This window comes from Netta rufina, assembly GCF_964035555.1.
Source record: "Netta rufina genome assembly, chromosome: 1".
NCBI classification, from domain to species: domain Eukaryota; kingdom Metazoa; phylum Chordata; class Aves; order Anseriformes; family Anatidae; genus Netta; species Netta rufina.
The window spans coordinates 29338369-29399316 of NC_140123.1; the positions used below are offsets into that span (position 1 = coordinate 29338369).

Sequence of the window (60948 nt, forward strand, 5' to 3'; positions counted from 1 at the left end):
ATTTTACCATTTCCTATTTGATTAAGGATTTTTTTTTAACCATTCCAGTAATTTATAGAGTTCTGTGTGAGCTGTGGGTGTGAGTACTCTTTGATCTCTATTTGTATGCACACACTTTGCTAATATCCCTGCTGGTTCCTGATAAAGGAAGAAAGCAAGTTGCTACCTGTAGAGTGGTTCCTATGACACTTTGCAGTCGTCTGGATTAAACCAGTCTCTTCTGTTTACTGGGGTGGCTTCAGGAAGAAAATGTGCTTTGATGAAGCTGTGTCCAGTTTGAACTCAGAAATTCCTTTTATATATACAAATATTCTTTCTGTATATAATATATGTAAAAAGAGAGATCACGGACTCCTGATACATCACCTGATTCAAGCATTTTTATTATAAGTGGTGTGACTGCAGAATGGCAGAAGACTGTTTTCCCCATGTTGAATGAAGAATATTCAGGCAGACACATTTGCTGTTTTATTTACAGGGTCTCCAGCTAATGATAAAAGGTACTTTAGGAGGAAAAATTAAAATAATATAAAAAGCCCACAGGGAAAAGTGAAACTTCTCTGAGTGACCACCTGGGAAGAGCAGACCCAGATGAGCATCCTCCTGGTTTTCTCTAAACTAAAAAGCTCCGGAATGAAAGGTAAGAAAGGAGGGAAATAAGGTGTGAATCTCACGCCAGTGGTGGCTGATTCCTGTGAAAACCCATCATAACAACAATATCTGGGTTTGCAGGTGCAAAGCCATGAAAAGAGCATGAAAAATGACAAGAGCATGAGAACAACAAGGGAAAAACACTACTTTACAGGCTCTGGAAAGTGCTGTCTTGACTGCTTCAGAGAGAGGTTGCAGAGCTGTGAGTAAAATGCAAGCTGCAGGGATACAAATAGCAGGCCCACAGCATTACCAAGTCTGAGGCATTGAGGTGCAATGCCCATCCCAGAGATGGGGCAGAAAAGTATCAGGTCCAGAGCATGGGGACCCACTGCAGCAATGTCACCTCTCCCCTGAGCCACCCAGGCTGCTGCTGTCTGCTGAAACAAATCTCAGCATCAAGACGCTGAGTCACAGACAGATGTTTTCAGCGCAGGGTTGCCAATGTGGAATGAGCTCCCAAAGGAAATCAGAATGATGCAAACCATAATTAACCTTCAGGTGTGCTGCAAAATCCTACTTCTTATTTCAGCAGTCCCACTTGAAAGGCCAGAAAATCCCAGTTCTACTGAGGGCACTCAGGGTACTGAGTGGTTTTTGGATGACACATGATATAGAAAACCTTGTGACAGGGAAAGATTTTGACTAGCAAAGCAATATAATCATAATTCTGTTAGCCAGGGTAGGTAGACCAACAGAAAAGTTGGTCCACAATTTACAAAGCAACACAACCCTTGTATTAAAAATGTTATTAAAAATAATAGACCTTTAGTGCTAGCAGCACCTTTTGCTAGGTCTTTGCATGATGCATCTGAAATTAAAAGCTATCAGCTCTTCTTGAAACAGCTGGATCGTGGGAAAACTGATTTCAGTTCCTAACCAGAGGCATCTGTCCTTCAGGGAGAACCAACTGACATTAGGCAGTAAAGAGGTTTGAAACAACTGCAGTGGCATATAAAAATAAATTGCACTGCATCAGTTACATGTGAAAGGGCACCCCAAAACCTGTTTTGTGGGAAGATGTACCAAGCAGCATCCTGATCTCATCCCAGGATGTGAGTTGGGATGCCTTGGTTCAGACAGGCTCCGTTCTGCTCGTACAGTCTCTGCTACTATGGGGCCATGCTCCGGAGAGGAGAAAAGACTCTAGGCTATAGAAAAGTTGGAATAATATCATTAATCTTTCATATTTTATGTAAGCTAGCATGTTCCATCCAACAATAATAAAGCATAAACTAAGTATTTTTTAAAAATAGTATTAAAAAAAAAAATAATCTGCAGAAAACATCCTAAGCCATGAAGCCAAGACTGTGATAAACAACAGCAGTTGTCAAAAGTTAGCAGAAAGGGATGCAAAACTCAGGAGCGAGACACTGGCGCCATCTAGAAGAGGAACGGAAGATGCACCGAGCAAGAGTTAACTGGGAGCACACAGTGCAGCCCAGCCTGGTTTGCGGAGTGCAAGAGACTCTTCTGCTACTCATGCGCCGGATTTTTATGAATTGCAAGGCCACATTTCAATGAGAAGGATTCTCTACATTTCCAAGCCTCGGTGATACTAAAATAAAGTACTTACAGGTGTTTTTATCCTGTTTTTATTCATATTTTTTCGTATCACCATTTCGTTACTGAGACATCTTTCTCTCCATGGATACTGCTTTCACAATCTTATTTTAATGGCTTTGTATATAAACCAGTGAAACAGGCACTTATCAAGACCCAGTTTTCCACCCCTTTCAGCTAACTTTTTTTTTTTTTTTTGTCCCTGAATGAGGCACTGCCAAGAAGTGGGGACTTGGGGCTGAGGTGGGCAGCTGTTGCTCAGCCTTTGTCTCTGTGAGGGCTCCAGGAGGCATTGCGGGTGGCTGGCTCTGTCCCACTGCAGCGTGACAGAAGTGCCCAAAGCTACTACAGGGGGTGTGACGGTGGCTTCCTGCTGGGAAGGCTTTGGAAGCGAAAAAACAATGCATTTGGTTTTGTTTATTTTATTTCTTTTATTTCTCTGCCGCATGCAATAGGCCATTTGAGTAGGATGAGAAACCATTTCCAGATGGGAAAGCAAAGGTGAAAGAGCTGCACTGGTCTTGCTGGTGTTTTGAAAAGTAACTTGTGCTGGCTGCTCACAGAGCAATGCAGGAGAAAGACTGGACCTGGTGAGCAACAGCTCAGACTAACCTGACCACCAGGAACCAGAGGATCAGCTCTAAGGGGTACACTGTTAGTCAAGAACACCTATCTGAGGCTGCAATGTCTTGAAAATATCTACCTGAGCTGTGTTTCTACAAACACATCCCCAATTTTGCCATCATCTCTTCTCCTTTATGTGTCATTTTATTAGACAGGAGAACTGACTGCCCTCCACAGCTCCACCATAAATGAACTACCCTGTCCTCCCAATAAAAAGGGCTACTCAAGGGCATGAGATGTCTACAGATGCCCTCTCTCAGGAAAAGATCTTCACTAAGGTTTCAAGTACCTCTGATATCCACTTGGTTTCAAACGACTCTTGTTTTGACTATTTTTCTTTTGTGTGCTTGAATCAACTAATTTCATACCTTTGGTAGGAATTCTCCAGCGTGTTTCAACAGGACTAGACAGGCCAAGATTTCTGAGCTCAAAACCTGCCTGTATGTCTATATTGCTCTGACAGGATTTATTCCACCAAAATTAACTCCAAAATGGGAAGAGAAAATACAAGATTTATAATCTATGGTTCCGGTATTGAGTAGCCAGACAAGGTGATCCTAATCAGGGAGATCTTTCACAGGACTATTTAATAGAGGGCTTATTTGTGATCTGTGTGCCTGATTCATGGGGAGAAGCCAGCAAATCTCATGGCAGAAGTATGATGCTCAAATAAGGCCACACTGTATAGGATCACAAAGTTAAGTGGCAAAACCACCAGGGTCAGTTTTATCAGTAATATGGGAAAAACTGAGTAAAAGTATGAAAAAAAAATATCTTCCTCCTGTTGTGGTCAAGTTATTGACTTGATAAGGCTGTCATTTTGAGCTGCATGTTGGTGACCACGAGTTGGTCACTGTTGTGGTGCAAAACGTGCAGCTCGAGAGGCCAAAGTGGCTGAGAACTTATTTCACAGAATCACAGAATCACAGAATTTTAGGGGTTGGAAGGGATCTCAAGAGATCATCGTGTCTAACCCCCCTGCCAAAGCAGGTTCCCTAGAGCAGGCTGCCCAGGTAGGCGTTCAGATGGACTTTGAATATTTCCAAAGGAGACTCCACAACCTCCCTGGGCAGCCTGTTCCAATGCTCCGTCACCCTCACCGTGAAGTTCTTTCTCATGTTGGTGCGGAACTTCCTGGGCTCCATCTTGTGGCCATTGCCCCTTCTCCTGTCCCCACAAACCACTGAAAATAGGTTGGCCAAATCCCTCTGTCTCCCAGATTTGAGACCCAGGTCTCTCAGCCTTTCCTCATAGGAAAGGTGCTCCAGGCCCTGTCTCATCTTTGTGGCCCTCTGCTGGACTCTTTCAACAAATTTCAGTTGTTGTAAGGGATATGCTAAGGATTTATCTTCGAAACAGAGGAAGTCATCTATCAGACAAAAGGCAAGTAAGCTTTGTGATGTGCTGACTTCACAAAGGGTTTTGAGAGAAATCACAGCTTTGGATGATGCTAGGAGGCTGCTATAAAGCATTTGAGACTCAGCGTGGCTGCTCTGTTGAGATATGTGTAAGATCACTGGGACCTTACAAGGTCTTGGTCTAGTAATGCTGTAATGACATAGATATGAATTAACTGATTTTTGACCAGTGGGACACAAAAACAGAATCTACTGCAAATTAGATGATTTGGGCTCTAAAAGGCAATGTTTTTGGAGAGCTCATCACCTCTTCTGCTGTTTCTCTTTTGTCCAGAAAAGCAGGTTGTGAGCAGAAAAAACATAGGAAGTTAATCCAAAGTTGTTCTTTGTGATTTTAATTTTTTTACATTTTATCAATTATAAACATTACCTCTTGATTTCTACTTAATTAAGCTTATGACTTCAGTGTTACATTCTTAGGGTGAATGATCCAAACCATTCCTAGCTAAAATAAAGTGACCACTGTTTACTGGGGCTATATATAAACTCAGTCTAATCAGACCAAAGTCTGTGCCTATGACTCTAAATGCAGTGAGATTAAATTAAAATCCAAAAGTGGCCACCAGACATTCTGGCCTCTAAATTTTCAAAACATTCAGACTCGAGTGGAGATTTCAGTATGGAAAACCTGAAGCGTAGGAAAGTTGGCAGTCATGCTTGATTCTACCTCTGAACTTTGGAGGCTGGCATGTTTTTTTCCCTAAGGTGAGCATAAGTAATAGCACTCACAGCATGACACAAAAGCCCATAGGACCAATGTTTTAATGAAGTCAGGATTTTCTTTGGATGAGAAACCTACAAGCAAAGCCAAAAGGCTGCAAGAAAAACTGCTGCAAGTGGAAGGTAATTTATCTGAACCAGAGTCCCACCACAGTGGTCGCAGTGCTACCCTGCAGATGTAGCTTCAAAGAGGAGCCAAGATGGTTCCTCACTGCCAGGATGTCTTCCTAATGGAGATTCTCGTTAAGAGCTATTCTCAAGAGCCCCTTGCACTGGGATGAGGTAGCCAAGTGAAGGGAAGGTCCCTGATGTGGCTCAGGGGAATGAAAATTCAGACTGATGTGACTGAGGGAAGTGAAGAGGGCCTAGAGGAAAGGAGACCTGGGACAGGAGCACCTGGACTAATGGAAATTGCAGGCTGGACTGATGAATGAGGCTAGGGAAGGAGAAGATATCTGTGCAGATAAGATGACTGAATGCTGCTGTGGAGAAGGACACTCTGCCCTTTCCAGCTGAGAGCATCCTGCAAGGTCCCAGCCTGGTCACCTACACCGGGCCCTGCACAAGACTTACAAGGTGCATTTCCTTGGGCCTGTCCTGAGCTCTGCGTGCTGGTACATCTACACAGAGCTACAACCAAAGGCAACAACAACTCCCTTTTAATCCACATATAATGCATTTGAAATTTAGATTTGAAATCTAAACCAGCAGATTTTAGCAGAAGTAGCAGACTCAGGGCCTTAGCTCTCAGGAGACAAATTGGAGTTGTGCTTTCCGACTCCGAAGCTGTGTGTATCATGACAAACCTGACATGGAAATTAATCATCGCTTTGAGAAGAGGAGCAGAACAAGGCTTATGGGCCAGCTTTATTTCACCTACTTTTAAATACTCGAAGTGCATTATATAGGCAATTATTCACCACTGGCTCCCTCCTGCAGAAAGGAGAGAAACACTTCCAAGAAGTAATTCAGAGTTTACACTGAACTGAAAGCCCCTGAGGAAGTGCTAATATCTCCCCACTGACTCCAGAGGAAGCCTTGGACGACAGTCCCCTCGTTGCAGTGACACTAAACCAGGCCAAAGGCTGAAGGTTAAAGAAACAGGACAAAGCTGCTGAGGAGCAGCTCTTGAGCAATCATCTCTTTTCCTCATTGCAGAGATTAAGGTAGAAATTATTTAGAGCAAAACTAGGAGGGGAAAAAGAAAATTGCCTGCTATCACAACATGCCTGTGCAAAAGGGAAAAAGAAAATTGCCTGTGTAATTTTTTCTGGCACTTCCTAACTTTAGAGAACTTGGGTCCAAAGCCTTCATGCTCTTTTATCATAGCTTGCTGTGCAAGATGTGCAGATAGCATGCATTTATTCAGGATAACTTTGTTGCTAGATCTAACTACTTCAGTTTTTCTTGGCCAAAATGATAACTGAGGAATGGTAATAGTACTTTTTTTTTTTTTTTGGTTACCTTTCTAGTTTCCATTTTCAGTTTTGGTTAGATACAGAATTTCTTTCACCTTCAGAAATGCCCAATGAAACTGTGAGTTAGGTTTTAGATGATGCAAATGCTTATTTAATACATGGTATGCTTATCTATATATATATATTTGTGTATACATCAGTACATTATAATACTCAGAGTATATTTAGAAGGAGCATCAAGTAATCAAAACATACCTGGAGGAAACAGGAATTTTTAGTGGATATAAAAATACCTCTACCATGTTTAGATTCTGGTTTTCCTTTCGGTTGTATGAAAGGAAAGGACATGGGTTGAACAAGCACTATACCTCCAGTTCTGCACCTGTGTTAAAGGCAATCCAGATACTTCCTGTGTGTGGCTTAAAATAGGTTACAGACAGCTCCCCTAATTCATAGGCTTTTTTAGCATACTATTTCTGTAGAAGATGCAGAGTACATCTCTAAAAGGTGGTGTCAGAGCAGCTTCAGAGGGAGCTTTCCCAGGACCCATAGAAAAGTCGTGCCTGCAGCAGCACCCCTCAGCAAAATGCCTTCAGCCAGAGCTGCTGATGAAGTACCACTCCTCATCTTTCCCTTTCCCTGCAGTTCTGAGTGGAAAAAACACATAACAGCATATCCAGAACATGCATAATTATATACGGAAATGTTATTTATAGAGTATAATTTTGTAAGTATCACCCTGTCTTTGGCATGAATTGCACACAGCATCATTCTCCCTATAGCCCTCTCTACTGAGGGAATTAGCTGCTGTAATGATTTACACACTTGAGTAAGAATATTTGAGTTAAATCTTTGAGTTACTAATGTTATTTTAGGACAACAGCCATGTCATACTAAGCTATTTTGGTAAAATTTCACTGGAATAAAAGATACTTTAGGAAAGACAATTTTGCTCCCATTTCCTACATCTCAGTCATACAGAAGTGAACAGAGTTGTACATTACTGCTGTCGACACTTGGCAGTACCCAGAGATGGATATAGCAAACAGTGCCATTTCACAAAGCAAATACAAACATGCGTGATCTCATGCTACCTCTCTTATGCTCTCACTTGTGCTCTTTTGGGAACACAATGGGAATTGTCACATGACATTCTCCACCATCAATACTGTGCCTCTTGAAGCTTTAGTAAAATTAAGGTTTTCTTCTTCCTTCACATATTTTCCAAATCTACCTCCATTCATGATCTGTCAAAATTTGTCTCCACTATCTAATTATTGAGTAGTTTGTGGTCAGAAGTCAAACCTTTAATCCATTTCGCTCCAATTTAGTAATTTCATCCTCCGCAGTATCTCTAAGTGTGGGCACTGCTCTCTTGTTTTCAGTCATTTCAGAATTAATAGCATCCGTGATCTGATTCCATTTTATATAGCATTGGTTAAGGTCACAGAAAATGTTTTATGTGCTTTTTAATCCTAAGTGGTAACACCTATCTAAACACTAATTAGCTGTGAATTCCAAGACAACTGGAAGACAGTATGATTGTAATCTTTAAACTTTACAATTTGGTAGTAAGGTTGCACTATTACTGAAATAACATTCCTGCTTTTTAGCAGCATAGCTTTATCATACACACATCATCACCTACAATCTTATTTTCCTTTATGTTGGGTCACTGTCTTGCAGGAATAAGTCACTACCTCTCAGATTATCTGGAAGAGTTTAACAGTAAGAAATAATTTCCATGTTCTTACATCCTACCTTGCTAAATTTGAATCAGTACTGATTTCAGAGCTTCTGAGAATCATCATCAATTCAAACACTTTTCTTCACAAAGCAAATGCATCTGCTCTGACTTTTAGGACCAATTAAAAATTTTAAAAGGAAAGTTCTCAGCGGCAGCCAAAATAAATCTTCCCCCTTCCCACTCCAACCTGCAACTAGTCAGCATTTGTTCCTAATTATATTTTCACACATTACAGTGTCTCTTCCTTTGGAGAAACATATGGAAACAGCAGCTAGTAAAACTTTCCAACAACCTGTATTTTCCCTGCATTATGGCAGGTATAGTGTAATGGATGCATCTCTGGCAGGCAATGGGTCCAGCAGTGCAATTGCTCACAGTAATAGTATGCACTGCAAGGTCCATATATCTGCTTCTCTTTGACTTGTAGGTGGGCATTTGGAGCTGATGTATATTCATAAAGGAAGGTGACAGAGGCAGAAAGTAGACTGCCACAGGGCAGATTCCCAATACACCCTGTCTGCTTTGCTGCCTTCATTCAACCATAGCCAATCCCAATTACACTGTTAAACTGGGTTAATGACTACTTTTTGTCCTTGGGAGGAAATAAAGCATAAGAAGTCCTGGGTGTTTTCAGCATATATCCATTATATTTTAAGTGACTGGGCCTAGTATATTAGGTATACATCCCATTACAAACAGTCTCTATAACTCTTTTTCACTGCCATGGGCACTTGTGCTTATAAAGCGTCACAAAAAAAAAGAGGGGTTGAAGGGCTGTGTGACTTTAGATTGCCTCGTGAAATGCCATGTACCTGATGTACTATGCTGTGAGCAAATAAATGAATAAACACAGTGTGATCCTCTTGTCTACCAAACTCGATGTCCCTAGGACAGAACAGGTACACAACAAAACTGAAAACAACAGCTTCATAATTCACTCTCAACTTTCATGAGCACTTCCATGTTCACTCTCAACACATTTTAAGTTAGTGGTCTGCAGACTGCTTTAATTTGCAGTAACAATCCCACGTCAGCTGTATGTTGTAGGGGTGGGACACGGTTTTGCCAACTCCCCGCACAAACAGAAGGTGTTGAATTAGGAAGTTTTCTCCAAAAACTTTTCAGTATTGTAAACAGATTTATTTAACCACACCAACCCACACTAACTCTTTCTTCTAATTTTGCCTTAGGCTCTCTCTTCTATTTCAGAAGACATAAGCTTTGAGGTCTGAGGCCTATCCAGCAAGAGGGATGCAATGCGCTGTCTTCTTCGGTTCACTGCAGATTTGGGTCTCTGTCAGTCCAAGCACAACTATCTGCCTTACAATTTGTGGCTCGAAACACAAAAGACTGTGATGGTTGAAGTAATTATAATATATGGAAAAAGGGAAAAAAATAAAAATCATTTCTATTCAGAAAAAAAAAAGTGTTTAGAAATCCTGTACATGCTCATAACAAAGAACAGTAAGGAAAAAATGTAGTTAGCCTTCAAAGTTTAGCAGCATTTATTGAAACATTATGTTGATGCTACTCAGCAAATAACTCAGTCTACCCCAATACCAGATTGCGAATTTGTAAGAAATAAGTGCCATGGTTGCATGTGTTATAGCAAAAACACAGCCAAGATGGGGTAAAAACAGTTCTGTTGCAGAGCATTAATAATTTTTCTCCAGGGAAAGAGGCCAAAACATTGGTAGTGGTGTTCACCACTGGTATGATGAGATTACAGGCAGTGCAAAGACAGACAAGAATCTGATACGAACCCAATCAGACTAGCAGGAAAGCACAGCTATATTTTTTTCAGAAGACCAAATTCTTTTCATGCACAACCCAAGACTGAATTACTGATGCTTTCACAGAGGGTCCAGCTGCAGCCAGCCCCCTTCCAGAAAAACTACCTACTTTTGAGAGGGGAATTGCTTACCCAACAAGGAGACTGAGCTCTGCACCTGATTTTCCTGACAATTTGTCGGCTTTGCTCAAAAGACTGAAGTAACAAAGGGTTTGGATCACTGCCTGTAGGGAGGCACTGTGATAGTCACTTGAGAAAATGAAGGGTTTTACGGAAAGGAGCCGGGAACAAAGCTCAGTGCTGAAGATGGAAAGTGAGATAGTGCAAGACAGAGCCTATCAGGCCAATGGGAAAACCCATTTCTGCTCTGACTTCAAATGTATCAACACATCATCCATCCTAGCCTTTTGGGTTAGATCCCAAGGCCCCCGGTGTGAGGGTTCGAGGAGGTGTGGGGTAGCTCACCCCGTGCTTTGTCACTGAGCAGCTCCTCCAACCAGGCTCACACAGATCATCCCCCAAAGCAAGGGGTTGTGATAAGGCTCTCAGGAGTCACCAGGAGATTTTCAGCACCCAATATTTGAATCTCCAAAGAGATTTTTTACACTGGGTGCGTACGTGTCTGTGCCTGATATTTCTCCACACAGCAACAGGTTTCTGCACAGGGCAGACTGAGCCCGGAACTTTTTCCTATCTCATACAAATATATGTATATATATTGGTTTAAACTAATGGATTTGTGCAAAAGAAGTTTTCATTCCAAATAATTGATGTTTTCTGATGGCATGAAAAGCTCTTGTCTGTCTCTAATTTTCATAGAAAACTATATTTAGTGTTTTTTTACTTTTAGCTTGTGTTTTAGTTTCTCTCTCACACATATACTTTTGTACAACATCAAGCCCAAAGAAGCCACAATCCTGTTTGAGACTTCCACATGTAAATAAATGTAACATTAATTGTGGTGCATACAGAGTGTGTGTTATTATCTGCCACAGATATAGTAGCCCTGCTTCTGAGTTCAAGGAGTTCATATTAAAAATCCGGGACTGTAGATCACTTTTCCTGGAATTTTCCATACTTTTCTTAAAATGACCATGAAAATCTTTTCCTGAGACAGTGAACCCAGGTCAAATAGATTCTGTTTTCATTCTGGTTGCATATTTGGACAAGTTTAGAAAACTCTTATCAGTTCATTCAAAGAGGGTAAAGCAAAGAAAAATGAACCATGAAGAAAGAAAAAAAAATTACTTCATGAATGTTAAACTAATAGGTCAATCAGACAATCAGACTTTTTTTTTTTTTGGGGGGGGGGTCCCTTAAACCTTTGAGCTGCATGCATGTGCTCATCCTACGGTAAGCCAAATGTCCCCCAAGTTCTCCTGAGTTTCCCCAAAGACACAAAAATATCACATGCTGGGGAGCTAGTGGCTGCCAAAGTGGATGCACCATGACCTGGGTCTGCTTGTTTGACCGTCAGTAGACCCATTTGTTCAGAAGTCTCCTCCACCTAGCTGTCAGTCTCAACATATCTGGTAGAAGCACCATTATTTGGGGAACCTTCATCCCTCCATTTAATTGGGTTGAAATGGGACAATGAGTTTAAAAGTTGATTGCTGAGAGGAAGAGAAGAAGAGAGAGGGGCGAAGAACATGATTGTATGGACATCTTTTCTTCTTTAAAAAAGCTGGTGTAAGAACCCAGCAAAATCTCAGCAGTGAGGAATTCCCATGAAATAGGAACAGAGAGAAATAGCACTGGAATTATTTTTAGTGTGGCCAGAAAAGAGAGAGCTAGACAGTAACAAGAATAGACAGCAATAATTAGTCTTTCAGGTTTGGAGATTCAGAAGGCAATTTGCATTTTAAGTAACCCAATACATATTGAAACTAATAATATCCATCGTCTCTTCTTTTTGATTTTTTTATGTCACTGTTCTAAAGAGAGATCAAGACTTTTTTTTGACTTACTCATGTTGATTAATATCTTAATTGCAATTTACATGTCTGGAAAGACTATTGATTTAAATTTAAACCTAAGTGCTCAAAGATTGTGCTCAGCTTCTCCTGATGGAGCCAGAGAACAGACATTTCTAACTCTTTGTACAAATCAGAGTAAAAAAGAATTGTGTGAATGTAAGCAATTTACTCTGATGAATATCAAATGAAAAACACAAGTGGTTTTTTTTCCTGATGTCTACTTAATTCATGACAATATTACAGTATATCTGCACACATCTCTGAATAGACAACATCATTATAATTATTAAAAAATCATCCACGGGCTCAGTACATCACGCTGTTGCTTTTTAGGCTGCCACATGCCCGTGAAGACTGAGCAGTAGCCAGTGGCGAATTTGCTTCATGAGCCAGTCACGATCCTAATTCCCCTCCATAGTCAGCAGAGAAGAGGGGACATTGCCAGGATTTAATTCATCTCATCCTAAAGCAGACAGCTAAAATAAAATAAATTACCCCTCAAAATGATGATTATCTTCTCCTGACCATAAGGCATGCATGAGGGATCGTACAGGTCTACCCTATCTACCTGAAGTAAAGATGCTCCCACCCGTTATGTCTGCTTGTGTGGGGACTGGATCCAGCCTCACTGAGGAACACAGAAATTTCTCACAGCTCACATCACTACAAACTCTAGTTTACACTTTAGAGGCCATGGCTTTTCACAGCATGAAGGAAGGAATATTTTAGGTTTATTAAAGAAGGAAGAAACCTGTACTTCTGTGAAGCCTTTTGCTTCTGGGGGATGGAACCAGATTCCTCCTGATATCACATTATGAAAAGACTTGACTCTAGGCTGGCATTCTTCATCTAGGTTTAATTCTATCCATATTTATTTGCTTATGTGATCTTTGGCTGTCTCTGCAATGTTTTCGTTCTGTAGAGCAGACAGCAAAAAATGCATGATTTTTGTTTTGTTTTGTTTTGTTTTTCCAGTTAACGTATGGGTTTGATTAGCCATTTGGATTCAAAGTGGCAGGAGGGAGAATGAAAAGAGGTTAAAATTTTCTTTACAGAGGCTTGGGCAGAGAACAGAAAAGAACAGGGTTAGATAGAATTGCAACCATAGCTCCTCAGAAAGAAAGAAATTCCACTAAGAGGGAATAAAACCAAAAGTATTGCTAAGATAGAGCTTCTGAAGAATGGTTCTTTATACATGAAGCCCCTGAAGGCGACAAAAATGCCCAAAAGAAATATCTTTGGTAAATTGGAGCTGGAACTCCTCTTTAAATTTTGAATAGCTCCATCCCAGCATTTGCAACATGAAGCTTGCACCCAGAATTCCAGATGGCTTCCAGATGAATAAATATCATTTTGTCCACACCCCGAAAACCTTCGCCCCATTTTGCTTGTCTTTCTGTTCACTGAACCGTGCTAATCTGACCCCGTAGCCCCGCTGCATGCTCTGTCACTTGTCAAGCAATGCTTTTAGAAGTCGCAAGCCTTGCCTCAGTCCCCTGGCAGCAAGTCAACCGGTCAGCAGGCAAAGCTGGATAATTACTGCTTAGCCTTAAAGAGCTTAACGTGTGTTTGCACAGGCTTGTGTCCTGGCAACACCAACGCACTGAACCAGAGAGCAAACTTTCTTCTCCCTGAGTGTTTTCTGTAAGGGAAAGGACACAAGGGACTTTAGCACAGACACAAAATGATGGTTACCAAGAAGGATTACCAGGGATTGGGATATCAGGACTATCCTCTTGGGTTGGCTTGCTGACTTTATAGAGAGAAGACTGCTGGGCTCGATGCCTCATCCTTTTCCGTGTTTATAGAAAACTGCACTAGTCTGAAGGTTTTTGGACAATTTCCTTATCAGAGGTGCTTAGAAAAAGGTCTGGCAAGAAGGCTTTAACATAGACAAGAGAAAAGGCAAGCTAGGAGGTATTAGATTGTCACAGGACAAGAGCTGTTTGACTAGTGGACAACAAACCCCAACAGAATGCCAGCTTACAGTCATTGTATTGTAGCAGTGAACCTTTACTACACAAACATCTATTTTTTAAGTGAAATATAACCAATTTAAACATAACTGTACTAAGCAAAATGCAGACAACTCAAAATGAGAATACCAAATGCGATGTCAACAAGTTAAACTAGAGCAGGGGAAAAGCACAGTTATCAGATTGACAAGGGATGATGCCTTTAATGATTAATCTCACCCACTGATGAGCCACTCGGGGGGAAGTTGTGAACCTCTCATACTCTCTGACACAACAGATGTCTCCTTCGCTAGGCAGCACCCCTGGGCCACCAACAAGAGCTACCCAGAGCTCGATCTGGGGAGCTGCTCTTACGGGGTGGCTGCTTTCAGCTGCCTGATCTACCGGCTGATGCAAAAGCACCAGTGCGTGTCTAGAAGGTTGGTGGTCCATGAATAGTTTGCTATTATCTAGTGAATAGTCTATCCATGTCCCTGAGGAGAACGTTGTCTAGACCATTCGTGAGCAACTGAGTAGGCCAGCACAACTGTGTCATCTGTGAGTAGTCCATCGATATGTTTAAGGACTCCTATGCGATAAATCACAGATTTAGTTGTGTAATTTGGCCATGAAAGCATGTTACATGAGCATCCTGTTGTCCTGTTGACCCTTGCCATAGCTGAGGAAAGGAATGTCTTACCACACAGGTTGCATGTTCCAAGTAAAGCTAAAGTTTTCTTTGTTTATCCAGTGCAGTTTGCTTGTTGGGTTTCTCTTACTTTTTCATGGCTGAAGCATCCTGGCTGGCTCCATATGGAAGAAATAAAATTCCCCAGACACTGATCTGGGTTGAAAGGAAAGAGCTTCAGACAGCTACGCTCAGTTTCTCTACAGCTAGCTGCAACCTTTCCATGGTGTTGGCGTTCACTGTGTAAGTTACGCTGGAGTGATGACAGCAACTGCCACCCTACATGTCATGCTTATGCCTGAAGGTGATCCTGTGTCCACAGAACAAAGATTTAAAGGATGTCTTCAGTCACTGAATCATCTTGCAAATGCAGGCAATTAGGCTATACAATCCTGTTCATGGTCTGAAAGCCAAAGCATCAAAAAGAAGCTGCAGTGTTCAACCTGAGGACACTCATTCTTCACTGTTGCTCCTATGCCCATTTAACTCCAGTTTATTTATGCAATTGCATTTACACTGTAATCTGGTAAGTATTGAGGTAGTTTAAAACTATATAAAACACGTTGGATGCAGAGTGACAGAAGTAGCAGGGTATTTTTGGAGTCCAGTATGAGCATTATCAAAAGAGTTGGGGGGAGCTGCATCCTACCACACCAGTCAACTCTGTAAGAGAGAACTTACACCCAAGTTGGGGCTGGATTTGCTGCCTGTTTGTGATAACCTGTTAGAGTCTTCGGAGGCAGTCTAACTTGTATGTTCAGGGAAAACCATAACTACTGCTTTCCTGGGATGATTCTCAAGGTTTTTATCAGCTGTATGAAACAGTCCTACTGTGCCTAAACTATCTCAGCAAGATCATATGGCCAAGAGACACATGAATTCATGTTCTTTCTTTGAAGAATGCTGACCCTGCTGTCAGCCAGGGAAGAAGGGAAGCACAAGCAACCTTATATTGGCATGGGAGAAATGTGGATGTTCAGAGGGAGATCCCAGAAATGCTTTAAGCTTCAGGTTTGCAGCAAAACCTTAGAGATCTTTAGGGTGTGTTTTTTTAAGACTTTGAGAGTCCTTGGTTTGGTTTGTACCCCTGAACCTTGACACTTAGGCACCATTTATGTCCTTTGTCTAACCTTCTAAATCCAATCTAATTTCTTCAACTATATTCTACTTCGGTCCCCTAAAATGTCAGTGGTGCCACAACTGCGACTGATGATACTCAGCACCTCATAGATTGGATTCATTACTCAGAGATACTTTTTACTTAGCATTTGTATGGGTCTGTAATGTGCACAATACGTGTTGCATAATATACCACTGCAAGCTTATAATACAATAGGAATACCACCCTCAGCTTGCAATGCTACTGTGTTTCGCCATTAAGAGCATGTTCTTTTTTATTATTATTTTTTTTTTCTGTTTCAGTTGGGGGCCTTTTTTGGAAAGGGGAGTGAGAGGCAGTTGTTGGGTTTTATGGATAAATAGCACAACATAAACACCCCACAAACCACTATTCCAAACCATAAAAAAGCATTTTTGAAAATGTGCTAACCGTGGTTGCAGTCTCTCTTTACTGGTGTACTCCATTAAGCCTGTCTAGAAAATAGGTGGCATCTTAGCAATTTTTTTGTTCACCATCTAATACTGATATCATCTTGTTTTAGTCTTTTGGCTAGCTGAACTATCACAGGAAGAAATACAAAACCATAGTGCATCCATTAATGATGCCTGGGCTAAACGGTTGTGCTGTCACAGAAGTCTTCCTTCGTGTGAACCGAATACCTTCAGTGGTGGTATACACAATTAACAAATGGGAAGGGTTTGGGCATGGAGCAGTGACACAAGTTTGCCCTTTGAAAATGGAGTCAGTGGAGTGCATATCTAGAGGTGAAATTTTGGACCTCATATATGTAAGAGTTCTCAAGAAATTCTGTGCTAATTTGACTGGATTAATTACCCGAAACTATTTTGTACTGCTTTGTTAGCCTCATTTACAAATTAATATATAGAATCATATTGAACCATGCTCACAGAGAATATTTGGCTGCCCCATCTCTGGAAATGTTTAAGGCCAGGCTGGATGGGACTTTGGGCAACCTGGTCTGGTGGGAGGTGTCCCTGCCCATGGCAGGGGGGTGGAACAAGGTGATGTTTAAGGTCCCTTCCAACCCAAACCATTCTATGATTCTGTGATAACCAACACCCACATAGTTAAGTAGTGCACCAGATATTAACTCTTTTCTGAAGACAGAAAGCAGAGGGAAGACTGAACAGTCTGTGTTACAGGTATTGAACTCTTCCTCAGGAGGACTTCGCTACATTCTTGGCTATATCTGAAATCTGTCGTTATTCTGTCCAATGCATTTTGCAATATACTGTCTGTACCAGCTTTAAAAAAGAAGGAAGAGGAAATATTTTGCAGTGAAGATGTCCATCATTTTATTATCTAAATGCCTTAGATGAAAAAGAACTACTAATACACTGATGGAAAATAAGCTACCTACTCGGACATGTGTGGTCCCAGGGTCTTTGAACAGTCAGGACCAGGTGGGTCTCTTTTTGCACTTGTCTCAAAATCACTGAAGGGAGAACACCATGAACACCCAGGAAAGCTGTGATGTACAAAGAATTTTTGGCATGAATTTGAAGTTAATTATATTCCCTGGATATTCATTTAGGAGATCAAACTTCAGATGTATACCACAACTTGAGATTTATACTTAACATGCCCCAAACTTGAGGTTTGTACTGCACTGCACACTTACACTGATATTCAAGCCAAGAAAAGTACAAGAAAGGAGTAATATTTGAAATAGTAACTGTACCTTGGTGTTTAATTACAGGTCTGTGTTAGGCACTCTATTGAAGAATGTGATTTACATTCCAAAAGTGCTTCCCGGACTTCTGTGTCTATTGTCCCTTTGGACAAGAATGGAAAGTTCATGCTTTTAAGAAGAGGATTTTGTACTGAAGTAGAGTTGTCAGAGCGCTTCACAAAGAACAGGGCTCCTGCTTTGGGGGCTTACTGACTAGACAACAGGCAAGAAGCAATTTCACTCTATTTGTAAGACATTCAAGGACAATAATCAACACTTGAAAGAGGAAGGGGACTGGGGAAAAGAGAAGGAAAGAAGTGCATGTCATGTGCAAAATATTTAGTAGTAAAAGAGAAAAAAGCATCCCTGAAAAAAAAATAATTTAAAAGTGGAATTATAAAAAGATGGAACTCACTTTACATGTAAACAAATAATTTCAGGTGAACTATTCTGTTCCATGGCTAAAATTTAAAGCACAATTTGTTTCCTGCTTCCAAAAAAAAAAAAAAAAAAAAAAAATATATATATATATATATATAAATTAGAGGATTTTGACATTAGAATTAGGGCAAAATTAGGATTTGTGCAAGGCTTCTTTATTCTTCCAAATTCCTCCCAGTAACAAATGCTCCTCTGAATGGCACAGATTCCATCTTGCTTTTTAGAACCATCTTCATTTCTTCCATGAAGAGAAGCTGACAGGGTGATTGATGAACTGTCACACAGTGTGACTTGTAGCTATAGAAACATATGAAAAAGCTGTGAAATGCAGTATGAGCCATTCCCCGGTGCACAAAAGAGAACATCAAAAATCTTATGGTGGTCCAGAGACCCTTGTCACTGGAAAAGATTGAAGGTTTCAGGAAAACTTCACCTGATGCTGACAACTCGACTTGTCTGAGGAACTCCAGTTTTGTAATTCCAGCTCTTTACCCTGAACAACTTCCTTATTTTCCTTTCCCTTCCCCAATTTCCCTTTCCCTTCCCCATGTACTGTGAAAAAGTAATGGTTGTACATCACTCTGGGGAAAATATAACACATCTTTAAAAGTAAATAATAGATTTTATCTCTATGTCACATTTCCTACAAAGAGTGCTGAATACTGTGTAGACACATTGACTCAACAGCCACATCTGATATTGGACTGTGTGAATTAATCCAGTATTTTACTAGATTTACTAGATTTTTATTTGCCTGTTCATTTGTTTTCAATGTGCAGGTTAGTAAGACCATGAAGAACTTGAAAAATAGCAACTTTTAGGTTGATAATAAAGACAGATACTTTAGGGATACTAAGTAGGCCCAGGCTTGTTGATTCACCTTCATTTTGAATTCTCACTTTATTTTTTGACACTGTTGATTAATAATAATGCCCATGTATATCTCTTATGTATGACACTCTATAGATCATCTTTAGAGCTGATATATCTCTGATTTGTGTAGCATTTGAAGTGTCTTAATACCTGTGTATGGTGTACATACCCTATAATGTGTCTGCAGTGCAATGCTGTAACATTTCTGGTGGCAATACAATAATTTGCATTTACACAGCACACATGTTATGCTTCCTTCTTTAAGCTATTTGTTTCTGTGTATTTTAGCACAGTGTATATGAAACGCATTCAATGACTCGGTTTGGGCATGCCCGGCTGCCCAACCAGTCTTGCATCACATTTCCTAGACCCGTACAAAATCTTCAGTCCCTCTGACCTTAATTGAGAATAGTCCTCACATCAACAAACAGCAACAGTGCTTCCGTTCAAAACAAAACACCAAAAAGCCCCCATCCCAGAAAGCATTGAGCATTTCCTCACAGGAAGAAAAAAGTGCCTATCTGTGTTATCTCGAAAGCTAGAAGCATAATTAAAACATCCTCTGCATAAGGACAGAGAATGAAAAACGGGCCATTGGGGGTCAGGCCAAAGTTTTACCAAACCCAGTGTTTTCTCCCCAGCACTGACAAAATCTGTTCCCTGGCAGAGAGTATAAGAAAAGAATGGGGTAAATAAACATAAAACTTCCCTTAAATATTGTCGTAGCCTTCGAACGTTTGTATCTCAGAGACTTCCTGAGTCTCTGTTGAGCAATCTCACTTGATTGCTCTCCCATGACTTCTTCATGCAAACTTTTAGCACTTGCAGAATCTTGTAACAGGAAGTTTTGTGGGTTGAATTGCAGTTCGTGAGGAAAACATCTTTTTGTTTGAATTGTTAGATCTAATGCTGTGAATTTAAAAATAAATAAATTTTTACACACAGCCTCAGACACATGATTACATCAATGCCATCTTCTTCCAGATGCTTATGAATTCAGCACTGAGTTGTGTGTCTTGGATCAACATTTTGCAAGAACACCTTCATTCAATCTCTTATAGAGTAACATGAAAAAGGAAGGAAAGAAGGAAAGCAGGAAAACAGTGAAGGAGGAAGGAAGGAAGGGAGGAAGGGAGGAAGGGAGGAAGGGAGGAAGGGAGGAAGGAAGGAAGGAAGGAAGGAAGGAAGGAAGGAAGGAAGGAAGGAAGGAAGGAAGGAAGGAAGGAAGGAAGGAAGGAAGGAAGGAAGGGAGGGAGGGAGGGAGGGAGGGAGGGAGGGAAAGAGAGAGAGAGAAGGAGAGAGAGAGAAGGAGAGAGAGAGAGAGAGAAAGAGAAAGAGAGAAAGAGAAAAAAAGAGAGAACAAGAGAAAGAGAGAAAGAGAAAGAAAGAAAGAGAGAGAGAGAAAGAAAGAAAAAGAAAGAAAAAAAGAAAGAAAGAAAGAAAGAAAGAAAGAAAGAAAGAAAGAAAGAAAGAAAGAAAGAAAGAAAGAAAGAGAGAAAAAAAGAGAGAAAGAGAGAAAGAGAAAAAAAAGAGAAAGAGAGAAAGAGAGAAAGAGAGACAGAAAGAGAGAAAGAGAGAAAGAGAGAAAGAAATAAGGAAACACCTTTCTCTCTGCTTCATATTTTGTTTCCTTGGATAACTTACGGAGGTTACCTCCAGGATGTGTATGCAAAACGTATCTACCCCCAACAGATCAATAATCATGTATTTTTAAAATCAATTTTATGCATGTGCCTTTGTCTAAAAACTCCTTCTCCATGTTCTTTCCTCAGGCCTCTTTGACAGAACTAAAACTAGGGCAAAGCCTTAGTTAAACCCCATGAACTCATCATACACGGACACACAAGCTGAACACTTGACCTTAGAACATCCCGACTCTTTGTTAGCTGACTTCCTGGCAGATTTGACCTGTGCCAGCTAGCACAGTTCAGGGATAGTGCATACCACGCACTGCTGCCAGTGGGCTCTGTGGTGAGCACTGCTCCAGTTCTGCTCCCTAAAGTCTACCTCAGCACTATCTCAGCAGGCTTTGGACCTTTGAATACTACATGCTTTCAGTAACTTGCCTTAATTTTATTTTTCTTGAAAAGCTGCATAGAAGAAATCCCGTGTTGTGTTTTCATCATGTGTTGATGAAACTTTGAAACAAAAGCTAATAAACAGCCACATTCAAACACAGTGAACTGAAAAGAAAAAAAGAAAAAAGAAAAAAGAAAAAAACACCCAGACATAAGTAAGTGTTATATCTGAAGGCCACGGGATGTTTAACAACACAGAGCAGCTCCACAGCCAAGAGCTACGCAACATCAATTTGTCAGTCTGATCTGAAAGGAAATACAGCCTTAAATAATGTGGACACGAGCTAGGCTATGCCAGGAGGCTTCAGGGCCAAAGTGTGTGTCCTGGCCACCTACCAGTTAGTGCAGGCACAGCCAAATGTGCTTCTGATCTTTGTGTGAAGGAGAATCAGAATCAGCTGTATTGAAGTGATACTGCCTGTCTCTTATCACTAAAGTAACCAGGTAACTCCAAAGATGGCAAGGGTGGTTCTGGTGATGGAAAACAATATTTTTATAGAGTACATTTTAAAATGTCATCTCATTTTAATATTAGTTTGCAAGGATGATGCTTTGAAGCTGCTTAGAAAGTGCCAAAATTCTTCTGATACCCTTCCAGGACAGTTCAAGCCCAAGTTAGCACTGAACTATGAGACTCTCCATGAAGTCCCACCTTCTAATCAAAATCTGCTTTAGGAGCTTACTGCAACCACAGCAAATAATGCTTTATTTGAAATACTGAGAAACCTCCACCCTGCTGGGAATTCCCAGTTCCCAGAAGGTCCCACGTGTGTTGCTATTTTATTTATTGTTACAGGCAAAGTTTAAATGATGGGAAATGGACAATATAAATTCTCGCATCGCGTTATAACCACGTCTGCTTTATAGAAACCTTTGTTTGACAGGATGAGCACACTTAGCCAGATCATATATGTGTGTTAATTATAGTAAGGAAGACAACAAAATGAGAATAGTTACAGCAAATCCTACCAAGAGGAAATGGTTATCCAGCTGAGATACAATGTTTATCAGGAAACTTTGCTACACTATCCAAAACATTTCCTGTCTGCCACATTTTTTTTGTGGGAAAAAGAGAGTTTGTGGTGCTAGAAATAGAATTTTTGCAAGGAATTAAATAACAGTGCTATAGAAAATCATAGCAGTCACACTTCTGTTTTGCGTCCTGTTTTCTTCTTTGTATAAACTATGATGTAACATACAAAGAAACCCACCTTCAGAATTAACATGGGCATTCATTAAACATGAACAAGTTGATAGACGTGAACTTCAAACATTAAAAAATCATTTAAAGCAATTTTACCTATGTAATATCTGAGCATGATAATCGTGCAGGAAGCAAAGCCCTGTCCCTTCTCTCATTGACGCTGATGGTAATGTGTTATTTATGTTGGTATATTTGGAAAAGATGAAGTAGCCTGAAAAACAGCATTGATAAGGATGTCAACAGAGCTATATTCAAAGTAAAGAGGAACCAGGGATTACGTACTGAAATGTTTATTCAAAATGAAAATAATGAAGAATTATATTTCCATAATCATGATTTTTTTTTTTTCAAAAACAAGGAAAACCTGATTTGTTTAAAACATAATAATCAACTGACTTTTCGACATGAGCAAAGATTTGCCAGGACAAACCTAGTAAGACATTACTGAACATGGAACTTCATGGAACTTCTTTCTAGACTTGTTGCTCTATCAACTGTTGGAAGATTAACTGATAGTTTGTCATTCCATTTTTAAAAGATCCCTACCCAAAAAAAGAATGGCAATGGATTTTTAAAGGGAATTCAGCTACCAAAAGTGCTGAAGTATTTTGAATAATTGGGTTACTGTGAAGTAATCTTTTTATTATCTATATGAAAGAGATTTCGCTTTAATTAAAACCAGCTGTTTGTTCATACTTTAAATACAGGTTGTTTTCCAGTAAATGGAACTAATGACGGAGTCCTAGAAATGGAACAAAACTCAAAAGGTCATCTGTTTGACTATCAGTTTGATATGTTTGATTATCATCAGCTGAACTAGGATCAACAGAAGTTATTTTATTCTGATGTACAACCTCTAATGATAGAAACTGTACAACTTCACCAGGCAATCTATACCCAACTTCCTTATTAGTACTCAGAGTATTTTTCCCTACTGCCAAAGCAAAATCATCTCCTTTATTTCAAATTTTCTCCTGATCACGCAGAACAAACAAATAAATCCCCTTCCTCTTTACAATAAAATTTCATTCTTAAAACTGTTACTTCATTTTCCCTCAGTCCTTCCTTCTTCAGTTTAAAAAGCCCTATTCATTCAGTTCTTCCCCAAGCCTGTTTTAAATGTTCATTGAGTTTAACTTGCATTGAACTAGTTAGTTGTTTCACAAATTTCTTGAAAAACAGCTTTCTGCAGCTGTTCCACAACTTTCCTGAGCTCCCATAACAGGGAGCTGATAATAATTTCACTTTGAATCTTTCTCCATACCAAGAATATGGCAAGGTTTCTTTTCTGACAAAAACAAACAACAAAAGCAAATACACAAAAAAAGGCTAGCACTACTATTTTTTATTATTAACATTTTTGCTATTTTTATTTCAGTTTATGGCAGTAGAGTTTTACATAAACTACAGGGCAAGTAGCAGTGAACAAAGCAGGGCAGAACTCAGATAATGCAATTAGAGTTTTAAGGATTGCTAGGGTCTTGGTCAATTTGAGAAGAAAAACATTATAAAGCAAAACTGTCAAGATAAAGCTACTTAACCACAGTAAACCATTTTGTTACAGCAAATCAACTTGCTGTATTGATCTACTGTGACTATAAGTAGTCTTTGGTCATTGGTGTCAACTTCTCCAATTAAAGGTATTATTGAGGCATAGGACAAATTTAGGCATAGGATAAATCTATTAATCCAGAAACAGAAACTAAATTGGCTTCTTCAAGATGTGAAATCCAAATCCGATCAATATCTCTGCTTCAAATAAACTGTTTGAGTTGCTCAAGTGGCCACACGTCTATATCCTGTCGGAGGAGTTCTGGAATGGCTTAAAGTATTTGCAAGACCATAAAAAATCACGACAGGAGACTGATTGATTTTCTACTGTTACTGTAAAGTTATCTCCAGAAAACAGAATGAAAAAATCTGTTTTGCATCTACCTGCTGTCAGAAGCAAGAAAATTGACAGTGAGAACCAGCTTAACTACCAGACAGACAGTTAAGGGGAAATTGGCATTACATTTGAAATGGATTTGATGACCTAACTTGTTGGTAATTAAGTGAAATTCCTAATACCTTTAGATAATATGAACATAAGAATATAGGGTTAATATCTTTTTTTATATGTTTATTTGAAAATGAGTGAAATTTGGAGGAAAATTAACACAGCATTTTGCTACTGACTCCACCGATGCCAAGATTTCTTTCTACAATGATAAAAACGGAGTCGTTTAGAAGATGTCTGTCAGAGATAGCTGAATCCAGTGGCTCAGCAGATGTGAGGGTACTGCAAGTTCAGGCAGTAGCAAGGCTGAGTACGTGCTTCCAAGGCACACCAAAACACACACAACACACACACAGGGCTGACCACACAGATCAACAGAGAGCAGCGCCTTACCAGCTCCAGCACTCACACAAACACGAATGGTACAAACTGCTCCATCCTCTTCCTCTCCTCTCTCAGATCAAGGTTGAAGACTGTGCAGACGTATACACACAGGTGTCCATGGACACTCAGCCCATCCGTAGATGGTTCCAGATCTCCTGCTCTCCTTGGTTGCTGGCACCTGGGCATACACGTCCCCAAGGTTCATGGTCTGCTGGTATTTAGATCTGTTCTTGCTGGTGGTTGGCTCAGACCAATGGGCCCTCTGTGAGGCAACTTGGGGATCTCCCATCCCTACATGGAGCCCCCGGACCTATGGTCCCTACGACAGCTAGCTCCCAGATCTCTTATCTCTTATCCTACCACAACGATGCCTTCTCCTTGCTTATGGGAGACCATGATGCCAACTTCTTGTGACTCTTGAGGGACGCTAAGTTTGGCTGTTGCTACCACCATCCCTAAACTCTTCAGGTAAGATGATCTCAATGACAGACAGGATGATGCAATGTCTTTATCAAGATAGCAGCTACTCCTTTGCAGAAGTCCAGACAAAACAGGACGCTTTTGGGACACTTACCTCTTTTTTAACTTGCTGTGTCTTCAGGTCTAACAAGTTTATATGAAAGCAGTCATAAAAATCTTAAACATCCTCTAATCTTGCATCTGCTGACAGAACTTACTGACCTATGGTTGCCTTGTACTCACTTTATTTTGCTTCCACAAAGGCTGACACAGGCCTCTTGAAATAACTGAGGACACCAGTAGCTTCCCCAATGTACACGACTGAAAAGTCATCCCCAAAACCACAATGCAGGTAATGGGAACCCTGTCATTGAGGCGGGAAGCGGGTTTTGTTTTGACCTGAAAAGACTCCTAGCTTTCTCACTTCCTGCTGACAGGCTGTCGAAGAAGAAATACAACAAAAGTTTTACTGAACTATTTTATTTGGCGACTGTTTAGCAAAACAAGTCTCTACTACTGCCACTCCTGCCCAGTAATGGAGTAATGAACTTGCATCCTGAAAATCAACTGGTGTACCGAACTGGTGCTTAAATATTGAAAAAATAAACAACTTCAGGCAGAAAACATAGTACTGAAGAAAAGTAACTGAAATCCTGTGGGTTTGGAGTATGTTGGTGCTGGGACCAGTAAGCCTGTTCACTGACTTATAGGTGTTTATAATCTCTGCTACATTCTCATTTGATGTCTAATTATACTTTTACACTGTACAAAATAATACCGTCAAATTAAAAGTAGAATAAATGCCAGTTAATCAGAAAAGAAAACCAGGTCATCTTCCAAGAAGTATTATTCCAAAGACCAAATGGAAATGCAGAAATTCAGCTGGAAAACACATTAAGAAAGACAGATATGCAAAGCTTAAATTGCAGCGGACAATACTTTGCTATTTGGTAAATACAAAATACAGTCCTGGTACATATAAAAAGAGTGTCTGTAAGATGAAACAGGGATGTGCCTCCTTCCATTCAGCACCGTTGAGTTCTAAATCTAGCACTACACTTCGCAAAGAAGAAAAACAAATTGGAAATGGCCCAAATGAAAGGAAGAAATTGAGACAAGTGTAGAACAACTGGCTTGTAAAGAAAGGCAAAAGTCACTTGATCAGGTTTTGATCTGAAGTAATCAATAAATGCAGACCACTTTCAGCGTCAGACATTTGTCCTCCATTTCTGATTTAAATTACTGTGGCTCTAATTTCTCCCCGTTGCTTTTTGTTATGTCTTCTTCCATTAAATTAAAACACCACTCAATACTTAATGTTTTCTCATTATAAGGAACCTATAAACTGTAATCTAAATAATAAACTGTTTTTCATAAACTAATCACCTTTTAAGGCATCTCCCGTTTTCAAACCATTGATCATCTCCATGCAACCTATCCCATTTTCAACTTCGTTATCAAAATTTATAGTAGCTTTATGTGCAGTTTCCCACTAGATGGTTTCTAATAATTACTGGAGGCAAATTTCCTTTTAACTTCTGTTTGCTCCACTTTTCATACATTCAGAAATGACGTTAGGATTTCTTACTTTCACACTTTCGGTTATTGTTCACCGACCTCAATCTGTTAGCAAAATGTTTCAAATGCAGACTCTTTGTTTGCAGATTTGCTTCCAGATTTAAGGGCTTCACTGTATTAAACCCAATTTTGTTTGAATGGGTCAAGCACACCATCTGTTCCAGTAAGTGTGACAATTGCTTCTCCTAAAAATGTTTGTCTTTCTGCCAATCTGAAAATGAATAGCTTGTTACCATTGTCTGCTAGACTGACGTTATCAGGTATATTTTTACATTTACACACGCATCTGAGATCCGGCAACCTTTTTCCCCTGAAATGGGTACAAGAAAACAGGAAACTGAGAAATGAACTTGGCAACAGACAATAAATTGTAATGTGTTTTACTGTGATCATTGCATTTTGCATAAAAAGATTATGAATTGTGATTGTGGTAGTCCTGATACCCTCAAAAAAACAAAAAAAAAAAAAAAAAAGATGCCCTGAGATGCTCCCCAGGTGATAAAGGAGTTTCATTTTTGTCAGAGCACTAGCTCCTAAGCCACAGGGGTTTCTTCTTCTGAATAAGGTTCCCACAAGTGGAACCTAACAATATTATTGAATAAAACAGCAAAGGTCTCTGAACACATACCACAGCAAGGAATCAGGCTATATCAGACTGAAGGGAGGAGATATGACCAATAAAAACAGGGATGCTACCTTCAGAAAACACTTAGGCTATCCTGCTGAGGGGGAGCTAAACTTTAAAGACATATTGGAAGAGAGATGTAGCGCTTAGGGATATGGTTTAGTGGGGACTGTTAGCGTTAGGTCAGAGGTCGGACTCGATGATCTTGAGGTCTCTTTCAACCTAGAAATTCTGTGATTCTGTGATTTCTCTTGGAAAAATCATTTTAAAAATTTATTGCGCGTACAAATAGAATACCACAATGCTCGGTGTTCCCATCGTAATCATGGTTTTGAACACGTCTCTCACTGTGTGGCGTTGTCACACCTATTTAAGCCCAGCCAACAGCCACGCCGAGCACCCAGCTCTTCCCCAAAAGCCTCAGGGAAGAGCCGGGCTGTATCTCCTCAGCCTCTCCTCGCCTCAGCTCGGCGGCAGCCGCACTCCCAGCCCCGAGGGGCCGCTCCGGCTGCGGGAGGAGGATCCCGGGGAGGCGCTACCTCCCTTCCCTCCCCCTCCTGCCGGCTGAGGAGGCGCCTGAGAGCGGCTGCACCCTCCTCGGCCCCTCTGCAGGGAGGAGGAGGAGGAGGAGGAAGAGGAGGAGGAGCCGCCGCCGCCTGCGGGGAAGGTAAGCTATACGCAGCGAGCAGCCCTTCCCTCTCCTCCCCATCCCGTCCCGTCCCCCGGGCAGAGCCGCCCCGCTGAGGCGAGCGGCGGTTGGGACCGGTACGCGGCGCCCCAACGGCCGCCCAACCCCGCCCCGCCTCAGCCGCCGCCGGGCATGGCGGGCGGGCGAGGGTGGGACGGGAAGGGCGGGCGCTGCGCCTACCGCCCCGCGCCGGCATCTTGGGGCTGCCCGCTGAGGGCTTTCCCCTGCGAAATTTCTCCGTGTTTCCTTCCACAGATGGAATTTTTCCCGTTGTTGAATTGTATTGTGGTTGCGAACTGAATAAAGGATGTTTACGGGGGGTGTTGTGTGTCCTTGTGAGCCGGGGGGGTGAGCTGGTGGCAGGGTTTGGGGTGAAGGAATGGTGGAGGGTGTGAAAGGAGGCACAGGTAAAGGAAAAAAAAATGAGAAATAATGATCCTGCTGCATGTGGGGTAAGGGAGAAATAAACGTGACAGAAAGATATTTGGTGGTAATGATGCGATGGGAAATAAAGCAACAGGAAAGGGATAAAAAAGAATCAAGCTTATTGCTTTGATGGGAAAACATTATAGGAGCTTTTGCTGGTGTGTGCTATAGACCAGAAGAGCTGGATTTTGATGAGGATAGTGTTTACTGAGAGACAATATTAGGAATTTTATCGTAGGTGGGCTTCTTTGTTAACATAATTTGTTAACATCATCTTCTTACACAGAACTGCTCTAAACTTGCTGAACAGGCACTGAATTGCCCATTTCTCTGTGTAGAGATTTCTGGGAAGTGCTTTCAATCCAGGATCCCATTTGTAGTTTGATTATTGACATACAGTACGTAGCTAAACAAAGGTTGAAATTCATGATCTCAGGAGGGCCAACCTTGAAAAATCAAGAGGGTTAGTTCGCGATGGCAGTTGCACTGAGTCCTGAGGGCCCTGAAAGTAAAGAAGGAATTAAATTGTTTTATGCCAAAGATAAAGTTTATTTGGAATTAATATCCAAAAAAAAAGGAAAAAAAAAAAAGGTCTGCCAAACTTACCTCAAAAAGAACGTTGTGCAATAAAGAATAGAAAGAGGTTGGATAAACAAAGAAAGCTGCAGGAGAAAGTGTAGTGATGAAGTGAAAATTGTGCAATATAAGTTTGAGTTAGTTATAGGCAAGTGTTTTTAAAGCTTCTTTAATCATCTAAGTAAAAACAAAAACAGAAGTAAAACTTCTAGGTGATAAAGTTGAGGTAAAATAACCTTGGCCTTATGTTGCATGTGGTGTCTTGCAGTTTGGAGTCTATTGCTGCAAGTAGATTTAATATTAGATGCTTAAGCTTACACTTTAAGGAATAACATTCTGTTTCTGACTTAGCAGATGGATGTTTCTCAGCTCTTAAAAACTATGTCTAATCCCATGCTCTTGCCATTTTTGTTGGTCACTTACCGTTTCAGAAGACTTAAAGAAATACCCAAATTTACAGTTAGTCATTTACTCACCAAGAAATACCACCCATTTTTTTTTCATATGCACGTTCTATTTACTATTGTATGTCTCCAAACTGCAAATTATATCTTTTTATGCAGACAGCTATAATTATCAAAGTTTAAACAATCTGAATTCTTAGATCCAGGTATAGAATATCCATTATTCATATCTATATTTAGATAATACGTTAATATTTACATGCTGGATGCATATACCTAGGCAAATTCTGACTTTGTATCAGGGAAGGCTTTGGGTATGCACCATCCTTCAGCCCTGCCTGTCCTTTTGTGATGGGTTCATGGGAAACACTCTTGCAAGTACCCAGTGTTACAGGGAGGTCTAAGTACAGCCACCAGTTCATGCTGTGGTCGTGTTAGACATAGTCTTGAAAAAAAATCCACTCTTGGTGACCCAACGTGCAGAAAGACTGTGCTAAATCTAAGTGATGAGTGTAGAAGAGAGCCAGATGTGGTTTAATAATGCTTATGGGCTTGTTTGTTTATTTTGTTGTTGTTTTAATTAAGGCATGGAATGTTTTAGAAGGTAGCTTTTATAAATTACAGCGTTTAGCTTAAATGGGGCTAGAAGGCGTAGAAGGCCCTTTCTTGGACACGTAGGGAACTGGTTATAGGTTAGAACTATAGCAGCTTTCCTCTTCAACAGATTGAGCAGGATACGTATTTACTGCGTTATTTTGCATTAATTTGCTATGCTGCGTGGTTGATATTTTTATTAAAGTTATTTTAAAACCAAATCTTCAGAATACTTTCATTTCCCTAAAGCTGGTTTCCTTGAACTCTCAAGAAGGAATGTCAAAATGAAAAATCGATATAGGTTTCAATTCTACCAAAACGGTTATATGGTAAATTAAATGCAGTGTTTTAAATGGATAAGACTTAATAACTGCATCCCTTGTTGATATTTTATTAGGTTTGTCTCTGTATGGATTACAGGAACTGAAGAGTGTTCAGAGTTTGTCTAGAAATTTGGCAAAGAGAAAGAGCTTTTCATGTTAGTTTTCTGAAAATCTGGAATAATTCACATTTTAAAAAGCGAATATTTTTCTTTGACATCTCGGGTTAGATTTAGCTTATATTAGATTTAGATACAGGAATAACATCCTGTTCCCAAGAAACTCTCTAACAAATTGTTTGATTATTTTAATATACTTAAAAGATATGGAGATAATGCTCATTATATGTATTTTTTTTTCTTTTAATGCAGAAGTAAACCACTAATTACGTGAAAATGGCTCCAGCATCCTCCTATAATGGTTTTCAGCACTGAAGGTAGTTTGTGCATTCATTTTCCATTATCTGAAACATTTGATTGCCTTCAAAAGGTATTTTTGCTCTTGTATAAAAGAGTGAAAGTACTTTAATTCAAAAATATTTTGTGATCAACACCTTTTAATCATTTTTTTTTTAGCTGCTGACCTTGAGATTTCAACATAGATTTGCCGAAGACTATTTTCTATTCTTTGTACTTCTGCTTTTTGTTGGTTTGTTATATATTTTCTGTTCCTTAATAGGTTTTAGTTGTTTCATTCAAATCTTTATATTTTTTTCCAGTCAAGTAGATGGATACCCAAAGCTTTCAAATTCTTTTTTTTTTTCAGGGTGACTGGAGGGTTTGTGGCATGGAGAAAAGAATTTGAGATTTGTTTCTTCTGCTTTAAGCGTTTTCCCTCTGGTAGATGATGATGCATTTTTCCAGTCAGTTCCACTCTTGCTGCTCCCTGGTAAACAATACACCATTCTACAGCAATGACGATGAGGGACAACAGTTCTGAGGGGGGGGAAAAACAGAATAGGGATGGGAGAAATAAAGACACTTAATATGGGCAGTGTGTCTTACCATCTGTTTTTTATAGGACTTACAAAAGTCCTATTGAATTTCATAAAAATTAATCAAATTTTCTTCCTAGCCAAAAGCTCCAAGGTTTGGGGCTTTTTTTTTCTTTTTTTTTTTTTTTTTTCTTTTTTTTTTTTATGGGGGTGACGGGAAGGTGGCCCAGGAATCTTCATATGATTTTCAGAGCAATTTTGTCACTTAGGGCAGAAATTTCGCACCAGATCCTGACACTTATTTTTAAACCATTGAAGAGTTGAAAGGTCATGTCATCTATTTTCTTTCCTGCCTTCTCACTTATTTCAAAACATTTTTCCCTGATGTATTTGTTCTTTACCACCACGGTAGTAAAGCCGAATTGAAGGGCAGTGCTGAGGATGGGTTATAAAATGGTATTCACAGTAACTTCTTTTGGTGTGTTCATGTTCCCTTGTTTTATGTTGTTTGTATCTTATCCTACACTGCTTTCATTTATCTCAATTAACTTATTTTGGGGGATGATGAAATTACTGGGGGAAAAAAAAACGGCCTTTGCATACAGATTTCAACCATCTAGCTCCAGTACTCCAGTAAATCTTTCAGCATGTAAATGGGGCCCCCAGCATAAGAAGAACATGGACCTATTTGAGTGAGTCCAGAGGAGGGCCACGAGGATGACCAGAGGGCTGGAGCACCTCTCCTACAAAAACAGGCTGAGGGAGTTGGGGTTGTTCAGCCTGGAGAAGAGAAGGCTTCGGGAGACCTTACAGCAGCCTTCCAGTGCCTAAAGGGGCCTACAGGAAAGCTGGGGAGGGACTCTGTCAGGGGGTGTAGGGATAGGACAAGGGGGGAATGGCTTTAAACTAAAAGAAGGGAAGATTTAGATTAGCTGTTAGGAGGAAATTCTTCCCTCAGAGGGTGGTGAGGCCCTGGCACAGGCTGCCCAGAGAAGCTGTGGCTGCCCCATCCCTGGAGGTGCTCAAGGCCAGGCTGGATGGGGCTTTGGGCAACCTGGGCTGGTGGGAGGTGTCCCTGCCCATGGCAGGGGGTTGGAACTGGGTGGTCTTTGAGGTCCCTTCCAACCCAAACTATTCTATCAGTCTCTGATAATTTCAGTGGGGTCATGCTGGATCCAACCGGTAGAACTGATTATCATTCTAAAAGAGAGGTGGCATCTGACAAGATGGTTTTGGCTGAAGCTTTGGTTCTGCAGAGTGAGACAATAAGGCTGTCTTATTTTAATTAGATTTCTGTAGCAGTTTATTTTAATTAGAAATTTCTGAAGTAGTTACCTACTTCGCAAGGTCAAGGATGTCAGTCTTTCAGACTGTCAAGACTGCAGTTGTTCGGAGGTTCTCGGTTTCAGCCTCTAAATTGCGTGTACTTTGCTCTTGAAATTAGTAGGCAGCCAGTGAAGCTTGCATCAGAAGCCAAGAAGTCACAGGATGGTGTCAAGAAGCAAGTAGGGAATGAGAAAAGAGCGTGCTTTCGTTGGAGATAGCAGCTCTTCAAACAACCACTTACTGTTTTCCAGGGTCTGCAGTTCTTTGGTAATGGAAAATGCTGCATCAGTGGAGGAGTAAATGAAGGTCTGAGTTCTGTCAGTTTATGGTCAGCACCAGACAGGGTAGTGACATTTCAGTGTTCGTACGTGAAGAAAGATGATAATTTTGAAAATAGTCTCACGTCTTCCTGGAAAGGGAATGTAACCTCTTCAGTGGCAATAGCTGTCAATAATATTACTGTTCTGTCCTCTCCTGCAAGATCACTCAAACAATTTAGCATCATTTCATGCCTTTTCCTGTATGTGGCTGCTGAGAAATCAACACGATCAGGCAAGGTTAGGTCCTTTTCCTAAAGGAAAGCAAGTCCTTTTTTTCTGTGACTTTTTCCTTCTACTCTTTCCAAGGCCTTTGGTTAGAGTTATTGGGGTAAGAAGCTCTAGACAGACCTTTGATTCAGCAGATGAGATTCAGAAATGCTGAAGTTAAGAGCAAGGAAATGCTAAGTGGAGTTCTGGTAAGGAAAAAAAAATGTTTGCTTGCCAAGTTCCTAGAGAGAGAATCTACAAGAATATTTACATTCAAATGAGTTAGGGAACCTGTATAAATATTTAGGATTAAATGGTCTGGTTAGACTCTTAATAGCGCTTAGCTAATAGAACCAGCATTTGTGTTCCTTAATTTAATCTTATCTATACCACAGAGGCATACGTAGTCTGCCCACATACCGTGGCTGGAGCAAATCCAGAGTCAGAACTTACAAATTGCACAAGTTGACTCAGGCTGCCAGAGTACGCTGTCCAGATTCTCAAATTGGACTTGGATTCCAGATAGGGGATTTGTCAAAGTTCAATGTAAATACTTCTAAAACACCGTGTACTTCCTCAGAAAATGGACACTTACTATGAAGTTTCTTCTTTAAGATTTTTGTGTTAGATTTTTTTTTTTTAAAACAGTGAATATATATATAAAGTTTTAATTCATGAGAAATATTTCTTGCTTATCTGTTTACTTTTGAAAGTAACTATTGCTTTTTTTTTTAGTTAGTAATGACTTTTTTTTTAGTTAGTAATGACTAACTATTCTAAGATAAGGTTTTGCAGCAATTATATGCGTATTTCAAGATTTTGTAGATTAACAGCCCTAAAAACTTGTCTCTAATAGCTCTGACTGTATTTTTCTTCTGTAAAGTGCACAAATATGAAGGTTTTGTTCTTCAAACATTTGATGAAAGTACTTGTTTTCCTTTGCTTCACAGTACATCCAATGGTAATTTTTCTGAAGGAAAAATTCCTAAGAGTAAGCAAACATGAATCATCGCTAGTATGTTAGAGGTACTCAGATAAGAATGATTGTTATGTATGCATAATGATTTAATATACTTTCTTTGTCTTTCTTTGTTTTCAGGATCTAATAGTCAATATATACTCTTAAATGAATTACAGGTGTTTACAAAGAACACCTTTTGCAGATGCAAACATTTGACAATCAATATGTACTTGTATTACAACAAATGAGTTTGAATAAAAAAATAAATGGGTATCATCTGAAGCATCCTATGTACTGATACCCTATGTAGGACTGATCAGAAATAAAGTACCTGTGTTTGCAGAATGGTTTGAAGAATGGAGTTGCAGGGTAATTTTCTCATGTTTAAGATAAAACATCACTTCTGAATTGTGAGGACGTGTAAGTGACCTCTGTTCTTGCAAAAAGTTAGTTCAAAACTCTGGGTATGTTTCTGGGACTCTGAAAAAGTAGCGGGCTGGAGATCCTTTCGTTAGGTTACTGAACGGTCCATACTGATGTATCTTTGTTTATACTAGCAGGTAACCTGCTTTTAACGTCAAACTATGTGCTTTTGTCTAAACAGAAGAAATGGAAGTAAAACATTAGAACTTGAAGAATGATGAGTATCAGTCGTGTATCAGATGGCTTGCAGAAGAGAGACAGAATCCTGCGTTCACTTACATTCAAAAATTCATAGTTAATAGTTAAGCTCTTGGAAAACCCGTCAGCTGTGTGGGCTAAGGGTGGCGAAGGAGTGGATTACACATATCAGCATTGACAGGCAGTGTTGAAAATTGAAGCTGCAAAATTTTGCATGGCCTTGATAGTCAGTTCCACTCTTAACACTGCTGCTGTGGTTGACATTGAACATTTCAGAACTGCAGTTTGGGAACACAGCCCTGCTCTGGTCATGCAAAAGGCCTTAATTCGGCAGGTTGTTTCTAGTTTCAGTGGAGAGAACATACACAGCATTAACTGGTTGCGTTCTTGTTGTCTGAACAAGTAAATGCATTGAAGAAAATAAGAAAATAACAAATTTCTTAACAGCAAAAGCATACCAAGTTACACTGTATTATTAAGGTGTAAAGCATGGTAAATGGCCATGTGTGTTCCTTCAGGGCTCTGTTCAGTTGCCTGAGCATAACCGACGAGTGCTGGTTTAAGGCAAAGAAAGAGATTTTTGTCTTTATTCAGTGAATTAAATCATATTTGTTAAATCCTTAAAACTGACAATATTTAAATCCTATGAATTTCATATATTCTACATCTTTGGGCTTGGTCTTACAGTGTGAAGGCTTCCATAAGAGACATGTTTAGCAGTACATTAAATAGTTTTATAAAGCTACATTTGGTACTTCTTTTAAAGTGTAGAAGTCTTCTGAAAAATAGCTAAATAAAATGGTGGATTCTTGTTTATTGCGTGTTATTGTGTTTCTAATCAGAATTTTCCAGACATTTTGTTTTCAGTGAAATGTAAACAGATTTTTAGCATTGGCTGAATCGGTGCCCCTCCGAGAAAATGACATTTACCACTTTCCAACTTGCTGAGCAAAAGAAGCCTGCACAGCTTCAAAGCTGCTTCGTGATTTGTGCAGTTTTACTGGAAATGGAGTTGCATGGCTTTATGTTAGGGAATTATTTAGGGATAGCAGGGGCATGCATATTCATGTGGGAAGAAACATCTGATCTGGAAATTGTTTCTACTGATGATGCACACCACAGAAAGCATGCAGTTCTTTTACAGAGCTGGCAGTATTTTCTGAAACAAAGTGGATATTCTAACAATGCTCAGTAAAACCTGAAAAGCCCCAAATGTTTATTTCTAACACCGCTTTTCAAAATGGAACTGGAATAAGAACATTTGAAGGCTTATGCCAGAAATGGAGAGCTTTGTCCAGTGTGCTTTTTCTTTTTCTTTTTCTTTTTTTTTTTGAAAGAAATGTCTTGAAAAATTACATCAGCAAGGTTCTAAGTCTATTTTTACTACAATAAAAAAATTAGAGTATTGTGTTTATTAAAACCTTTTCCTTTCTGATAACTGACTAATTGTACTACTTATTTAAAATAAAAAAAATGTCCAAAAATTCCTATTTAGGTAAGAATACAAAATAACGTAGAAGAGTAGAGTCCATCTCACTGATCACTGTGCGGTTAAATATAAAAACAAAATTGTCTGAGCTTCAGGATTTTTGTTTTCTCACCCAATACAGGCAAATAGTTCTGCCTTAATATGAAGTGTGTATAGTTCCATAAAGTAATTTTGCAGCAGTAATGATATCCTGATTTTAATCACAATTCTCTCTCTGCAGGTGGACACAGGCGCAAATCCATATGGAGGATGAAACTCCTCCTTCTCAAGAAGTCAGTGCCAAGGTCAGAGTGTGACTTTGTTACAAATTTCATACTGCTCTGCTCAAGAGGATTAAGCTGGCTTCATTTAGCACTAACTTAGTACATGCTGGTAGCTTTCAAGATAAACATAAAACCAAAACTCCAGGTATAAAATGGTAGTTGGAAAAGAAACGCTACTTATGTGATCCACAAATTGTTAGAAGCACAATATATTCATTTGATGCGGGTTGAATTGCCTCCTTGTCTTGCAGCATTGCTATAATTTAGAATTAAGTTCTAAAGTTACTCGTGTCAGCTTAATTTTTCAACAAGATGAACTCGTAAGAATTAACTTTTGTAGCATAATACGATGAAAAAACTCCATCCCGTTTTTCTCTTTTTCTTTGAAAACCCTGTGTGTAAAATTTCATGAAACATATTTAGATTTTGAGCTTAATGATAGCGCCTTGTTAAGGTGAGCTGTATAACAGAACTGAATACCGAGCTTTTAGACTGATTGCTGAGGTCAAATGAAGTTTTAAGAGTCCTTGAGATATAGCTGATACACCTTTGTGATAGGTACCTGTGTCATATGAAATCTCAAATTCTTGTCTAGCTCTGCCTGTCATGAACCTGTGCAATGTAATGAGGGAGCTAATCACTGATGGGACACAAATATTGCAGGCTGGTACTTCAAGCTGTCTTTTTTGGGGGAACAAAATATGATGGAAAGAGAGGGAAAGGGAAAAACATTAAAAAGTGAAAGAATGTCTCTTATTAAATTGGATGAAGTTCGTGATTTGAGAGACAGGATTTAGATTATGTTTTAGTCTGACAAAGTCTGTTAATAATTCTTCTGTTTAAGGAAAAAAAATGTACAGTAAGTATTTTTCTTGGATGCTTTTTATAGTACTTTTTTCAGAGTATGATTTTAATGCTAAGAAATGCTACGTTTTTTTTTGTTGTTGTTGTTTTTGTAACCCATTAGTTATGAGGGTAGGACAGGAGTTCTTTGTAGAAGGAGATTACACAAAAAAACTTTATGAGATGAATGGTTGCTCATTCATCTGCTGTGTACTTGGAATTGATAGCCAACATTTTAAAGAAACCAGTATCTTATTTTGGTGGAGCATTGGTAAGGGCATCTACAATTGAAGGGCACCTTGAGCAAAAGTAGGATGCAGTTTTGTTAATGCAATTGACAGACTAGTCTGTGATGCTTTTGCTTCTCATCATCATACTTAAAAAGTCCCTAAAATCTTCCATAAAATTCATGCTAACCTCTTGACATGAAACAAACTGTTCTGTGAAAAGCAGATTTATGAGTCCTGATTTTAGATGGATACATACCCTTAATCTCTTATAATTTTGCTACGTGTCATGGAAGACAGCGTTTCCTAAACTGGCTTGGCCCTACTTACTTGCTGGCTGACTTCATCATGTACGTGTGTGATTCTCCAGTTGCCTACTGCCAAATGGATTGTGTAACAGCTGAATCTTACTTCCCTTTCACTTGCAAATTTGGCTGAAAATGGTCACTGAATCTAGTTATTTGGTGTGAGGGAATGGGGAAATAGCTACTGCCATCAAGACCGCAGCTTTTTTTAATGGAACGTGACCAGCCCTCCTCGTTCCTCAGAAGTATATTTGTTTAGAGATTGAAATTCACAATTTATTTAGGGATTTATCTCTAGTTTCAAGCATTTTATCTGTGCTTCTGTGAACATTTTTTCATAGTAAGTGGTATTAGTCAAAAAAGCAATATCCCTAAGACTGACATAGGTGACTCTAAACTGGAATTTATTCACATTGCTGCTTCAGTCAGAAGAAAAAAAAAAAGTATTCTTTGACAGTTCATTTTGTAGGTCTGCTGCTTCCTAGGTGTAAGCAAATCGTGCAGTCGTTGCTGTTATGTGGTGAACTACATAATGCCATGATAGGCAAAATCTGTTCTTACTTAGCTTCAGAGTTGGCAATTAATAATACTTTTCTTCACACCCAGAACTTATTTTAATTTAAGTAAAGAAGCTTTGATGAGTGTTCTGTGCAAAAATTGCAGCTAAATTTCGATCCTGTAACATTTTTCTGATTTATGCTATACTAAAGCAGGAGAAATGTAGGGTGAGACTCAGACATTAACTTGACTAATTTTAATGTCTGGAGAGAGCTTTTTTTTTTCTTTGACAAGAAACTTGTTATTTCTCCTTGACCACGCTAGGGAATGTTCAATTATCTTTTTTCTTTTATTATATATTTACTTACAAATAAAAATATTCTTAGAAAGTTCCCAAAGATTCAATAATCGTTGAAATACAGACTATTTTAGAAGTGAAGAATAAAGGAAAAAGTTTCTCAAGTTTTCTTGAGCTTCCATTTTTAATGCAGGAAAATAAATGTTTATATTTACTAAATATAAGTATATTCTTGGGCAGTTCTTATATGTCTTTTTCTTTTTTCCTCTTAACAATAATGTTAGCATCAGAGGAAAAAACACATTATTTTCAAGTTTTGGATGTAAACTTCACACCTTGAAATTAAAATCCTGTATATTGAATCCTGTAACTAGCAGTTATGTTGTATAAATACAATGAAAATATGACTGCAGCATTTAACTTTTTATTCTGTACTTTTCTTCATGTGTATTGGTCCTTTCTTTCTGGATCGTGATATTTATTTGTTTATTTTAATGGCTTTGCTCCAATTACTGTTCTAGAATTAAAATATATTTTGTGGTTGTAAAGGTTTGTAGTGGTATATCTCTGAATTTATCCTTTTTACTATGCAAAGGCATATACATTTCTCTCTGTCTAGGTATTTGATGTCGTTTTTCTGTAATATCAGGTCTTGGAGGCAACATTATTGTCAGCCCTGAAGATGCTGGATGTTGGGAAATGGCCCATTTTTTCTCTTTGCTCACAAGAAGAGCTCAAGTTAATTCGTCAAGCCTGTGTGTTTGGTAGCGCTGGTAATGAAGTGTTGTATGCGACTGAAAATGATGAGGTAATTGTTCAAGTGCATGAACATGACATACTTGGTCATTCATGTGTCAAGTTATTCTGAAAGCTAGTACTGTGATCGTATACCTAGGACGAGTTGCATGTTGAATACCTGATCACTTTCACAGAATCACAGAATCACAGAATTTTCTAGGTTGGAAGAGATCTCAAGGTCATTACTGCTAAGACATTTGCAATGTGAATTACTGGATTCCTACCATGATCAGAGAATAAAGAGAAGATGGGGCTAGACATTTCTTGGAGATGCATGGACACAAGTTGGAGCATGGGAAATTCCAACTAAATATTAGGGAAAAAATATTACCATGAGACTTGTTAAATCCTAGAGAGCTTGTGAGATCTCTTCCTTGGTGTTGTTCAGGACTCGGTGGGACATGGCCTTGAGTAAACTGATATATTCAGACTTCTGTTGAGAAGAGGTTTGGACTAGTTGACCTCGAGGTCTGTTCCAACTCAAATTATGATTCTGTGATTCTTTTATTACAGGTTTTTGTGCTTGGCATGAACTGCAGTGGGTGCTTGGGAACAGGAGACATCCAAAGCACTATTGAACCAAAGAGATTAGATTCCCTGTGTGGCAAAAAAATAGCCTGTCTGAGTTATGGAAGTGGTCCTCATGTTGTTCTTGCTACAGAAGGTAAAGTGTGACACAAATACTGCTTTTTTGGATAGTTCTGCTTTAATTAGTCAAGCAGGAATGAAAGGTCTGTTTTGGGAACATAAGAGAGAGAATTGGGATAAATGTTTTGGGCTATCAAGTCTTAACATGCTTTCATTAGCCAACATGACGTGCTTCTTCTGTTCATAGCTAGTTCTTTTTTGTAAGTTTCTCAAGCTCTGCTTTGATCTTGTTACTACTTCTGGAAGATTTTTTAGTACACAAGTTAAATTTGGACCTTCTGGTTGGATTTAAAATGTGTTAGTGGCTACATTGTGCTCCTGTTCTTGTGCCAACATTGTCCTTCAGCTAAAATGCATCTTTTCCCTCAAGTACTTACTTCCAGATGTGCTTTAGAACTTTCATATTGCCTTTTCTGCTTTTTGTTTTCTGTTGTCTCATTGGCACTCTGTTGAAACATATACCATGCTAGCAGCCCTTCTGCAGATCTGTTCGCTATTAAGTACATTATTTTTGAAGACAAATGACTAATGTTGCGTTCTCAGTGAGATTCTTTTAGAGCCTGCCCGATAATATTAGTATTTGTGTCTCTTCATTAATGAGAAGAAATCTTGTTGACTAGTTTAGATTAGATGACTAAAGGTAGGTGACCTGAATTACGTTCTCTGTGTGTAACTATTCTTTATATACCATTACATCCCATGATTTTCCTCAGGGCCACCCATTCTGGAAGCTTTTTACATGTGCACCCGCATTTTCTTTTGAGCTTTGTTGCTGGCAGATTTACTCATACCCCATCATACTCCTTATCCAGATCACAAAGTGAAATATTGCACAAGAACACGTCCAGAACTGATCCTCGATGACTTTTACTTGTAACTCCATTCACGTGACTGCCTGCCATTCATCATAGTTTCTTTTAACCTGCCTGTCAGAAAGCCCTTAGGGACTAATGCAAGAGTTGTGAAATACACATCATTCTTTTAGTAATGAAATGGGGAGAAGGTTGTTTGTATTTGACAACGTAAAACCAGTAGATGCAACCTGTTATTATAGAGAAATATTGGTTTAGTGTAGCACATCTTCTCTGGTTAGTTTTGGGGAAACCAAAACTAACTTTATATGAAAACATAAGGAGTCTGGTGATCTCTTTAGATGTCTGAAGGCGTTCAATGTCAAATCTAGCTCTCTTGGACTAACAGCATAATTTAGATGTAGAAGATGGTGACAGTGGTAGACGAGATGAAATCAGAATAACTATTCACTAAGTCTGGCACTATTGAAACAAGAGGATACCTGATACATGAAAAATGTGAGTACAAAAAGGTGTTAGCTTCATGAAAAACAGGCCAATACACATACTTGAAAGTAAATTAGAAGGGTTGTGCCTCATAATATCTGTAATCTGTTCTAAGTGCTTGGGAAGTATGAGGGGAATGGGCTGCAGGTTCATTTTCCCCCTAAACTTTTTTTTTATTGCTAGTCAGAAACAGAATTCTGCACTAGATAGACTAGATGCCTAATCCAGTCAGACATTTATTGCATTCTTAATTTTACTAGCATGTTTCTCAAAATACAAGACATGAATGGCATGTTTAAATAATAAATAGCAGCATTGCCTAATTGTTTTTCCTACAAGCATCTTCATGTATATTGCAATGGGGTGAAAAGCTTATTTGAACTTTTGAAAAGTGGGAAACACAGGGCCAGGACACAGACAGATATTTTGGCTGGCTCTCAGTAACAAAGACATAACCTGAAATGGGGACTCCTGTCATTTCTCTCTTCTATATCGCTTTGTCTCCTTTCTTTTAGCTATGTGATTCCTTTTACGAAGATTATGGTGATACTATCCTTTAGGATTTGTGGTAAACACTATGAGAAGATGGGATAGTCCATGGGATTAGGTGCCCAAAAGGGCACGTGTATACTTAAATGTGTATAACATGTTACTGAATTTGGCTTTTCAGTTTGTAATTTTATGTTACGTAGCCATTGGAAAAATAGATTTTGAAAGGGGTTTTTTCCATTTTTATTATAGAAGGAGAAGTGTATACATGGGGTCATAATGCTTATAGCCAGTTGGGCAATGGTACAACAAATCATGGTTTGGTTCCCTGTCAAGTCTCCACTAACTTGGTGAACAAGAAAGTCGTCGAAGTTGCTTGTGGCTCTCATCATTCTATGGTGTTAACATCTGATGGAGAGGTGAGAAAAGCTAGAATAAATCTTTCTTTTCTCCTAATGAAATTTTAGTACATGAGAAACTGGAAAACATACTGCACCTAGTGCATTGGTTGTGCTTTCTGTCCTCAGAGTGCTGATGCAATAAAAATGTTTAGCAAAAATGGGAAATCTGTTAGTCTATCTACTTTGAAGTGCATGCAGGACATGGATTTCAGTGCCACATCTCCTTGTAATAAGAAATTATCATTTCTTCCTATTCTATACCTTACCGTAGATGCTTAAAAGTATTAAAACTGACATCAGTTTAAATTGTGTTCATGTCAGGAGTTTTACCCAGTGAAGTAAACAGTTTTATCATCATTTACTCTGAGATGCCATTTGTGTGCAGTCAGTCATTCTGCTCTGGGCTCTGGAAATTGAACAAATCTTCTGTACCATTGCAACTGTTGTGTTGCCTCTTAACTTTGTTTGGTGGAACATTAAAGAATGGAATATATAAATACTGTGAGTGGCATAGTTTTGATAGAAACAATTATATTGTAAACCTATGTATCTCCCTAAATCTTAAAAGAAAATGTGAACACAAACTCAAAATGTATTTTTAATGCATGTAACTTCTTTCTTGAATGCATACTTAGAGCTGCATGTTATAACCTCTTCTTTGATGACAATCCTTTTCTGACAGGTATACACATGGGGTTATAACAACTCAGGCCAGGTTGGGTCTGGCTCAACAGCTAATCAACCGATTCCTCGAAGAGTTACCAGCTGCCTACAAAATAAAATAGTAGTTAACATAGCCTGCGGACAGATGTGCTCCATGGCTGTGGTGGAAAATGGAGAGGTAGGAAATTTTAATCAAAATTTATGACTGAATTTTACTGTATGTAGTATCGTAGGATTTGGGTCATTTTAAACCTTTCAGTAATGTACTATCACTGGGAAAAGCAGTATTTATTTCCAGAATCCCTCAAATCCACCTGCTTGTACTGTTTGTAAAAATCTTTGTCATAACTTGTGTTTCATATTCTCATATACTTAAGCACAATTTCCTATTTGTGCTGGTTATAGCTTCTTTTTTAGAAAGAAGTTGAACAGAAATTTGTTCACTAATACTTGGCTTCTTGGTTTATGAGGTTACTCATAACATTTATCAACTATTACTTTGTATCAACTACTGAAGTTGGCTTTCCTGAAGGAATTCAGGTATTAAACTTTAAATTTACTTAAATACAGTTCTGAGGGAAAAATAAAAATAAAAATTAGAAGGCCAGATTTTTACAAATGTAGTGATTAAATCATAAAAGCTATGTATGTGTATTTAACATCTCATGTTAATGTTAACGTTTCTTGTTAACTGATTTACTGATTTTTTAGAGTGGTACTATATTCTAACAAAAAAAGAAAGTACTGATTAATGTTATCCCATTGCTGTCTTTATAGCAAAACGAAATATTTTGTCTAAACTAGAATCTTATATACCAAGAATGTGAGAATAATCAGTCGATACTATCTTAGTTTTCAGTGCCCATATATACATATTATCTCAAGAAAAAAAGAAAAACAGAGAAAATAAAAGTATATTGCATATGTTTTTCCACCTCAATACACCTTGAATCCCTCTAGTACTTTTTTCTTAATCTCCATTGTGAGGATATCAAGGGGATTTAGTGTTCCTTCTGCTGTAGTTCATTTGAGCTGAAGACTTAGGGCAGCCCAGTTCCTCTCCAGATTCATCACTTCAAGCATTTCAGTTTAGACTTTGGTAGCTCCTGACTGCATTAGAGTAGTGTAATGTGTCACTGAAATTACCAGTTCTCAGTGTTTTCCTTCTTATATTCATTGCAAAACCATTAATAGTCTACTCAAACTGCTGTGAACTTCCAGTTTATACTTGTTTTAATATGTTTTCTTCTGTGTTAGAAGATTTTTGAATGAGAAATTAGCTCTTTTAAAAAGGGAAGTGTTCATGCTGAATTTGCTCTGTGCTGGGGAATGGCCCTATGAATCACTTATTTTCCACTTTCATAACTTCTAAAAAAGATGAGTATGAAGGGCTAGAATTTTAGATGAGCATACACTTGGAAGTTTTAACTGATGAAGCATCCAAAATTTGTCATTTCTGGTACAGAAAAACATATACAGATAACTACATATTTCTTTTATGTATATTTATGTAGGGTTTGTGTATATATGTGTATGTTTATATATACATACGTATGTGTCTACATATACAGTACAGATCCTAAAGTGTGGGAACTTGAAATATTGAAGGAAATTATTATGGGAACAATGAAGTAGTTGTATTGATTTCAAAAGAATTACATACAAGTGAACAACTGAAATCCCTGTTTTTGTTTTTAAGGTCTATGTCTGGGGTTACAATGGTAATGGGCAACTTGGACTGGGCAGCAGTGGTAATCAGCCAACGCCATGCCGAATTGCAGCCTTGCAGGGCATCCGTGTACAGAGGGTAGGTGTGTGATGCTCCGTGTCAAACCCTTTATGAACAACTGAGAAAATGCTAATATTCTGCATGTGAAGAATGTAGTCCCGGATCTTTTGTTTAAAGTGCATTTTATCAGAATGAAAACTTGCATCTTAAACAGAACCTCTGAGAAACTGTGACCCTGTGGAGTTCAGTGGGAATTGCGCCATTGTTTTCAGTGAGGTCAGGATTTTACTTAAAGAGGACTAGGAATTTAGAAATGTTCGGTCCTTTCTAATAAATATTTTTTCCCAACATTTGTAATAAATGCTATTTTTAATGAAGTCTTCTTAGGCTACCCCATTCTTCATTAGACTGTATTTCTCTCTGAGAAAAAGCTTCAGTTTAGTATTTTGTCCTTCTGGCAGACTTAATATCATTTTTAGAATTGCACTTCAGCCACAATCACTAGCAGGTGTTTGGAGTCAGACCAAGCTCTCCCCACTTGCTTTTAGTCAACAGTTGGTATGATTTCATGGCTGGTCTTGAACTTGGGTGGCTATTCAGCTCTACCAAATAACTGAGCTGCCATCAGTGCTACCAGCAAATCGGTAACTTCTTTACAGAATATTTCAATCAGAAATATTGAAAGTAAATGCAGAACTGGTACTGAAAGTTTTAAATTGAGACACTGAGGACACTGTCAGGAAAATGACGTGTTCTGCTAGGAAAAAAATGTTTTTGTAAGCTAGTGAAAATTTACAAGAGTGTGTTGAACTTTGAATCATAATTATCACATTTAATCAGATAAATTATGGATTATTATTTGAAATTGAAATTGAAGTGAGCTCATTTATTACATAGCTTTAGGTCCTAGGATGTAGTCTGTGGCTTTGCTGGTAACAGTTCCTACTGGAGAATAATATAATAAAGCAAATATATTTTCTCCATGTATAGTCTCCTGTTTAGACAGTATGAGCATTCCAGTCAGTTTGTCTTAAATCCTATTTCCATCCACTTCATTTGCTTGATACCCATTAACACTAAACTGTAGACATCCAATCAGCAAATCACTTAAGCATTTATTTCATTTAAAGCATATCACGTGCTTCCTGGATGTCAGTGGACTACATGTACTTACGCTGTACCTGCTTTGCAGACTATATAATGGTACATGAGCTAGTTTTGAACAAGGTAAATTGGTTTTAGACAGTTTCATCTCTTTTTACTTCTTGGATGGTTGCTCCTGTTGCTTATCTTGTATGGACCCTGGTGGTCCTCAGGCCCAGCTGTGGAGAATTTCCTTCCACTGATGTAAATTATCTCGGGAGAGATGAGCAGCAGAGCTGGCAGAATGTAGGGGATAGTTTTGTGTAATCAGGAGTTGGGGAGACCTCACCTGTTTTTATAGTGGTAACCTATTCAAGTAGGGGTAGTTGCTTATAGTGCAGGGTTAGTGCAAGACTCGGTCTACCTCTTTTCACATCTTTTCAGCACACTGTCCATATTTGCCATGTAGCTTTCCTTCTTTCTCAGTCCCTAGGTATTCCTTTCTGTACTCTTTAGATTGTCTAGTCATTTTCCTCACTGATTTCTTTTTTCTTCAAAGTCACTTTTCTACTTTGTGTTCCATTTTAATCATCTTACCTGTATTTGTCATTTTTTAAACTTTTTATTAACTATAGTGAAGTACAATCAATAACATCAATGTATAACATAACACACATCTGTCTATATTAACTTACTATTACATAAAAATGAGATTTTTCTTTTTATTATTTCTTACAGGTTGCCTGTGGCTGTGCACATACGTTAGTGCTAACGGATGAAGGTCAGATTTATGCCTGGGGAGCCAATTCATATGGCCAGTTAGGTACTGGGAATAAAAGTAACCAGTCTTACCCTACGACAGTTGTTGTGGATAAGGACAGGTAATACTTCCATTCTATCAGTCAGACATCAGTTGGCATATGTTCAGAAGAGCTACAGAAAATTATGTCGTTTTAAAACTTATTTTTTTAAGAAACAGACTATCATTTTTTACAATAGTTCTTTTGCTGAGTGTGAATGGATTGGAAGCTTGTCTTACATACAAATTCAATGCATTTAAGTTTGATTTTCATAGAATGCCTTGGGTTGGAAGGGACCTTAAAGCCCACCCAGTTCCACCCCCCTGCCATAGCAGGGACACCTCCCACCAGCCCAGGTTGCCCAAAGCCCCATCCAGCCTGGCCTTGAGCACCTCCAGGGATGGGGCATCCACAGCTTCTCTGGGCAGCCTGTGCCAGGGCCTCACCACCCTCTGAGGGAAGAATTTCCTCCTAACATGTAGATTAAATCCCTCTTTTAATTTAAAACTGTTCTCCCTTGCCCTTTCACTACCTAACCACCTAAAAAGTTGCTCTCCATCTTCCTTATAAACCCCTTTAAGTACTGAAAGACCGCAGTGAGGTCTCCCAGAGCCTTCTGTTCCCCAGGCTGCGCACCCCCAGCCCCCTCAGCCCTCCCAGGAGAGCTGCTCCAGCCCCTGCCCACCCTCATGGCCCTCCTCTGGCCCCGCTCTCCCAGCCCCACACCCTCCCTGGACGCAGCACTCCAGGTGGGGCCTCACGAGGGCAGAGCAGAGGGGCACAATCCCCTCCCTGCCCTGCTGCCCACACTGCTGGCTGCTGCCCGGATTTTTGGCCACCACAGCCCCAAATCCCTCTCCTCAGGGCTGCTCACAGTGAGCTCTTCTCCCAGTCTGTGCTCATGGCTAGGATTGCCCCGGCCCAGGTGCAGCACCTGCACTTGGCCTTGTTGAGCCTCGTTGGGTTCACGTGGGGCCACTTCTCCAGCCTGCCCCTGTTCTGTGATCTTCCCAGGCACAGAGGTGAGGCTCACTGCTCTGTAGTTCCCTGGATCTCCCTTTCCAACCTTTTTAAAACTGGGAGTGATGTTTCCCTTTTTCCAGTCACCTGACTGACAGGATTTTTCAAATAGGATGGAGAGAGGCTTGGCAGCTCCATCAGCCCGTTCCCTCAGGACCCTGGGATGCACGGCATTGGGCCCTACAGACTTGTACCTGTTCATTTCCATCAGGTGCTCTCTAACCTTCTCTTTGCTTGCACTTTGCTCCCCCAGCAAAACCTCACCCAGAGGTTCAGGGACTCGAGAGATGTGGGAAGCCTGACTGGCAGCAAAGACTGAGGCCAAGAAGTTGCTGAGTACCTCAGCCTTCTCCTTGTCTGCTGTTACCAGTTCTCCCCTCTCGTTTATCAGAGGGCACACAACTCTCCTTGGCCTTTTTTTTCTGGCCAAGAGAATCCCTTGTCATTCTTTGCATCCCTCGCCAAGCTCAGTTCCAGCTGTGCCTTGGCTTTCCTGCCCCCATCCCTACACACCCGGACACCATCCCTGTGCTCTTCCCAGGCCACGTGTCCCTGCTTCCCCTGCCTGTGCATTTCCCTCTTGCACCTCAGTCTGACCAGCAGGGCCTTGCTCAACCACAGTTTTCCTGCCTTCCCTGCTTGATTTCTTACATGGGGGATGAAGAGTTCTTGTCCTGTAAGAGCATCCTTGAAGAGTTGACATCTCTGGTCAGTTCCTGTGCCCCTAAGGGCAGCGTTCCAGGGGATCCCATCCCCTAGGTCTTTAAAGAGCTGAAATTTTGAAAAGAAAGAGCACTGCACTTCATAGGTCTTAATTGCAGTTTCTCTTTGCTGGTGTAGTTCCATTGTTTGAAGCCAACAATAAAAGCTTTAATGCCTTGGAATATAAATTGTGTTTTACCATGCTACATTTGACAAGGAATACACACAGAAAAGGTGAAGAGTGGACATCTGCAATTCGTGTTATAACTGCTAATAAATCCAGCTCATCACCCAGGGGAGAGAGAAAGAGCTGTGTTCTTTCTTGGTATCGTTGCCTGAAAATTAACCTTAGATTTTTACAAATTGAATACTTCACTGTAGTCCTTGATGGGTAGCGGTGTAGTTATTTCTAGAGCTAATTCAGAGCCATGTATTTGTGTGGGCTGAGAGATGAATCTGTTCAGTACTGCTGAGTGGTGATTGTGGTCTCCTGTTGTGAATAATAAGAAAATCATCACATCTCCTCCTCCATGTGCCTGTGTCTGTTACTGCAAGGAAGATGGAACTCCTCCCTGGTGCTGAGACACGGCCTGCTTTCGAACATTGCTATTTCTTTGTATTTGTGTTAGAAAGTAACTTGATTTTTTTTTTCCAGACACTTTGGTTGCAGTTGAAATTTTAGCACATTTTAATACTGTGCATTGCCTTTTCCCCTTTTGTTGGCCAGAATGTGCATTCCTGGTGTCAGTGAGAGTATTACCTCACTAAAGCCTGCAAGATTTGTACATGCAGCTTTAAACAAGTTGTTTCCCAGCTATTTTCCCCAGGCAGCTGGGAAAACAAGTAAATAAGCTGTAGTTCAAGCTGCAAAACAGCAGATTGTGTAATGCTGTACACAGTGGGAGTGAGGAAATCCTAAATCAACTTTAGGATCACTGAGATAGCCTACCATAACTAGAACACATTTAGAAACAGCTTTTAGTGCGCTGTTTGGTTTGAATTTGTCATTTTCAGAATGAAAGTCTGTTATGTGTGAGTAATAATAATCGTATGAGTAATGACACTACAGTATTTTAATTAAAATAAATCTGTTTAGATTGTCAGCTTATGACCATTACCTATAAACAAGCAGAAAAGATTTGCAAGATTTGCTCTCATTAACTTTCTGTGATGACTCAAAGTACAAAAATCTTACCTAGACCTACCTTTTTTTTTTTTTTTCCTTATTGGCAACACCTCATTTTCTCCTTCATCTTCTCCAGTACCTCATCTCCACAGCTTAATGCAGCAGCTCACCCCACTGTGCAGCACCACCGAAGGCACGCAAGAGACTGGGAACTCCTCGTGGCTTTGTTTGAGGGAGCAGAGTGCGTGCTGCAGCCTGGTGCTCTGCCACAACACCAGCTCCTTACACCCACGAGGCGTTTTCACCAGGAAACTTTGAGTGCACACTATTCGAAGGAACATTGAGGGCTGTTTTAATTTTGCCACCGATGTTAGGAAAACGTTCTTGCAACCTGAAGTGCATGTGTGCTTGCAGAGAGGGTTTGCGCCAGGGCCATGCAGGAGGTGGGGAGCTTTTTCACTGCGTTTTCTTCTTATGACGGTGACTTTGCTTTTGTTCTTTTTCTGCCTGTGAATTCAGAGTTATAGAGATCGCAGCCTGCCACTCTGCTCACACTTCGGCTGCCAAGACCCAGAGTGGCCAGGTGTACATGTGGGGCCAGTGCCGCGGCCAGTCTGTGGTCCTTCCCCACCTCACTCACTTTGCCTGCACTGACGATGTGTTTGCTTGCTTTGCTACCCCTGCCGTTATGTGGCGTCTCCTGTCAGTAGGTGAGCTTCAATATTTTTGTTTCAACGTTTTCTAAATAAAATCTTTCCTCCACAAAACAGGCTTGCACGTATTTGAAGCTTAAGCTTAGTTTATTGCAAAAAAAATATACTGGGAATTACAAATTGATGGAATTATAAAAATGGGTAGTGCTAAATGATTGTCCGTTTTATCAATGTGATTTATTTCTATGGGAAATGCAATGTTTTTGTGTATTTTGTGTGCATTTGTTGTTGGGATGGCAGTCTGAATAGCTGGTACATGCTGTATTTCTTGTGCAACTATTCAATGTTACTGTGCAATGGCCATGGGTGGAGAAGCTGAGTTTGAATTTGAAGAAATGAGGGAGCGATGCAGAGTCATTAGGAGCCGTGAAACTTTCTTTGATGCCTTTTAAGTAGACCACTAAGAAGGGGGGAGTCAAATTCCCACATTCAGAATTGGTCGCAGGCACTTAGAAACCCAGACACATCACGAGTGATCATTACCTGAGCTTCTGAAGAGGCAGATTACTGGATCTCAGATATTTGATTAACATGAAAATCACAGAATCATAGAATGGACCATAGAATCTTGGAAAGGACCTCAAAGCCCACCCAGTCCCACCCCCCTGCCATGTGCAGGGACCCCTCCCACCAGCCCAGGTTGCCCAAAGCCCCATCCAGCCTGGCCTTGAGCACCTCCAGGGATGGGGCATCCACAGCTTCTCTGGGCAGCCTGTGCCAGGGCCTCACCACCCTCAGAGGGAAAAATTTCTTCATGAAAATTCTTAAAGTTCATTCTTCAGCTACAAATTCAATTCCATATCAGTTGCTAATCACTGACCTAATCCAAGGTGAGTCTTGAGGTTGTCTGTAGATGTCATCTGGGAGCTTGAGCGAAAAGCTAGAGCACAGCAACTTGTTCATTTGTAATTTGAACTGTGGGGAGTGCATCCTGCATCTGTCCCACTTCTGGACTGTCCTGGCAATTGCTTTTATGTTGCCGTATGCTTTTGTCTGACAATTGCTGAACACACTTTGCTCCCCTGGTCCATTCTGAATGCTGGGCTGAGGAAACGTTGATACTAGCAGTCACGTTTCATCTTTGAGAGACTAGGGGATTCAGTGGAGAATCCTGCCCTGAGGAGATGTCTTCCCCCAAATTCATGTTTTGGGGCATAGTCCAAAGACCCCCATTTGCTCTAGGTTGAAGCATTTGAGCTTTCTTGGGTGGCTTGATCAGAACTGTAATAAATACGCTCAATTCCTGTGGATTTAATAAATATTCTTAGTATTGGTCTAATGGTAATTAGATATAAATCGTGTTACTGCACTAAAATCCCAGGTAACGAGGCGGCTGATTCATGTAAACACGTTTGTCAGTTTTAACCTCTAAGTAAAAGGATCTCTGGTGCATTTGGATTTGAAAATTGGCTTCACCTCTGCACACTGCAGCATCCTTCAAACTGTTACAGCAGAGCTTCAGCTTTGCCTTGGTTGTTAAAATCCCTGTACTTGGTAGCAGAGGTCTGAAACCGTGTCACACAAAAGAAGTAACAGTAGTTTTGCAGTACGGTAATTTCAGAAGGATTTTTACTGCAATTTCCTTGCTTTTTTTCCCTCATCCTTTCATCTGTAATCCAAAGCACTTTTGTAATCATTGTCCTTTCTGTGGAGACAGTTTTCAAGGCTGCCTGTTAACTTTATAATGCAAGTGTCATATGCACAGTGGGATGTACATACATATGAGGCACACAGGAATATAGAGACAGGGATACAAAGAATTTTTTCTAATACCACAACTCAAGGAAGAACACTCTGAATAGGCTGGTAACTGCTGGTATTTACCTTTAAGGGTATTGTACTGGACAGTTTCATATCTAATGGTCCTCTTTTGCTTTAAGATAATGTCTCCTCATGTGACTATTTCAGATAATCGTACTCTGAGCTTTATTGATTTTTGGGGCATCTTATAATAAGCAACACCCTTTATCTGGAATAATTTAGCCAGTAACAGCTGATAGCATTTGCTATCAGACACAGTGTTAAACTTCTAAGACTATTCAATTATTTTTTTCTGGCCTTGTACAGATGAGGTTGAGGAGTGGGATGTGCTTTTTGTGTCTGAAGCATATTTGTTTGGAACAGGAAACCAGTAAGGACTGAAAGCTGCCCCTTATTTGCTTTCCTAGATGTTTATATTGAGCATGTTTTTATGTTTGGTTAGTTTTTAGTAGCCTTACAGAAAAGTTGTATTAAGAATGTTAATTGCTGACAGATCCACAGGATGTTATCATGAGTGATATCAGTATTACCACTCACTATCAATTACCCTTTTTATCCTAGAGCCTGACGACCATCTAACAGTAGCCCAGTCACTGAAGAAGGAATTTGACAACCCTGAAACTGCAGACCTGAAGTTTCTAGTGGATGGAAAATACATCCACGTCCATAAAGTTCTTCTCAAAATTAGGTAAGGCACAAACTGTATACTTTACCACAAACTAAACCATATAGTTACGTCCACTGTGCTGAGTAATGACTGCTTGAAAATCTTGACCTTGTACAAACTCCCTTTTGCTTTAAAAGAAAAGCATATTCTGATGTGTAACATTTGGAAATGAAGTGGCATATGGGATGAAAGAGTCATATCTAAAGTACTGACAACTTCTTTTCCCTCCTCACTAGATCATGTTGCAGAAGGCAGGTTGAAATGTGAGAATTGTCTAACGTAATTTAAACTTTATCTGTTACAAGCCAGGTAATCAAATTAATAGTTCATATACAACTTTAAGAAAAGGACTTCAGAAATGCATGGAACATCCCTAAAGATATTATAAATAGAAAGGGAGCCTGCTATAAAATATAGCTAAAGTTTATGGTGGTGTACTTGGTCTGTTTTGACTGCTTTTTGTTTGTTTGTTTGTTTACCAACATTTTACTGCCGTTCATCTTTCATGCTTAACTCTTTCTTGTTTCGTAGGTGTGAACATTTTCGATCCATACTGAATAATGATGATGAAATTATAGAAATGAGTGAATTTTCTTATCCCGTTTACCGAGCCTTCCTGGAATACCTGTATACAGACAGTATTAGGCTCCCTCCTGAAGATGCAATAGGTATTGGCCGTAAATGGAACTCAGGGTTACTGTTTCTGAGAAGTTAATTTGTGCCTCCTAACAGGATGAGGAAAGCAGGGCTTGTTAATTTTTGTTTTTCTAGCATTTCCATCTTCTGTTAGGCAAGTGACAGGAAGAAGCAGCTGGAGACATGCCCAAGGAGAATGAGTGGGGGGAAGGAATAAGATCCAAAGCTAACATTCAGAAAGAACTCATTGCTTCTGATCTGAAAAACTGCTTTGTTCTTACAAGTGTCCCTTTTAGATATGTCATTCAAAGACCTTTAAAAAGGCACATGATCACCAGGGGGGAAAATAGAATAAGTCTGATCAATTGAGCTTAAAACTATAAAGTAATTGATTAATTTGAATAGAAATGCATATTTTTTGCACCAGGATAGCTAAAGATGTATGACTTTTCACAGGACTGCTAGATTTGGCAACACTCTATAGAGAAAACCGATTGAAAAAGCTTTGCCAGCAAACAATCAAACAAGGCATTTGTGAAGAGAACGCGATTGCTCTTCTGTCTGCTGCTGTCAAGTATGAAGCTCAGGTAGGGGGAACTTCTCTTCAGGCAAACAGTTCCTTTCTCAGAAATGAAACTGTTACAATATAAACCTAACTGCATTTAATGTATGAGTCACGATTACTTGCAATTGCCCTTTCTGACTTCCCAGACGTGTTTTGCTTTATTTAACCTATAAAAACTGCAGCTGCCAGCGATACCTTCCTGACCTGTTGGCTTACAGCCGTGAGTCAGGATCCTTAACCTGCTTGCTGCCTGCTCGTGCAGCACTGCGTGGCGAGCACATTTTTCACTTCTCCACCTTTGCGTTCTCCACCTGCTCGTTTTGTCTGTTTGTAGCTGGTACAGTCATCCTGGCACCACCCTGTACAAACAGTGGGAGAATTTACCTGTGAAGTCCTTCCCTGTTTATGCTTGTGCTTGTATCAAAAATCCATTTTTCACTGCATTACTTACAGAGAATTGTGCTGTCATGCCACAAATTACCCACTGTTAACTCCTCTCTCCGTATCCTGTCCTCTGGTCTGCCCTCAGCTCTGGAATGTTTCACTGGCACTCAACCTGTCATCAGCAGTACTGCCAGCACTTTATTTCCAAACAGACAAATATTTTGAAAGATGTTTTGCTTTTCTCAGCTTCTTAATGCTATGCTGACCGTGGGAATGATGATGTGGTGGGTTTTGTTACTCAAGAAATCCACGTGTCTATTTCAGACTTAAAGCAATTGTTAATACCTGAGCAGTTTAGTTGGCTATGGAGAAGTCCTGATCTTTCTGTTCAAGGTTTCTTTTGCTGTACAACAATAAACTAAGATAGCCAAACAGAGAATTTGACCTTTCAGAAGAGCCAAAATACATAGTTGGTAACATTATTTTTTTAATTATACATTTTCCTTTTGCTTTTACCTGGTTGTGAGATGCAGATGCTTAAAATAAGATGCGTTGATAGATGGTTCCAGGCATAGGAAGCAAGTAGAGAGAAGGAACTGAAACAAAAACTGAGTTAGAAATGTTGCAGTAACCTGTGCTGTATGGCATTAGTAAATGAGATAAATCCATGTCGGGCTTGCAAAGAGGAGGCTGGAAGTTTACAGTGAGTTTTGTAAACGAAGAGGGGATAACATCAGGTCAGTAGATGATGAGATTAACAGCTGCTGGTAGAGAGATGAAGTCAGACTTAACCAAAGCATCAAGACTAATAATCAGTACTGGAAGGCATGAACAACTGAGGCAAAAAGAGAGGAATTGTGGTTTTGATGTGTTGTGGAGGTAGAAGCCCCGAGTAACGGGAGAAACTGGAGAGGAGAGGAGGACCGAGTGATTTCATTCTCCTAAGAGCAGAAATTTTCAGTACAAGTTTATTCTGGAGTTTCTCTTCCTAGAAACTTCTCACCAGTTTGGAACATCTCAAAATTCGAAGTAGCTGTACTTGACCTGTGTCAGGTGGAGTAATTGCAAATGTATTTAGGTGTACTGGGAAGTAGTGAAACTAGCCTGGACAAAGTAGTAGAGATTTGTCAGAAAAACAATAAATGACATTGACTATCTATATGCTATCCTCCTCTTCCTCCTGTGATTCAGTGTTTTATTCTGCATACTGAATTGTTTTAAAACGTGTGTGATATTTTAACACAGTCATCAGCCAGCGAATTGGTTTACCCGCCCCTCGCACAGCAGGTACAGGAGTAGGTGGCTGTCCTCCTCCCTACATCCACGTCTCAGAAAGGGATAGAGGAGAACTGCTTTAGAAAAGTGCTGTAAAGACTTCTTTGTAGGGGATAACCTCTGTCTAGGGCGTTGGGAAGTAAGTCAGGGGACTTATATAGTCAACATGGGTTTGAGAACTGTCTGCAGTGTGTTGGCACTTCAGTCACAAACCGTGCAAAGGATTATGGAAAAGGGCGTGATAGCTTGGACGTTTGGAAAGGGAGAATTAGTCCTTTTTGTGGGCTTGGGGTTTTTGATTTTGGGTGTGGTGTGTTTTTTTGGTCATTAATGTGAACACTGCAAGTGACAGATTACAGTGCTGTGCTTATCTGCTGTCAGCAAGAACATCAACTGAAGGCTTGCTTGGCTATTGTACGCGTCTGGTAGGATCAAAAATTCTTGATAAAATTTTATTCTATCCTCAGGAAGTACAAAGGTCATCTGCTACAAAATATTTTAGGTTTATTTCTAATGCACAATGTGGAAAATTTTAGGTTGATCATCTTCAATATAACAGAATTAGTTAGAAAGATAGCATTTCTTGAAATGGAGAAATTAGTCACTAGAATTCTCTGGTATCATGGTCATCTTCTTCCATCAGTACCAGAAATGCAGCTGCTGTTCACTTTATTTTAATGTGGAAGTTTGCACACTGACTGTAAAGCAACATCTGATACCCAGATAATGGCAGCAGCACTCCAGAGGTGTACTGAAATCGGAGCTGTTGGTGACTTTGGTCTTCGTTCTACACTTTTTCTTCTTTTCTCACCCCTTTTCTTGCTGTGTTCTCTGTCAGAGCTTTAGTTACGTCTTGGAAAAGGCACAGACTTGAAGTCTCAGTCTAAGAAAAAGGTTTCCAAGGGAAATGTACCAGTGTTCTGCTGCATTTCTTTGTACAGGCTGCAAAGTTTGTGTAGATTACATAGAATAAAACTGTCGCAGATTAAAAGCCCTCTTTTTGCTCTTAATTTCCACGAGTTTATAGCTCATGGATTATACCACCATTTAGGTTTGCCTTGCAGCTGTTCCCAGCTGTGCTTGCTGCAGAAGGTGATTCACTTTCCTTCAGCAGCAAGTTGTTACCAGCTGAGGTTTCCTCAGGTAACCAGCTGACCCAGTAGGTGGAGAGAAGGATTGCCACTGTTGTGAGCAGTCTGAGTAGACAAAATTTGCTGAGTAAAACCACAGTAGTATGGCTTAATGGCTCGTACCCATCTTGTCCTGAATATCTGAACGTCTTTCTACAGCAGGACCATGGTAAGACAGAACATTTCTGCTGTCTGGGAATCCCAGTACCTGGAGAGGGACATAAAACTCCAAGGCTGACCACAAAAGACACACAGATCCTAACATAGTTTGTGTTCAGTGAGCAACAGCTAGCTAGGAATCTCAATTCCTAAATGCTTTCTCTGTTATATCATTTTTTTGCTTTTATTTTCAGAAAGACTAGGGTATCTGTTGGTTTTCACAGGACCACCACTGAATTCAGTGCAGGAAGGAGTCACTGATGCTCTAGTAGGTGTATGCAGGGAAAGCTGATGGTGTCAGTTACTAATAACCTTTTCTAACGAGCTCAGTAACTATGATGGAGTCCTAGAGTCAATTTAGGTGGCTGCTCTTGGGTTTTGTGTTTATTTTTTTCAGAGGGGGCTTATTGAACAGTTTATATTGACAAATTTCATCCTATCGTTTGTGATCTAATGAAGCTGATCAACAAAAGGGATTGGTAATGTGAGAGACCCGGTACATTGTCTGCTAATTAAATGATAGATTTGAAACAGGAAAATAGTGATGATAATGTTGCTGTCGGTCGTTCAAATTACAAATGAACTCAATCTGTTCCTAGGACTTGGAAGAATTTTGCTTCAGATTTTGCATAAATCATTTGACTGTTGTTACACAAACGCAAGGCTTTGCAGAAATGGACCATGATCTCCTGAAGAACTTCATTAGCAAAGCAAGCAGAGTGGGAGCATTCCGAAACTGAGACCCGAGCACCACCAAGCTGAAGAGCACATCCTCTTCCCTCCTGGAAACACTTCTCCTTGAAGAGCTTACCCATGGTCAGAACGTGCAGAGGTGTGGAAACAAAGACTTGGTATCCACCAGCTTTGGAAGTGTCTCCAAGTCTGCTAACGTACAGCTTTTGGGAAGATGCCTTCCAGCAGAGATGTATGGGAAGAGTTCACTGGCAACAGCCAGAATTTGACAGCAAAATCTAATACAGTAACTTCCTTTGCCCACGTAAGCGAACTAAGCTGTCATTATCTCGCCTATTTTGATTATTTGCCTTTTGTTTTTTGTATCTGGATTTTAAGGGGCAGTGACATGTTTGCTGCTAAAACTTCTCTAGTGTACTTCTGTCACCAAACTAAGTTATTACGCCATAGTGGGCTTCTTTGTGCCTGGTTTATCATCCAGTGAAGATAGAAACTTGTTTTTCCAAATACGTGGCAAAGTAACATCCATTTTGTTGAGCGGAGAGGCTTTAGATTGGCAGGAGCTTTTGTCTCACTACACGTTCATTTAGAGTGTAAATACTTAAACCATGAAGAGCTTCAGCTGGATGTCACAGGATATAGTTCCTGGCAGTTATGCCCATTGTTCTAGACAATGACAAAACCCTTCCTCTCCTTTACACCAAGCACGTTCCCTGGCAGCCCAGTGGGGCAGTAAACATTCAATAGTATCAGTCTGGACACAAATTACTGATTTTGGAGGTGTTTCTGAGCACTCTGAAAAACATCTGCTTGCTCGTTACTAAGAAAAAGAAACCCGAATGAAGCCTTCAGGAAAGGGAAGTTCCACTTGAGGTTTGTTTGTTTATTCTTGTCTTAGTGCCTGTCTCCAGACAGATCATTTTATGAAAAGTGGAGAAAGAAATAAGATAATTTTAAAGTGGAAAAAAAAATTGGTCTTACGATGAAATCATGGAAGTGAGACTCAAGCTATTTGCTATCTGGGACACTTTGTCCAAATACGTTGTCGTAGGTTCTCCACTGGTCCCTCGGGGTGACCACGCCACTGCATTACATGGTGTTTTAGGTGAGAGGAGTTGCCCTCTGGATGCACCTCTCGTATCACTGACCTGTGAGGGTGACGGGATGGCTCACATGGAGCAGGTACCTGATTCCTCGCTGCCTACAGTGAGCAAAGATGAAATCCCACTTCATGTTGTGCAGAGCAGGGCTGCCCCTTTATGGAAGATGCTGAGCTCATGAAGCAGTTAAAATTGTTTAACAGGCAACTGTAAATTAACGCTGAGAAATTATTTCTCTTAAAAGACTGCGTGAAGTGGCTTTAAGGGCCTTTTGTGGCATTTTACAAATGCAGCAGGCCAGAAGCTGGCTGTCTAGGCTCAGTGCACTGATGGATGTTGTGCAACCTTCACTCAGACCTTGCTCTCACACAGAATCCCTTGCTGACTTACTCTTATCCTCACGTGTGGTTTCCAAGAACCACATTTAATTCCCTTAAGTGATCTCAGCTTCATTTCATCATTTCTGCTGTCCTTGACCATGTCAGGTTATTATTTCTCAAGCAATTGTATTCCTTGAGGAGGAGGAAGAGGAGAAGCAAGTCTGGAGAGAAGAAGAGGCGGAGGAGCGAGTAGTTCCCCTTTTCACATCAGTCTCTGGGGATGTGATTGGATGGGTGAGGCGTGCAGTCAGCAAAATTTACATAGGAAGAGGGCTGTAAGCAAATTAATTTGGAAAACTGCTCTGGTTAACAAACAAAAATCACTTCTGTTTTCAAACCATCACTAGAAAGATACTAGATTATCTACAGCTACCACGCTTTTTTCCCCCCATCCCTTGATCATACAGCTTTGTCCAGCAGCGTAACTGCATCCTTCAGCAGCTCTGTCACCATTTTATATTCAAACAGAACTGGGCAAAACTTTGCAGTACATAATGCAGTTTCATCAAAACCACAACTTCCCTCTGGGGGGGGGCGAGATCTGTTTCGATAATTGTGTGTTGAAGGGCACTTGATGCAGGCACACAGATAAAACAGCATTCAGATCGGGGCACAAGTTTACTGCAAACCTCGTGGGTTTTGGTTAAAACATCTTTGCCCAGCATTAATGCTATTAAGAGCACAGATAGAAGGCAATGCCACATGAGCTGAGGCTGGGGAATTCCAAGCATTTTGGCTGAGTCAGGAATGGACGGGGTGAAGCCTTTGTCCCCCCTCACCCCAGGGCCCGAGACCCGCCTGGGTAGTTACGAAATGATGAGTTCAAAAAATGTACGATGAAAGTCTCTCCAAATAGTCCCGTTGTTTTACTTCATGAGCCCAAACTGGCAAAATGAACTCTCCATTTTATTTCTTTATTATTCAACACCTGATCAAAGCCATTCTCTGCTCAATGAAGAACCTGGCTCCCCGGGGATCCCACTCCCCAGAGTTGGCACCACCACTCCCCTGTGCTGGCTCAGGCTCATAACGCAGTGGTTCAACATCCTGAGCGCCCCAGACAGAAACTACTGCAGTCAGTGGTGTTTTCTCAGCGATGCATTTTTTTGGCTTAATCAGACCAATCGTGCCTTTGGTTGTTCTTGTGCATTGTGATTTTTTATCCCAATTCATTTTCCTCCTGCTCATCATTTCCCACCTCCCGTACACATTAAAGCTTAGCTGTACTTTCAGAACAGCTGCCAAAGCCTGTAATTTTGAGAGGAAGCATCTCCGGATTGAGAGAAGGTGATCCTAAAGACCTCCTATGTCTGTGGTGGCTTTTATTCAGGCAGTGTGTATCATTTGACCTGGATGTGACAGTACTTTATTCATAGAGACGTTTATTTATTTATTTGTTAACCATCATTTGCATGCACTTTCCTTGGCACTTACAGGTCAGTGTTTAAAGAAACAAACTGGCTGAAGTGGTTAAATTTGGACGCTTGTGCATAAACGTGCTTGAAACCCAATCACGGGATGCTTTAGAAGAAATTAAAGATGCATTTTACCATTGTACGATCGTCTGCAAAAAGACATACGTTGTGGATCTTGGAGGTTAAGTACTTAATAAAGGGGTGGGTCTAGTTCTTTTTTTTGGGACACCACAAACAAAAAAAGGTATTTGTTATGTGAAAATGTGGTCCTGCATAAAACGTGCCTGGGGTTGAAACTAAGAGAGATCTTCAACTGCTCAGAAAGGGAAACGCAGGTGGATCACTTTCTGAATCAAGTGGAATCGGGAAGAGAAGATAGGACAGGAATAGGATCGCTTAAAAGTTACATTACTGAAATTAAAGAGTTAGCACTGCGATGCCATTTAGTAGTTCTGTTATACCTGGTAACTCTGTAAAGTGCTGTTTTTATGTTATCTGAGTAATTTCCATGTGCTTTCCTTGTAAAACAAAGCATTTAATTACTCCGTAGAGACAGGACTTGCTGGGTACCACCTAATGATGTAGAAAGTTCACAGCCTGAACATAAAAATGTTTTGATTACTCGTTTCTTAATAAACTTGCCTGGTTTTAACAGACCATTAATAAAAATGTCATAGTATTTAAAAAGCGTGAGTGGGATTTTTTTCTTCCTTTTCATCAGAAGAGAAGAAAGTCTGACATAACATTTGCTCAGATTTATAAGTTGAGGTGGCTACGTAGTTGGTAATGTGGGAAAAGAAGAAATAGAACAAAGATGCTATTTCAGAGGGAGATTAAATTAGAAGACCATTCGTGTTTTTAAGGAAAATAACTGCCACCAGATAAAGCATAGGCAAGCAGAATGAAAACTGAGCCTGCAGAGCAAGAGGGCTGGAGAATTTGCAGCAGTTTCCACCTTTCAAATTAATGCCCTAGTGATTAAATGATTAATAAAACTGCTTCAGACC

At 39.9% G+C, this 60948-nt stretch overlaps 1 protein-coding gene across 1 annotated transcript; it reads left to right on the forward strand.

The window, feature by feature from the left end:
- Positions 1-27614: 27614 nt before the first annotated feature.
- Positions 27615-60577, forward strand: LOC311222059 (RCC1 and BTB domain-containing protein 2). The gene is made up of 14 exons (XM_084306149.1): positions 27615-27673; positions 30386-30450; positions 36093-36156; positions 38956-39114; positions 39618-39768; positions 41792-41958; positions 42623-42781; positions 44303-44410; positions 46154-46296; positions 49583-49773; positions 52099-52225; positions 52736-52872; positions 53297-53427; positions 56953-60577. The coding sequence occupies exons 3-14, from the start codon at positions 36115-36117 to the stop codon at positions 57091-57093; spliced, it is 1656 nt and encodes a 551-aa protein (XP_084162275.1). The 5' UTR covers positions 27615-27673; positions 30386-30450; positions 36093-36114; the 3' UTR covers positions 57094-60577.
- The last annotated feature ends 371 nt before the right edge of the window (positions 60578-60948 follow it).

Excerpts from the sequence above, each read along its gene's own strand:
- LOC311222059 (XM_084306149.1), top strand. The coding sequence starts at position 36,115 with ATGGAGGATGAAACTCCTCCTTCTCAAGAAGTCAGTGCCAAG. Across the intron at positions 39,769-41,791 it reads TGTTGTTCTTGCTACAGAAG|AAGGAGAAGTGTATACATGG; the intron begins GTAAAGTGTGAC and ends TTTTTATTATAG. Across the intron at positions 44,411-46,153 it reads AGGGCATCCGTGTACAGAGG|GTTGCCTGTGGCTGTGCACA; the intron begins GTAGGTGTGTGA and ends TATTTCTTACAG.